The following is a 71,927-nucleotide window of genomic DNA, read 5'->3' as shown; positions in this document are numbered from 1 at the left end:
GATGTCAGACAGCCACCCACACTCTGAGACTGGCTGATGCCACAAAGCAAAACCCACTAGCCCTATTCAGAAAGTTAAAAGGCAGAAACCAATGAAAATACACTAACAGTAAAAAAGCACAAAGTATAGAACTCCCTGATTTCTTTTCCTTTCCCCTTCAGTGTTCAGCTAGATCCAGACATTAGAGAACAATATAAAGACTTGAAGCACCAGGCTTCCCCATAAAATTGGTATCGACTTCTCTTAGGCCTGGTCTATGTAAGCTGCCTTGCATCAACCTACCCATGGAAGGTTCTTCACTTTAATTTGGCTCCTGTCGAGGTAAGCACCTCTCTACACCGATTTCGTAACGGCGTAGAGTCACGGTCAATGTAATTAGGTTGATGCAGTGTCACTGTAGACGCTTCGTTGCTTACATCGACTGTTACTGGTATTCAGGAGCCGTCCCACAATGCCCTGCACTGACATTACAATTGATACACACACTCCTGGTGAATACACGCACTGCCGGCACAAGGGGCCAACTGTGCCCACGCACAAGCAATTTAATAACTGTGGTGGCTGGATGCCGACGTAAGTCAGGTCAACACAATTTTGTAGTGTAGACATGGTCTTAGACAACTAGATTCTAATACCATTGAAAGTGAGCAGATTTACACAAACAACAAGGAGTCTGGTGGCACCTTAAAGACTAACAGATTTAACAAATCAATCTGTTAGTCTTTAAGGTGCCACCAGACTCCTTGTTGTTTTTGTAGATACAGACTAACATGTCTACCCCCTGCATTTTGAAAATCTTTCCCTCCACTGGTTTTAGCCTACTGCTACGACTGACAGCACTTTGCGCAAACGTGTGCTTGAGATGAACCCTTAGTACAGCAAAGCTACTGATGGTTGATAAGTATTATTGGATGCCACACTGCATTCAAACCACTTTTCTGCATGTATCAGTAAACCGAGGGATGAGGCAGTCTGCACTCTTGATTCTGTAATTTGTCTGACAATCCCACGTAAGAGAGAAGTTTATTGTTAAAGGGCTAGAGTTCCAAAATACTGAATGCTTTCTGAGAGTGTAACAGACGCATGCTCAGTGCAAACTACTGCATGGGGAATTAGCAGAGGCGCATGGCCCGCTGCATTGTTCCTCTCCAGATGGAGGGATACGGTCACTGGGAGCCATAGCTCCATTGGAAAGCCATTGTCTCCTGTGAATAAAAATGGCTAAGGCTGAATAGAGGGTTGGGCAACCTTTCTTGCTCTCTCCTTTTGCCTGCCACATTCTTACTAACAAGCCATTCAAAACTTTCTGGCTTGTATTTCAGAGGCATGGCCAGCTGTCCTCTGTGGTTAGCTTGTGAGTCATGGCAGAACTCAGGGGTTTTGGCAACCAACATATGTCATGACCTCTTTGTGGTCAAAGGTCTCTTCTGCATATTCAAATGACAATTTACAAATTCCCTGTCTGTCCACACTGGACGTTGCAATCACCTTCACATGGGTGGAAAAAGCCAAAGATGTTGGAGAATCCTGAATCTGACTGGTGTCATCTCTCTGAGAGTATCAGTAGAATAAGTGATGAGCTTTAAGAAGCCATCAGATCTGGAAAAGCTTGTCGTCCCTCCCCAACAGATCCCATTTACAAGAATCTAAGAATACTTTGTGTCACAGTCCGGGGAATCATTCTCTCAGATTATAATGGCTGCTTTAATTCAGGGTAGAAATTAAGAGTTGGAATCTATAGTCCACTAAGGCCACTTTGCACTTTTATGTAGTAAAAAATGGCCTCAAACTGGCCAGAGATTCCCATTCTTATAGCCACCTCCTACAGCTGCCCTGCCCTTCCCCACTTGGTACAAAGGGGAGGAGGAGGGTTGTTCGGGCAGGAGGAGAGGAGGGCAGGGCGAGTGGCAGAGAGCACAGTTTGGACATTGCAGAGAATCAGGGCTTCTATCTCTTCCACCCCTTTTCTGTAAGGATAGGGTTTAGCAATGGAACTAAGGAATGTATCGATTCTATCAACAGGATTTTTAATAAACCCATCACCATGTTATCCAGATGCCATATACACAGATTAAAAAGCATCAATTTCCACCATGATCTTTGCTCCTCCATCACTGATCCAGCTTCTTTCACTAGTTTATTTTCATTTTCTCTCCAGGAAAGGTGCTGATGAACATTCCGAATACATCATTAATGAGGAAGGCCTGTGCAAAGGGATGCATCTTGCCAAGTCCCCTCAAAGTGGTAAGATTCTGGCTCACCGTGGTCTCCAGCAGTAGAGAATTTCAGCTGAGAGCCTGCCACTGAAAACACTTGACTCCCGAGAACTTTATTCTGAGATTCATTAGCTACAGCCACAGCTGTTGTGTTGGATCATTAAAAGAGAAGTCGTCTGTGCATTTCGCTGCCCCACACTTTTACGCTACCTCTTAGTTTGGCCCACTAATTGTGGAAGGCGTTGGGGAGAGTTGCATGTTGGTAAGCAGGCATGAGTCAGAGTTACATGTTAGTCAGACCAGTTTAGATTCACCCTCCATTTGGCCCAGAGAATATATGCTGATAGAAAGACGTCACCACTTTATATCACTTGTTTCCATTCTGAAAAACACACTGCTGCTATTTGGAAGATATTTCCCTCTCTTCCCCTTTGACTTAAAAAAACCCAAAACTGTCTGGTGCAGATTTCATTACTGGGTGACTATCAGGTCAGTGCTAAAAACTGAAGTGTATCAGAGCCCATCCTCTAACACAAAACTGGACACGTACACACTTGCCCATTATGGTCACCCTACACTCAAAAATATACAGTTAACACACACAGAAACCCCCACATCTGCACAGGCATACACGCACAAACACAAAATGAACACTGGGCAGTAACCTCTGCAGAAAACTCTCAATTAACTGCATTTTTACTGTTGGCCATTAGCAACTGACTTGAAAGAATGTTATCTTTCATTGTTGGGCGGGGGGGGGGGGGGGGAAGAATCTGGAGAAAGTCTTTAAATAATCATCTTATTTACTTATTTAACGATCGGAGAGGTCTCTGTTTGGAGACCTCTCAAAGCAGGAATCCTGCACACTTAAGATGTTGTTTACATTCAGTCTGTGTTTTGAATTCGTTGCCCCTTCGTGGCCCCCACTATAATCTCTGAGGTTATTTCCTATTGCTGTCACATTGGCTATGCATTCCTGGGCGTTGAGCAATAGCTTTCCCCCATAGGCAGATGTTATGGAGTTGTAGCAGATTGCTAAGTGCTACAGACTTACAGCTCATTGCGCAAGTCAAGATGGAAAAATACCATTATACTTCTGATTATACCTTGAGCCTGAATGAGCTTCACTGATAATTCTTCGTTACTGTCTACAGAAATCATAACTTCTTCTGATGTCTCAAAATTGCAGCTAACATGGAGATCATACAAATAATCCTTTGTGTTGATACAGAAACTATTACTAGGAGTTTAATGGCTTTTCATTATGTGCTTGTTGCATTTCTATCATAGTAGATTTATACCAGAACCTATGTCAAAATGGCCCAGCCCTAAGAAATTGGAAGGAACTGTAATTCCAGAACATACTGTGCTATATTGACTGGTCCTGGATGCGTAGAAAAATGTAAAAAAAAGTAGAAAACAGAAAGAAGCCCATTTTATATTGGTCAGCAGGGGCATATGTTGGGAAAGAAGGCATTAAACTAATTATTTTGGGGCCATATGAGGAGTTTTAACTTTGGGATTAGAAACTGGTTGAGTTTTGGTATAACTATTACTGGGGTTCTGCCCAGGAGGCAACAAGCTCATGCTGGCCTCGATGATTTAAACTCAATACTCGCCTCCAGAATCATTATATAATTAGGACACAGAATTAGTTCTAGTGTGTGTGTTCATACTGTAGAATTAAGTATACACACACAGGACAATCCATCAAGAAACAAGTAATTTATTTCCCTTGCTCCAACTGCCATTTTGGAGAGAATCTAGGATTATTCCAAGTCACAAATAATTAATTTGGAATTTAACTGGCATCTTCACTGGTGAAAATTTAGTACTGCCGCACATAAATCTATGTACTCTGAGTAGCAAGAGTAGCCCGAAGAGGACTCTGGATGTCTTTCTGGTTTCAAACCAAGGCTCTTCTCTGCTGAGATTAACTGGACATGGGAATGAGGAGATGGCAAGAGTTCAGTAAGATGGCTTATTCTCTGTCCTTTGTCCTGTAGTTCCCATCTCCAGGATTGTAAATGTGGCAATCCTTGTTTCTACTGCTGCTCTGTCGATGAACCTCTATGAGGACTGGCTCCTTTCTCACCTCCAAGATGACTGGAAACAGCAGCAAAATCCCCCTTCCCTAGCACCTATTACGTTCTATACATTGTCTGCATTTACAAACACATCCTGTGAGTTAGATAAATATTATCCTCCTTTTGCAGATGGGTAAACTGAGGCAAAAAGTGGCTTATCCAAGGCCACTGAGGAAAAACAGTGCCAGGGTAGGATTAGAAATGTAGAGTTCCCGAGTCCCAATCCTATGCTCAGCCCACAGTATCGCACTCCTACCTTTTGGACGGATCCTTGGTGTCTGCTTTGTACTTATGAGATTTCAGTCATAATGGCCAGGGTGTTGCCTCACCACTTTCTGACTCAAAGACTGTGCAGGAAGACCTGGCTAGCCACATAAATACATTTGCCTTCCTCATTTCCCTTCCAGTCTGGGGAACTCCCCGATTCTGGCAATGTGTTTATATGCATCTGGATCACCCTAAGGATGGCAATGATAATGAATTGTAAATTTAAAGTAGGGAAGTTCTTCTGAAATGTTTAACAGTTAATTGCTTCACTGTGGTTTTGCTGTGTGAATAGCTGCATTAACAAATCCAAGTGCCTCTCATATGCTTTTTGACATGGAGTGCTATCTCCATATTGTATGAATGAGGCACATCCTTTAGTCTTCTCCAGCCAAGAAACTGGACTGTCCTGATTCTTAAGGAATCTGATGAACTTTTTGGAGGAGGAGGATTATAGAAGAATCTATCTGGGGAAGTCCTAGAGATGCCCAGGGTGTGTTTTATATGTTGCAACTGCTGCATAAGGAAATGAGATCTAGGTTCCCCACCCACGCTGCCTCTTGGTCTTATTATTCTTACATGTTGATGCAGCGTCAATCTATCAAAAGCAGGACGGCTCAACACCATGGAGATGTACAGAAGTAACTAATGGATTCAGGGGCATAAGCCCCATTGAAATCTCTCTCTTTCTAAATAGTTTTCCTATTAATGCAACATCCTAAAACCTAGTGCTTAAACTCAAATCTATGGCAGAAGATATGGCCTGCAACCACACTATCTTGGCCTTGTCAGATATTACCATTAGCCATACCATATGATCTCATCTGATATCAGAAGTTAAGTAGCATTGGATGAGACTTCCAAGGAACACCCCAGAGTCTCAGGAAGTGGTATTGGTAACTTAGGCCTCGTCTACACTACACAGTTAGGTAGATGTAAACTGCCTCATATCGACCTGTGGAAGTGTTTTCACTTAAATGTGTCTTCTGCCAATGTAAATGTTTCTCTACGCCAATTAAGGCCATGTCTACATGTACAGCACTGCAGCAGAACAGCTGTACTGGTACATCTGCGCCACTGCAGCATGTGTAGTGAAGATGCTCTGTGCTGACAGGAGAGAGCTCTCCTGTTGGCATAAAAAGACCATCCCTGCGAACGGCATAAGCTATGTCACAACATAGCACTGTGCATACTAGCGCTTATGTCAATGTAACTTATGTTGCTCAGGGGGGTGGAATAGTCACACCCCTGAGCGACAAAACTTTTGCCAACATAGGCGGTAGTGTAGACATAGCCCCAGTAAAAGCACCTCATCGACGCAGCATCAGTGCAGACGCTGCATTGCTTATGTCAACTGTTACAGGCTTTCAGGAGCTGTCCCTCAATGCCCCACACTGACAATACAATTGATACAAGAGCTCCTGGTGAGGACACGCACTGCTGACACAAGGAGCCAAGTGTGCGCACACACAAGCGATTGGATAACTGCGCTGGCTGGATGCTGGCATAAGTTAGGTCAACACAATTTTGTAGCGTAGACATGGCCTCGGTAGATGCACTTCCCTCTGACTCAGAAGCTGCTGAAAGGATTGCTGCACATTTAAGGCCAGATTCAGACCTGCAGGCACAGGGTGGTACAAACTTCATCTCCTGCCTCCACAGGAACATCCTTGCTAGAAAGGATCCACCCGCGTGAATCACAAATAGCTGTACCATCATTGTCCTTCTTCAGGTCAGTTTGGCTGGGGAAGGGCAGCATTAAAATCCCTGGAGGTTGTCTGGGAAAAGCCCTGAATAAGGGCATCTTCAAGCTGGCCTACTCCCATCCCTTCTCTCTACTGGCTAGAGCTACCAACTTCATAGGCTGCACCGTGAAGTTCCAGCCCAATCCTCATAGGCAGCTTGCACCATTGAGACCCCACTTCCAACAGACCCTCTGTGGCCAGAGGCCAATGAATGAATCTTGCCCTTGGTCTGTAAAGTGCACTGCGATGAAGAAAGCCAAGATATTATTATTGATCACCTCTTAAATCACTCAGCTATCAGAGTGCAGATAGCGAGCTAGAGTGCTAATTAATGTCATGCTGTTGAAGTTAGCTCAGATTTGCAGGGTAAATGTATGTATTTATTTCTTCTAATTTTAAAGATTCAACTATAGGGCCCCATCCGGAGCTAATTAGGCCTTTTAGTAATTCAGTGGCTAACATCCGTAAAATACACTGCATGGAACTGTGGCCCTCTCCATTTAACCTTTCTTAATCAACTAGTCATAAGGACTTAGTCCATACTCAGTTGCATCAGGAGAAGGATGGAAGGAATATGCAATGAATAACATTCTTCTGCTTTCCCTAGGTACTTAACATGGCCAGGGCTGGGAAATCCCTGTGTAACCTTTTCACTCTGATTTACTGAATCAGTTAACGTAAACCAGTGAGCCGTTGTAAGTTGGAGTGTCTCGCCTGGAGGTTCTAAAAGCAATGGACCAATTCCTGGCCTTTGGCTCATTCCCTTTGTGCCACTCCACTAAACTACCAAGGAGATTAAAACGATCCTGCGAGGTAAAGGGTTCTGTATATCCAGTCACAAAAGACATTTCAAATTTGAAAATGAAATATATAACATGCTAAAGGTATTCGAAAGATTGCATGTTTCCAATTCCTAAAACTGATGATTTTTTACTATATTAACCTCAAATAATCATGTTCTGAATAATATAGACCGACAGTTAAAAGGGGAGGTGGTGAGAGAAATGTGCAGAGACTCTTATAGTCTGCAGCATCTTAATAATTTTCCTGGCATGATAAAAATACTCACCATTGGAGAGTATCTGGCACTATAATCCTGCCAGTATAGCAGAACTGTATAATGGAATTTATTGGTTCTACACTTTCCATAAAACCCCACCTTTTAGTTATCAGCTTATCTAAAATGGTGATGGCATTCCTTGAAAAGAAAATGTCACCTTTTCTTCTCCCCTTTACTTTGGTCTCATTGGACTCTCCCTCTCATACTGATTTGCAGCCATGCTAGACACACAATCTTGTAAGATATCCAATCATACAGTGCGCACAGCCATGTAGGATAGCCCCATAATGCCACAATTTCACAAAAGTAAGTCATGTAAAATACACAACAATATAAGATTCTCAAAGCCTTTCTGGAAGTATCTCCATGCACAGAATCAAGGGTATTACCCATGTGTAACTTCTGCAGGACAACTATCTATGTCTTAGGTCCCATAAAGGGGTTAGCATCTGCTCCGAATAAGTACTATACAGTATATTATGAATGTTTCCTTCTATTTCATCTGCTTTTGATATGCATTGAAATATCATACTATCTACTATAAGAATAAAAACTTTACTTGCATGTTTAAGGGAAAAACGAGGTAACCTAGGACACAAATTATTAAATTAACTTTGTGTTACACCCCCAGTTAGACTGATGCCTTCATTGTTTTGGGCACTGTACAAACACCGAATAAGAGAAAGTCTCCTGCTCCCAATATATTCAAATCTACATAGATTTACCACCATCTCTAGATTTGGTAACCGACATCGCTCATGAATAACCACTATTCTGTAAGATATGGTAAAACACAGACCTATGATGACATGTTCTGGCCACATTTGGATCATAACTGGAAGTTTTGCATATTCTCCATCACTAATATATATGCTGGAATATATCATGCACGAGGAGCTTGTGCAGGGTAGTGCTGGAAGCAGGAAGACGAAGCTGAGATGTAATATTAGAAGAGGCATTGGAGACTCTCTCTCAGCTCTAGATCATGCAGTTTAGTTTGGCAATCTTTCAACACATTTCATTACAGGAAACGTCTGTATTAATGCATTAAACTCTTCTCAGCTGGACAATCCTCCTGACCAGCACAACAGACATTCCAGCGAGTGGGTGGCACTGGGGTTAAAGCACCGGACTGGAACCTAAAGTGATGGTCCAGACTTTTGGTGTGACCTTGGGCAAGTCACTTATTCTCTCCATGCCTCACTTCCCCCAGTTGTAAAATGGTGATAATAAAACCTAATCCCCAGGGGAGTTGAAAGGTGTTAAATGTATTAATGTTTGTGAGGCACAGATACAAATGTGATAAGGCCCATATAATAAACATAGACTAATTACTTGCATTTCACCAAAACAATCAATGGAAAACATAATTAAAACATTATCTGAATTCCTCAAACAACAGAGAACACACACTTCTCCATCCAAGAAATTGACCTGTCCTCATTCATAAGGAATCTGATGATCTTTTTGGATTATATTATTATTATTATTATTCTATAGAAGAATCTGTCTGGAACAGTCCTAGACCAAGAGAGTGGTGTCCAGGATGTGATTTGAAACACCATGCAGAAGAAATGGTGTAACTCCTACCAGCTACGTAAGCACATGGTGATGCTACACCGTGGTCAGCCAAATGCATGAATTCAATTCCTCTCTTCTTTCACCAATAAGAATGACCTGGTTGTCTTCTGAAAAACTGCTGGTATAATTTGGTGTCTTCAATGACCTTGAAACAACTGGAGACAAAGGTAAGAGGGCTTTTCCTCTGTTATTGCTACATTTTCAGGGCTCTGTATGAAAACAGGAGACAGATACATACTAGGCTTGCTGTGATTATTCTATCCAAGGACTACACGGTATTCAATTAAAAGAATTACTGCTATGCAGGAAGGAAGGCCAGCATCCCATAGTTGGGTGCAGGTATGCATCTGCAATGCAGGAGAGGGATTTTTAATAGTTCATTCAAATTGAGATTTCTGAGTTTCTTGCTGGTTGCCACTACACTGCTGAGATGGGACATCAGCTGAAACACAGGCAGGTAGCGTTAGAGACAGAGAGATTCCAAAAGAGCTTTGATATTGGTTTAGTGTTAGAAAAATTCTTCTGCACAAATCTGCTCCCTGCATATCTACTGAGTCCTATCCGCTTAATTTATTCACAAAAGCAAAATTTCTGTTCTCACCATTGCTTCGATGCCAATAAAGATGTGAAGGAGCGAACTGGAGTCTGTTGCATCCCCCCCCGTTTTCAAATACATTGTCAGCTAAGCTCAGATCCAAGAATCTTGACTGTTGGTGATGATGTAGGAAGTAGGGAGAGCACAGCTTGATCTTCTGAGAGGAGGCTGAGCTTGCGAGGCCAGCTGGAAGATTTTGAGTTATAAACGAACGGTGCGGCCTACTTATCTGAAAATCACTGAAGGGGAAAGATATGGAACAGCGGCATATCATTTTTAGAGTCACTTCTGTAAGCCTGGCAGCAATATCTGTCAAACTCAACCACAAACTATAGGTGAAAATAAAGTGTCTGCATTTTGGGGAAATAATGCATTTGTAGTTTTGGTATAACTACAGAGTATCCATCTCTCTCAGGATCGTGGCCTGACTTTGGAAATGGAGAGTTAAATCCTGGGTCTTACCTGAGAGATGGCCACATTAGGACTGGCAATGTAAGACTGCAGACTGGTCTGGAAGGGTGAGGGGAATTCCAGTGTGCTGCTGTGGTGAGTGGATGGACTGAACACATGGAGTGGGGTTACTCACCTCTCTTGTTCCACGCCCACTTTCTAATTCCTCATTCACACAGAAGCACCAGACTGGCTGACTGAAACAAGCTGGATCATTTGAAAGCAACAAGCGGCACGTTGGATTCATTCACCCACTGGGTCCCGCTTTTTAAAACCAATAACCATGTGAAGCGTGACTTGATTACGGTGATGCAAGCCCCATCTGTCATGGCCCTTTCAGAATGGCACAGAATGGTCCTGAGCCGCTCTCTCTCTTTGTACCTCTGGGACATGCACTGTAATTGAGATCACAGCTCCTACTGAATTATTCACGGCAGCTTTGAGTGTCAGTTTTATTATATACATGCAGATTACTCCAGCATGCTTTCCCCTGCAGGGGATGGATCGATAGTGGAGTTCTCTCCTCCTGACTTTTCTGCCTGCATTTGTTCCTATTGTCCCCTACTCCTTATACCCAGACCTTGTTCCAAGTCCACCTGGACTCATGATACCTAACACCTTGCTCCAGCCAGGGCCATACTTGGTTTTCATTTCAGCAGGGTGCTGCTAACACCTTGAATTCACTAAACTGAGTCCACTTTTCTCTATGCACAGCATCTGCTTGCCCAGCACTTCAAAGCCCCCAACTCTCTCTGACCCAGGGTCTCTTGCTGCCCTTTAAGATCACTTCAGTTTAGCCATTAAGTCTCTGATCCTTGGGTCCTACTCATCTCCCTTGCCAATGTAATAAATATACAATATAACCTCTCTACTTCATAGGTCAGGCTACTGCAGATTAGTTCACATGTCCATTAAAGCCCATAGGGTCCCGTCCTATTGCCTCACTTCACTGGAGCGCAAGGATTCCTCGTATCTCCAGAGCAGTTATAGAGAACATATCCTAGTCTGTAATAAAGTGGCAATGGTAATGTACATTAAAGAATAATGAAATGCAGTGATATTTCAGGCCTGACAGTCCTATTTCTGGCAGTCTCCGAATTAATGTGCTAGGCTTTGTGCTGCAGCTGCTACTAGGAACCTTCAGAGTCTTTCTAAATACATGAATAGAGCTTCCAGCTCTTCAGCTCAGATCACTGCAGCTATTTATCCTGCCTTTGCTTCCACTGGACCTTTTTTTAATTTGGAATTTTAGAGTCTTTAGAGTAAGGAAAGTAGCAAGTGCAATGCATACCAAATACTTTTTAGGAACAGGAGAGGGACTAAGTTCTGATATTCCACTTGAGTTCTGGGCACCAGAGACCTCTCAAATCCCCAGCTAAATCTGGGAGTTCCCCTCCACAGTCCCATTTCAGTTGCAAAAGCCCCCCTTCAGTCAGCATGTGGTTCCTCTCCACCTCCCAACCTGTCTCTCTAGAGGCAGGCCTGAGAGGTTAAGGGCCACAGATTCCTAGCTGGCGTAAACCAGTATAGCTCCACAGATTTCAATGGAGTTTTGACAGTCTACACCAGCTGACAATGTGGCCCAAAAATCTACTGTACAATTTGTATTTGGAAAACAGTTCTGAATCCAATCCAGACTGAACAACTAATGTAGACAAGCAACACGCACTATGCACAAAGGCGGGACCTATCAGAGGCTGTAGTGTTGCAATAGGTATGGAATGCACTACAAAGCATTTCACCATATTGCAAAGAGGTATAGAATATCACTGGGCCCCATGCCATCACAGAATTGTACGTTGGCCAGTTGCATTATGGGGGTTTTCCATTCTCCTCTGAAGCATCAGGTATTAGCCACTGCTGGAGACAAGAGTATGGCAGTACGGAGCACTGATGGAGTATGGCAAATCCTACGTTCCTAGACAAAAAACATTAAAGGGACCTAACTGGCAAGAACAGAGTATGAGTTATCCTATCCTCCACCCTTCCCTGTCTGCCCTCAGTGATTTCAGTAACCTCTCATCTGTTGCCAGGCAGTTTTAGCACTTTGTAACCCCAGAGGCTTCTGTCAGAGCATGAGGAGAACACAAACCACAATTCAAACCTTTATGGGGCATAAAAGAAGATAGGTAACACCAGTGACCCCCTGCCCTTGTGACCCACAACTCCTCCTGGCCTCCAAGGGGCCTGAAAGAAATATCATTACAACAGAAGTGAGATCAAATTAGCTGAGATCCATTTCCAAGTCACATTTGCTGCCCTAATGGTAAAGGCTGCCACATTTCACACAATGGTGCCTAATTCCAATAACTATAGCACCACAGATTTCCAAAATATCAATGCAAAGGAAGAGAGATTTGCTTGCACCAGACTCAGGCCCAGAGAATTTCAGCTTCTCATTAACATCCCAGTCCAATACTTTGTACTTATCCCTGGCTTTGTTCCATGTCTAATCAGGGGAGCTCTGTTTTGAGAATCTGCTGCTGCCTTGTGTCTCTCCACTTCTAGAAATGGCCACGCTTCCTGATGCAAATATTTAGTAAAGAAAGTCAAGAGACCCAGGGGTAAAATATACTCTCAGCTAGACTGAAGTCCCACTGAAGTCAATGAGGGTTGCACATATGTAGCTGAGATCTGACAAAAATAGGGAGGGATCGGTAGATGTTTGCATGGAACTTGCAAGACTTTAATGGAAGAGTAGATTTGGAATCTCCTTAAAATCCCCAATACTTTGCGTTTTTTTGCAAAGAACCTCTGAACAATTAAGCTCGAAGAATCATATAACAGCTTCCTTCTTTTCCAGCTGAAACTTTGTTTTACCAATGACTCATTATTATATTTATACCTTCTCAGAGAACATTTAAAGTTGTGTTTTGTCATCTCCTTATCTTTTGGCTCCCCTCAGCAGACAGTAAGAAGCTGGATTTATCCCCAGGTGTGGATGATACTAATAGAATCCCTCTCTGTAAAACTGTTTCCCATTTAAGCCTTGTCAGGCACCAATATACATTTATTCATGTGCAGCTTTTGTTTCAACATGTTTTATGAAAAGTATCTCCGCCATAACTTGCGGTTTGAAGCTGTTCAAATAGCTGATGACATGCCTAGTACAGATGGAGAGGCTGATGATGGCTGAAAGCAGCAGTTACTTTTGTAAAAGAAATTGCTGGAAAGGTAGAGCCATCATGCCTGGAAGGTCGGTGAGTTCTTGTGTTCCTTTTACTGCCATCCTCATCCTCCTCCTTCCACACCCAATTACATTCTGACCCCACCTGTCACATTTTGCCCTGTTGAAAATTGTAAGCTGTGAGGGACAAGGAGTATATTTTATTTTACATTTGTACAGCATCCAACACAATAGTAACTATAAGCCTTAGCTCTCATCTAACGCTTTTCATCCATCGATCTCAAAGCACTTTACAAAGGAGGTCAGTATCATTGCTCCAATAAGGTCCCTGTTGTGATGGGGTGCAACTGTAGTTCTGTTAATACTAATGTTGATTAAGTGTAATATAATCTAGGATGGAATGAGCTCATCCTAGCAGATCCATTCTTTTAATTTCACTTGTGATGGATTTATCAGAGATAAAATGGTTATTTGAGTCCTTTCTTGCCCAACTCAGACTCTCCTTTATTGCCATCTCCCCATATTTTTTATGTTTGAGATTTACTGATGAAAAGCACTATATAAAAGCTAGGTATTATGTTATCAAAGACTGAATGTCTCCCTTTTCCCATAAGAAGGAGAGGTCAGGGTTACAATGTAGAATATGACCATAATCTGGTTAGAAATGTTCAAAACAGTACAGGGGATTTAAACACCCATCTTCCATTCAAATTATTGCACCTCTGGTCATTTAAAAGGAGGCAGGAATCTAGAGAGCATATGGCAGTGGGGGTGATCACAATGAGATCCTTGCTTAAAGATCCCATAAGAGGATGTGTGTCTGGGGTCAGGGACTGATCGCAGTGTTTCCGTGAACTATAAAGAGAGTGACAAACTGAAACACAACATTCTAGGAGAGACCAAGCCTACTAAAAAGTACTGAAATCACACAGAGTGATTGGCAGACATAGTAAGGGACAGATATAAACAGAGAGCGAGAAACCTGGTCTTTATGACAGACTGCTGTACTAACTTGAACCACCCCCCACTTTCCCCTCACAGGGAAAGGGAGGGGGCAGTGACCAAATGTTACACATTCTCCCCAAGCAACACAACACTGATCACAAAAGGGTTTATAGGTCCTTTGGGAGCCTTTTTATTCTTTTCTTCAATGCCAGCAGAGGAAAGTCAAATTTAAACACACACATACCAGAAAATTATTAACCACAGGGAAGTCAGAATCCCTGCTCTTCCTCCGCTTCCAGCTGCTGCATGAGTTTGGACCTAGCTGTTGCCACACCCATGATGCTTGTCTTATAACTGCTTCTCCAAAAGAGATATTTAGAGGGTACGAAGCCCGGTTCTGGATCGCTATATGTCCTGTTCACCTGTCCCATTCATGTAATTGGCAACTGGCCATTTCTTTTCAGCTTGAGAAAGTCCTAATAGAAAGAAGAGACACTTACTTTTGCATTTCTATTGGCAGGGTCATCACTTTGCCACTCAGTCAGACCACTAATTTTGCCTCATAATGAGTTGTAACAGTGAAATGCATCCAAAAGGATGAATAACCAGCTGCTGACTGAACATTTAAAGTGACATACAATTATTTTCATCTGAGAAACTACTAGCAGTTCACATAATGGATTTTCAAAGCCTTATGTGGCCTAAGATCACATTGAACAGCTGACCAATTCTGAACCTTCATGCCTGGTGAACTTGTTGCTACTTTGTTTGCAAGTCAAATGCAACATGTCCTGAACAACCAACCTAATTTAGTCCCAAGTCTTCTAAACTGAGGCCTTGGAAGTGGACGCAGCCTGAAATCCAAATCCCAGAAGCTGATGTGAAACAATGGCAGCATTCAATTTTTCTTAGTTTCCTTGAGAGACCTAAGGGTGGCACTGTGACTTGGGTAGCTAACCCAAACACAGGGTTGCCAAGTTGCTCATCCAGCTGTGGTAAGAGCTGGTATTCTATTAACTGCATCACTAACCCATCTAGACGGGTAAAACCCTGGCCAGACTGCAATGTCAATCCCAGATACACCATCTCCAAAAAGGTGTCAGTGCAGAGGATGGTTCATTGTTGAAAAGCTGATCCAATTATACTGAATAAATGATAAATAAATGATAAATGTCTATCAGGGATGGTCTAGACAGTATTTGGTCCTGCCATGCGGGCAGGGGACTGGACTCGATGACCTCTCGAGGTCCCTTCCAGTCCTAGAATCTATGAATCTATGAATCGCCACTTACTGGAGGCTGGCATTACAATACTGAAAATTGCAGAAAACAAGTGTTTTTTGTTGTTGTTTTGTAAAGTGCTTCCATACTGGAGAAAACTGTCAAACAGATCAAATCTAACTGTAAACCTTCCCCTTTTCATTATCTCTTTACTCAGCCATGTGAGTATGATTCAAGAAGGTTTGAACTCAGGTTTCCTCTCCCACAGGCTGCCTTCTGCTCTTCTTGTTTGACCCTGAAAGCGACATCATGCTGCTGAATTTTTCACATCACAATCATTTCCCGGCTGTGAAGATTATTACTTCAGTGCAGGATTTCAGGTGAGGTGGGCTGTGAAAATGCTATATTGCCAGAGGATTGACAAATACTAGAGCAGACAACCAACCAGTAGAGTCCCCTATCTAATCTGGAGGCCCAGCGGCATGCACAAATGCAAGGTAAAAAATTATACGCACGACAGGGAATGCAAGAGACCCTAATCCTGCATTAATAAGAGCACTGTGGTGTGTTTGCCAGGTTTCCCCAGCCTTGTAGTAAGATCCTAAGACGGGCGTGTATAACTCAGTGTGTACTTGCACTTAAGAGAATTGCATTTAAGCCCATAGCTCCTCCACACCCTGCATGTTATATATTCTGCATTCTTGAGATTAAGGGAGTGGGCTTGGGATTTACTTCCAGTGAGTATGAAGGACTATGCACATCAGCTCACCTTACCTGTGCTCATGCATAGCCTCCCCTTACACTTGTACTGCAACCCAACAACTCTGCACAACCTGTAAGGACTTGGAGGATCGAGGCCTTTGTGTTACCACAGCCAAGACTCAAACTTGGACTCTGGTGTGGGTCTGTATGGAGCAGCTATATGAAATAATCCAGAAGGCAGTTTACCCTTGCCTGAGCTGGTAGAACCTGGAACGAGATAGTCTCCTCTGGAAGTCACCCCCTACTGGCCTTGCTTCCAGCTGGGAGTCACATATCTCTAGCTGAACAGGAAGCAGCTGTGTTGAACTGGTCTTTATTGGAAATCACCTTCCTGATTGAGCTATTAGGTGCTGTGCTGAACTCTATCAGCTTGCTGGTAAGAATTCTATATAACTTGTCTCAGCTGGGAGTCGCCCTCTGCAGATCTTATACAGTAATGGAGAAACTCCTGATTAAAAAGTAATTATTTTCAGTAATACCAAAGGAAAAACCTCTGGCCTGGTAAAATTTCTAGAGTGGTTTTTCAACCCTGAGCTAGTGCTAAAATCTATAACTCTCAACTTGTAGATTCATCTGCTATTGCCTTGTAAAAGTCCCAAGGAATAGTGAAAAACAATAACACCTAGCTTTCATATAGCCTTTTTTCAACAGTAGATCACAAAGTGCTTTATGAAGTAAGGTCAGTATCATTATCCCCATTTTACAGATGGGGAAACTGAGGCACAGGGAGGGACAGTGACTTGCCCAAGGTCATAAGAACGGCCACACTGGGTCAGACCAAAGGTCCATCTAACCCAGTATCCTGTCTTCCGACAATGGCCAATGCCAGGTGCCCCAGAGGGAATGAACAGATCAGGTAATCATCAAGCGATCCATCCCCTGTCGCTCATTCCGAGCTCCTGGCAAACAGAGGCTAAGGACACCATCCCTGCCCATCCTGGCTAATAGCCATTGATGGACCTATCCTCCATGAATTTATCTAGTTCTTTTTTGCAATCCTGCTATAGTGCTGGGCTTCACATCCTCTGGCAAGGAGTTCCACAGGTTGACTGTGCGCTGTGTGGAGAAATACTTCCTTCCGTTTGTTTTAAACTTGCTGCCAATTAATTTCATTTCAATTGAAATTTGCTCACTCAGCAGGACAGTGGCAGAGGCAGGAATAGCAGCCAGGTTTCCTGAGTTCCAGTCCAGTGCTCTATCCACTACACCCCACTGATGAAAGCAATACAGAGTGCGCCTCAGAGAGCACTGGAAGGAGTAATGCAGTGCCATGCAACAGGCTTGCCCCCCAACCTCGGACAGATCAGTGGCACCTCAATTTTGTTAACATTTGCCAGAATCTGTGGTCCAAATTGAACACGGCTCAATGTGTATGTCAAACCATCTGTAGTGAACTCAGCATTTCCTCTGAGGATCCTGAAATAACACATCAGATTTCGATTCAGCTCCATGAACATATGAAAATGCTAAGGACAGAGAACACCATGGTGCGAGAGGAAAAACAGAGCTGTTTATTCAGTCTGATTACATCAGAGAGACACTAGGACTGTCTGTGTCATTTGCAGCCCTGACATCTATGTTTTCTGCCACTGGAGCGGAGGAAACTACACAAAGAAAACTTGATGCCCTTAAATATTTCTTGACTTAATCCTTCAAAAGACAATGGAAGTCCCTTCCTTTTGTCCCTCCCCTTTCCCACCCCCTTGCACTTCTACTGTACAAAAGGGGATCATTAAGCAACTGTACATGTAATGGGGGGGGGGAATGGCAGACTGCCAACCTCAGGAAGACTCAAACACAAATCTCTCATTGCCACTCTCATGTAAAGCATTTTGTGTATGCGTTCAGTCATCATCTCCCCCTGCAGTTTAGGGGAAAACCTTGTAGGGAGGGCTTGCATGGGTCTCTGGAATTTGACCAATTGTGCAGGGTCTGCCTGAGTGGGCAGGGCTTGTTGTGGTGTGCAGCGATTGCTCAGATGTACAGGACTCACCCAGGTGTGCGGTGCTTGCAAGGCTGTGCTGGAGTAGACAGGGTTTGGCTGGGTGAGCTGCTCATGTGCAAACTATCTGAGGAATGCTTTGGTTTGTCAACTATCCCATACCTGAGTTATGACAGATTGATAGATTCAGAGAACCTGTGACTGAAGCAGACGTTTTTTACAGGCTTGCCAAGCCACAGCACCCACATTACATTTTATTAATTATTCATTGTTATGTTCTGCATTTCTGGATAATTTTGGAAAAACAAAATGGCAGCTGAATGTCAAATATTAATCACAGCAGCAGCAAAATTTACCATCATGTCAACAGCTATGTTAGAAAGAATCCTCTGTTTTTCAGCTGTATGTTAAATATTCCCTCTCTGGAAATCTGGATGGCAAAACCCTTTAATAGAATCTCAATTTGAGGATCAGTTTATTCATTTATTTACATATGTATAATTTTTATGATTAAAGGAATTAACAACAACTATCAAAGCAAACATACTTTAAAATGTGAGCCAGGGAGAGGGTGAGTAAGAAGGCCAATAGCCACTCAAACACCAAAGATTTATAGCTTTTCTTAGCCAAATTCTACAGTAATGTTGCTGTAATCAGCCCCTGAGAGCCGTGAAATAACACCAAGACAAAAAGGGAGAGAGCCGAGGAAGGAAGCAGAGCCTTATTGAACTTATAAAATGTTCTACATGACTATTACCTATATTTAGTGATATTTTTCAATAAGATGTAGTGATTATGGTGAGTAATTATTATCAAACAGTATTTTATTAGTAGTTAAAATCTGTGCTCAGCACTGTGCAAGACACAAAAATACAGACAGTCCTTGCCCCGAAGAGAGACACAGACAATGGGGGGCCTGATTCTCTGTAGCTCTGCTCCTTGTGTACCTGTTTACTCTCGCACGAAGGGGATGCAAAAACATAATCAAATCAGAATAGAGATGCTTGAACTTGATGCAGTGTCCAAGGGTAAGCCAATGGAGGGATCCAAAGAGTGGGAGTGGCAAGTTCAGCTCAATGGACCAGGAAGATAATTTTAGCAGATATATTTCGAATGGATGGATGGCAGGCAAACGTTGCCAGTTGAACATCAGCCCTTGTATTTCTCTGGCCTGGTCCCCACTAAGCCCCCACTTCGGACTAAGGTACGCAAATTCAGCTACGTTAATAACGTAGCTGAATTCGAAGTACCTTAGTCCGAACTTACCGCGGGTCCAGACGTGGCAGGCAGGCTCCCCCGTCGATGCCGCGTACTCCTCTCGCCGAGCTGGAGTACCGGCGTCGACGGCGAGCACTTCCGGGATCGATCCGGGATCGATTTATCGCGTCTAAACCAGACGCGATAAATCGATCCCAGAACATCGATTGCCTGCCACCGGACCCTCCGGTAAGTGTAGACGTACCCTAATTCTCAGGAATATATGGGCATCTTCAATTAGAATACTGCCCAGTTGGAGCACCAGGTAGCCTGTGCAGCTTGGCAGAGAAGCTGGGCAAAGTTTATGTTGAATTTGGCACTGCAGAGATATACTTTAAAACTAGTTAAACTTTACTTGCCTGCCTAAAGCTTTAAGCTGAAATCAGTTAATCAACTCATAGAAACTAACAGAACTGTTAGTCTTAAAGGTGCCACAGGACCCTCTGTTGCTTTCTAATAGATCATGTCTCTTCCATCCCTCAAGGTGGCCGATGGAGGTGAAATAATATACACTGAATGTGCGTTTGGGTTCGGCCGAAGTCCAGTCTTCACTAGTGGCTTGGTCTCTCCTTACTTACAGAAAGGAACACTGGGCCGGGGAGAGAGGATATATTTTGCAGTCACAAACACCAATAACGAGAGGCTTTCGTGGTGCAGCAGAGGAGATTGGCAGATATTCGATTCACGATTCTTCTGGTTCAAAGCTTTGGAAATTCTTCAGGGGTTGCTGTGAAACAAGCGTGTTCCCCTGGGAATTAGAGAGTGACTCTCTGTCCTGACCTCTTGAGGGCCCCTTTGCTACAAGGGAGTCAGATGTTTAGTTTCATCTCTTGAAGCTCTGGAATTACCACACATTTTACTTTTACACACTGAAGAGGGAAAACAAGGAGAAATTTTAGAAAGCACTGTGGTTAAATAGCCTTTACCACTAGCAACCTTCTGCCTCCAAGAATTAGCCCTCTTCCTAGCAGGGACAAACCAGAATTTGTCTACCCACTCTCTGGGAGTGGCATCGAGTTGTTTGGACTGCGGGTGGGGGGTGGGAAGAAGGGAAGGTAACTAAAACAAAGTATAATTGTAAAGATTTTCAAGCCTGTTTTTCTTCCGAGATGGCATATCCTTCATGCACTAGACTGTTTCATCAGTGCTAGTTGACATAAGGAGTCTTTGGTATATTTACAATGTACAGAACCTCTCCAGCTACTTAAGCTTGCTATTTTGCCTTTGATGGTCTGTATTACCTAAACTTTACTTGCTCTAATATCCAAAACAAATTTGCAGCACAGCATGTCACCAGACGTGGATCCTAAGTTTCAATAGCTTTAAAATAGACTAGAACACTTTGCTTCCCAAACAAAGGTACTTTGTTAAAATAGAATTGCATATTCTCTCCCTTGTATATATTGTAGAATTACTGTACACGCAAGTGAACTGTTAAACTGCTGAACAGTAGAAGCTTAAGTGTGCCATTCATTTCTGGGTGACTTTTGGTTATCTTTCAGGGAATTATGAAACCAACAGCTGTTGCAGTAATGGTATTCTTACACATTTTCTTTTCTTGTGGAGAAAAAGCTAAATGACTTCAACAGTGAAAAGGGTCAATTCTATACACAGGGCCGGCGCAACCCATTAGGCGACCTAGGCGGCAGGGCCGGCTCTGGCTTTTTTGCCGCCCCAGGCAAAAAAGCCTCCGGCCGCCCCCCCCCCCCCCCCCGTGGGGGGGGGGGCGGAGCCCGGGGGGAGCGGCAAGCCCCGGCGGGGGCTCTGCTCTCCCCCCCGGCGGCTGGGGGCAGGGCGCCGGTGGGGGGGGGGGGTGAGGGCGGCGAGCCCCGACGGGGGCTCTGCTCTCCCCCCCGGCGGCTGGGGGCAGGGCGCCGGTGGGGGGGGGGGGTGAGGGCGGCGAGCCCCGGCGGGGGCTCCGCTCTCCCCCCGGCGGCCGGGGGCAGGGCGCCGGAGGGGAGGGCGGCCGGAGCCCTGGGAGGAGGGCGGCGAGCCCCGGCGGGGGCTCGGCTCTCCCCCCCCCGGCGGCCAGAGCGCCGGGGGCAGGGCGGCGAGAGGGCGGCGAGCCCCGGCTGGGGCTCGGCTCTCCCCCCGGTGGCCAGAGCGCCGGGGGCAGGGCGGCGAGCCCCGGCAGGGGCCGCTCTACCCCCGGCAGCCGGGGGGAGGGCGCGGGGGGGGGAGGGCGGCCAGAGTGCCGGGGGGAGGGCGGCGAGCCCGGCTGTGGCCCCACTCTCCCCGGCGGCCCGAGCGCCGCGCCGCCCCCCTCCAGGTGCCGCCCCAAGCACCAGCTTGGTTGCCTGGTGCCTGGAGCCGGCCCTGCTAGGCGGTCGCCTAGGGCACTACAATTTGGGGGGGTGGCGACCGCGGCGGTATTTCGGCGGCGGGACCTTCCGCCACCTCTGGGGGGGGCGGCATTTCGGGGCGGGACCTTTCGCCGCCTAGGGCGGCAGAAAAGCTGGCGGCGCTCCTGTTTACACATTGCACCAAATTTTCAAAGGGGCCTCAAACCAACCTCCAAATTTGAATCCACAATATGTATGTTGAAAAGCTTGACTCTGAGTGCACACATGGCACTGCTGCATCCAGACAGTGCTCACATGTGCTGCTTGTGCAATCAGACTCAGGTTTTCATAGACACAAATAATCCACAACATTTTGGACACTTTTTCTTTTAAATTTTCCTTCTATGTCATGTCACACCTGATAAGAACATAAGAACGGCCCTACTGGGTCAGACCAAAGGTCCATCCAGCCCAGTATCCTGTCTGACAGTGGCCAATGCCAGGTGCCCCAGAGGGACTGAACCTAACAGTGATCAAGTGATCTCTCTCCTGCCATCCATCTCCTCCCTCTAACAAACAGAGGCTAGGGACACCATTCCTTACCCATCATGGCTAGTAGCCATTAATGGACTTAACCTCCATGAATTTATCTAGTTCTCTCTCTCTCTCTGATGCTTTGGGGGTGAGCTTCCAGACCACGGAGAAGGCTTAAACATTTAGTTCTACACATCATACAGACATTGTTTTATTCTCCTATACAATTAATGGGAAAAACATGCTGTCCTAGACTGGTCATTTGGTTTTCCTGTAAAATACATGCTGGAGAAGCAGGTTGCTGAATAAACGTTAACAACGGTAAAATGGCACAGTTGGACTCAAGGTAAACAAGGAGAGGTGCCACAAGAGAGAAGACTGAAAAGGGGAAAGCCTGATCTAAACAGAAGTACTTCCCGTACAGTTCTTAACCCTAAATCAAATGTCCAAGATTAGTAAACTGGAACGTGCCCAGGATGGGAGCTGGCTAAAATGTGCAGCTGCTTGCTTTTTTCCAGTTAACTGGAGAAAGAGAGAAGGAGATTAAGAAAATAATAGATATGCGTGGGAGGAGGGGAAAGGGAAAGAGAGACAAACCAAAACACAAAAGGGGTGCTTTAAACATAGTTCCCAATGTTAATACCCCACCTAATTTTTGCACTAATGATTATGTGAGCTACCAAACATTGGAGATGGGTTGCTAACATTTGCTTTTTTGTTTTGTAAAAATGTTGGATTTAGGGGTATTTCATTTGGCCGGGTATTTGCTGTGGATTCCAGCCAAAAAGGATTTGTGAAGCAAACAGCCAAATCATAGGAACTATTTTCTTGTATTTTGAAGAAACTGATAAAAACTCAGAAATTGCTAACTGTGCTTTTTGTGTAAATTTTTTTTTACTCTAATCTAGGGATTAAATGGAGGACCCCTAAACTCATCTCAGTTGTAACCTCACCCAGATGCGAGAGTTCCCTGGAAAGGTGAAAGGCCAGTGCATTAACCATTCACTTGTGCCATTTATTTCTGGAGTCCTAGCCAGCATTTACTAATTCCTTGCTTCTCTGACATGACTATTTGGGAGAAGAGGAACATGCATGATAAGAAATCAAGGATAAAAGAAACTCTAAAATATAAAAGTAAAGATGCAAGAAAAAGTAAGCAGGAGGCAGAGCTGTGTTCCTTGTGTGAGGCTGTGTCACTAGACACCTGACTCCACTGTGCTTTGCTACAGAGCGCTGAACTTCTTTGCACACTTCTCTATTTCTCTTTGAGTGTTGTTTTGACAGAACTCTCTCCAGTCATTTACTGACAGCCTAGTCTGAACATGTTCATTGTCTCTTTACAAACTCCTCCCAGAGCAGGAGTGTATTCGGGGTGAAACACCTTCATGTGGCATTAGAAAACGTTTCTCCATTCAGGATAATGCATTCAACAGCAGCAGCAAGAGGTGCAAGTAGGAGGTGGAGCAAAGGAGCTTCTATTGTCTCTAACTTTAGATTAGGGCTGAATAATCGGATGGGCATTAATAACTTTTATAAATGTGCATGTTAAGATAATGATAAGAGTAATCAACTATTCTGCTTTAAGACATCAGCTGATCACCTTCAAGGAGCAGAAAAGAATCCACATTCCTCCACCTTCCATGTGGAACGCTGAACCAATAACAATGTATTATGGAGGGTTCTCTGTCCTCAGAAACATCAGGTACAAACCATTGTTGGAGGCAGGATAACAGACTAAGTGGACCAGTGGTCTGATTCAATATGGCAACTCCCTCCTACATGCCTAATTTCACCAGTTTTCCTGCGGCCGCAATCTCCTCCATTTATACCAATTAGGTACGGTCCTTAGGGTCCTGGCAAGTTTGCTAATGTGATTCCTGGCTAGGCAGTATTTTAGTAGGAGTACCTGCTCTAGTTCCACGTGGTAGTGCCCCATATCCATAAGAAAAGGAGATCTCTGACAAACAGTGTCCCCGCTGGTCTCTGTTTTCCATTATTGAGCTGTCTGTTGCCCTGGAAGATTCTGAAGTGTATGCCATGTACCGGCGAAGAAGGCCTCACGCTCTTGGCCTTTGCAAATTTCTGAGCAATGCAACTGGAAAAGCGGCTGTGGGTATTTCTTTGAAGTCAGGTATGAAGAGGAGGAAAGACCCCTAATTGTTACAAACTGTGGGGGGTAGGAAGGGGAAAGAACCATCTGTCTGGAATTTTCTAAAGGCCTCGTACCTCGCCATGAGATTTTCAGTTCAACTACTGTTAGGAGAGGAGTAACCAGTCTGCTTATGTATCACATTACAGCTGTGCTCTTACTGTTGCTTTTCAAATGGAGGTCACTGAAGGCTAATTATGGATTGTGCTTCCTCCTGTTACATGGGTAGAAAGATAAAAGGGGGGGAGCCGCTTTGTCCCAGAGCCTCAAACACCCCCCATATTTTTCCTGAGCCATAATGCTCATTTTCTACATGCTTTTATCCTCCCCCCGCCACCCCCATCTCCCATGCTGGGCCCTCAGTCATGCTGCTTACACCTAAAAAAATAAAGAGTTTGGGGGATGGAACTTCTGGCAGGATAAAGCAAACTGGCAGGACAGCTCTTGGCAGAACACAACCAACATATGCAGCAGCAAACTCCAAGATGAGTGAAAAATGGCCCCTGAAGTGAGAGAGGGAAAGACATCTATGATGTGGCTGCCCTACGGGCCTGAGTGGCAAAACAGAATGCAGGGGCTTAAAGTAACAGACTGAAGCAGATGGGAGCCCTGCAAAACGTGTCTCAGGGGAGCCTCCGATAAACAAGCAGCAGCTCTGTTTTTCTATATTTAGGGATTTCCCCCCTTACTCACTTTCTTTCCTACAAGGTTTATAGAAACAAACCAGAAGAAAAAGACCCTTGCTCCCTCCCTAAAGAGCTGAGAAACTAGCAATACTCATTCCCTGCAATGAGGCAGTGTACCCAGCACGTGAGGCATACTGCACATACTCTGCATTTCCTGATGCTAAATTGACAGGCCATTTGCAAACGTGGGGATACTTCTGTGAATTTCACAGACATTTTATTATCCCACTTGAGCTTGTGTTTCTAATGGGTAAAAAAGGCATAAGATTGTGAGACGTTTTGATGTATAGCATCTCCTGATAGCATATCACTCAGTGTTACCTCCCCGGGTCATTGCCACGTACTTCAGTCTCATCACCAAATACATCTTGGGGGGGGGGTGAGGATTACAAACAAAAGCCCAAAGTATGCTTGAAATGAGCTAAAATGTTGCAGGGAATATTTAGATTTTATTCTGCCCAACCAGAACTGCTGGAGTAAAACAAAGGGTCGTTCGATCGCTTTAGCTAATGGCATCTAAAAATCTGAGTTTCTGTTGTTCTTGGCACTGATCTAAAAGGCCATGCTCAATTCACCAGAAGCAAAATCCTATGTGCTAATCACAAAGGAGAACATTGTTTTTTCTGCTCTATAAATGGCCACTTCTTCCTACTTTTCAGTACAAAATTATCTACTACTTGCTTCTGCTCTTGGTCACATGGAGTTGGGTTTTTTATCTTTACTACTAAATGAATAAAATGTCTCTGGGCCTTAATGAATAAAATAAATCAAAGGGTAAATATGGGATATTTACACATATACACACACACAGAATGCTGGCATGCAGAAGACATGAAGATGTCTCTCCTTTCGTCACGGCTGGTAGCTAGGATGCTTTTGCATTGTACGGGTACTGGATACTACCAGAATACTGTAAACAGTCTAAGATTTTTTTTTTTTTTTACCCCTGCTAGCATGAATATAAATAACCTGCTGGTGGGATCAGTTTGTGAATTGGACTTCGAGTTGTGGTAAGTGCCTGAGAGATAGAAAACCAGCTTTTCTGATAGCCCATATGTAGTTCTATGGGGGGCGAAGAATTGCAGAAATGAAAACAATGTGGAGGCCCCTCTCTCCCCCCACCCTCGTTTCCCGCCTCCCCTCCTTCTTCTTTCCCGCCTCGCTTCTGTTTGTTTTGCTTTCTCTCTTTCTGAATGAACACCCCCCCCCCCCCCATTCTCCTTTCCGCCCCCAATGCTGGTGCCTCTTTCTTGGAACTGTGCTGCATGCCAGTTGGAGGCCAGTGTGGGGAGGGGAAACAGGGAAGGGGAGGGGGCAGAGGGAGAGAGCTTTCCTGCAAATCACATGATTACCCAGCTTATATAAATCACAGCTTGTTTTTCTCCATTTGCTGTGGATTTAAAGGCACAGGGTCTCTTTTCCAGAGAAGAGTCTTGTTCGGCCATTTCAAAGTCAGGCCTCAGTCCTGGTGTCACACACATATACAGGGAGAGACGTCCTTAAGATCTTTTTTATCAGTATTAGAATAAGTCAGTAGATTGCACTTTCTGATGCAAGGAGAGGACACAGTCCTGATAATAAAAGATACACACTTCCTAGGGCATGCCATAAGGTCTATACATACAACTTAATTAAAATTTAGCCACATCTGTGGTGAAAGATGACAGCTAGGGAACTACACCACTGCACACCACCAGCTGAGGGAAATGTTGGCAATTGAGGCAAACATTTTTGAAAGCACCACAGGATCTTTAAAGTCAACTAAAGCAGGCAACGCCTTGATTTTTGAGTCCGATGTACAGTGAAGTGCATGAAACTCAAGTTTATCTACCATGGAAGAATGAAGTGGTGAGTCAGTCCAGCCAGAGGAGTATAAATATATCAAATCTGATCGTTACATTCGTTGGGATGGTTACATTCGGCTTCCACTGTTAAAGAAACTATTAAGAAGAAACAGGAACTTGTCTCAAATAGCAAAGCTAGAAAGCTATTATCTACAAAAGTAAGGTGGATGCAAATAACCATTCTATAGAAAGAGTTGGCTAGCTGGCAGAATTTTGGAAAGCATTCTGAAGGTGTTATGCTAAGAATTCTTAGCCCTTGGATTTGTGAGGAAGAGCAAAGGGTGTTAGCTGTGATGTTCATTTCAGTCTCCAGTGGCTGTTTTAGAAGACTTAGATAAATCTCTGCCTCTTGTCCTTCTAGGAAGTTTTCCAACTACCCTTCATTCTGTATGACACACCTATATTAGTGCTAAGATCTCTTTCCATCCTATGCAGACCTATAGATGAGTGGACTCACTTAGGAAGAGGCCACCATGGGAAGCCAGAAGACTGTTTCTCCATTTGTCATGTTGTGCATTTCAGACCACATTCCAGTGAATGCTGTGTTGTCACAAATAAAATGAGGAGCAAGTGCTAATTTCTTTCATAGAAACAAAGCATAAACTGAGAGGAAATGGAAAAACTTAAAGAAATATTTTTCTGCATATGTTAAAAAGCTAAAGTATTTTTTCACCAAGTTTTTTTTTTTGGGTGGGTAGGGGAGTTATATATTTTAAGGAAGGGGTGCTAATGTTGAAACTAGGGCTGTCGATTAATCGGTTAACTCAAAAAAATTAACTGCGATTAAAATTTAAAAATTAATCTTGATTAATCACAATGTTAAACCAATAGAATACCAATTGAAATTTATTAAATATTTTTGGATGTTTTTCTACATTTTCAAATATATTGATTTCTATTACAACACAGAATACAAAGTGTACAGTGCTCACTTTATATTATTTTTATTACAAATATTTGCACTGTAAAAATTATAAACAAAAGAAATAGTATTTTTCAATTCACCTCAAACAAGTACTGTAGTGCCATCTCTATCGTGAAAGTGTAACTTACAAATGTAGATTTTTTTTTGGTTACATAACGGCACTCAAAAACAAAACGTAAAACTTTAGAGCCTACAAGTCAACTCAGTCCTACTTCTTGTTCAGCCAATCGCTAACACAAACAAGTTTGTTTACATTTATGGGAAATAATGCTGCCTGCTTCTTATTTACAATGTCACCTGAAAGTGAGAACGGGCGTTCACATGGCACTTTTGTAGCCGGCGTTGCAAGGTATTTACGTGCCAGATATGCTAAACATTTGTAAGCCCCTTCATGCTTCAGCCACCATTCTGGAGGACATGCTTCCATGCTGATGATGTTCGTTAAAAAAATAGTGTGTTAATTAAATTTGTGACTGAACTCCTTGGGGGAGAATTGTATGTCCCCTGCTCTGTTTTACCTGAATTCTGCCATATATTTCATGTTATAGCAGTCTCGGATGATGACCCAGCACATGTTGTTTGATTTACGAACACTGTCACTGCAGATTTGACAAAATGCAAAGAAGGTACCAATGTGAGATTTAGCTACAGCACTCGACCCAAGGTTTAAGAATCTGAAGTGCCATCCAAAATCTGAGAGGGACGAGGTGTGGAGCATGCTTTCGGAAGTCTTAAAAAAGCAACACTCAGATGTGGAAACTACAGAACCCGAACCACCAAAAAAGAAAATCAACCTTCTGCTGGTGACATCTGACTCAGATGATGAAAATGAACATGCATCGGTCCGCTCTGCTTTGGATCGTTATCGAGCAGAATCCGTCATCAGCATGGACGCATATCCTCTGGAATGGTGGTTGAAGCATGAAGGGACATATGAATCTTTAGTGCATCTGGCACGTAAATATCTTGTGACGCCGGTTACAACAGTGCAGTGCGAACGCCTGTTCTCACTTTCAGGTGACATTGTAAACAAGAAGCGGGCAGCATTATCTCCTGCAAATGTAACCAAACTTGTTTGTCTGAGCGATTGGCTGAACAAGAAATAGGATTGAGTGGACTTGTAGGCTCTAATGTTTTACATTGTTTTAATTTTGAATATAGTTGTTTTTTTGTACATAATTCTACATTTGTAAGTTCAACTTTAATGATAAAGAGATTTCACTACAGTACTTATATTAGGTGAATTGAAAATACTATTTATTTTGTTTTTTTACAGTGCAAATATTTGTAATAAAAATAAATATAAAGTGAGCACTGTACACTTTATTCTGTGTTGTAATTGAAATCAATATATTTGAAAATGTAGAAAACATCAAAAAAATTAGAATAAATGGTATTCTATTATTAACAGTGCGATTAATCGCACAATTAATTTTTTTAATCACTTGACAGCCCTAGTTGAAACTACTCTGTATATATAAATATAAGGTGAATGTATATCATTTGTAACTGTACTGAATTAAAACCAGCAAGATGCTTGAGACAATGAATTATTTTATGCAACACTTCACAATGTGTGACACTAATAATGAATCAGCTGGGCTTCACAGAACATTGTATTACTTAGGGGAGGGGGAAAATCAGCAAGCTGAAAAGGGACAGAGATAAACAGGACTTTTCAAATGGCTAAAATCCTTCCGAGATATAAAAGTTCATAACACTCTAAAAACATGGGATATAAAACCCCTTCCTCCCACAAGTATTTCTTCTTTTGTTCTTTGTTACATCATCATCTTAACCTCTGAGGATAGGACAAGAAGCAATGGGCTTAAATTGCAGCAAGGGAGGTTGTGGAATCTCCATCACTGGGGATTTTTAAGAGCAGGTTGGATAAACACCTGTCAGGAATGGTCTAGATCAGGGGTGCTTAGACTTTTGTACTGGTGACTCCTTTCACATAGCAAGTCTCTGATAAATATATTAAAAAGTGTTTTTAATGTAACACCATTATAAATGCTGTAGGCAAAGCGGGGTTTGGGGTGGAGGCTGAGAGCTCGTGACCCCCCATGTAATAACCTCGCGACCCCCTGAGGGGTCCCAACCCCCAGTTTGAGAACCCCTGGTCTAGATAATACTTAGTCCTGCCTTGAGTGCAGGGGACTGGACTAGATGACCTCTCGAGGTCCCTTCTAGTTCTATGATTCTATCATCCAGGTAGCAGACATAAAAATTCTGGGCCAAGTTCAGTCCTGGAGTAGGAAAACTCCATTGGCTTCACTGAAATTACACCTGCTTACTTGGGCTGAATGTGGACTCAGATCTCTATATCGTAATAGCATCAATGCTGTCAGGAAGATTATATACACAGTGTCACATGCTGCAAGTATTTGCCATAGAGAATAGCCTGCTCCTACAAGGTGAAACTTCCTGCGGATTGGGGAAAAGCACAATCATGTGCACTCATCGGTCTGTCGCTGACAGGGGCAGTTCTATGAAAGAGTCTGCATCAAGACTGCTTTGATAGATTACTTGTTCACTCAAACAGATAGAAGTAATTTGCAAGTGTGTAAAGACATCTTCTGGAAAATAGCAAAAATTTAATTAGGGATGGGAGATTCTGATCAAGTGCATTTTAAACCCATTTAAACTTTCTAGTTCCACCTTTACTCCTAGAACTACTTCTTTGGAAAGCTGTGAACAGTTTGGTTATTTTGTTTGTTTTCCATATGCATACTGAAGGGGTCCATCCGCTTACAATTCTCTGAAAGAAAGTCACCAAATATTTTGCTGTTCCTAGGCAACCACCATCTCCACCAGCATGCCAGAGTTGCTGTCAGTTGTGAACACGGTATCTTGTAAATTTTAGAGGTGCCAGCCATCACCGTAGTAGTGTACTGGGCGTGCAAGGAGTAAGCTGCCTTGATTCACAAGTGTAGCATCAATAGAAAGAATACTGGGTAATACAGGCACTAGAAACAACACAGGATTGACCCAAACTGATACACTGTTGTTGGATTTAAAAATGACCTGTGATGAATCTCATGCTAGCAAAAGAAATCAAATCACACCTTGGACCAAATTCTTCTCTGGTGTAATTCCACTAAGTCAGCTGAGTTACGCCAGAAAGGAATATGGCAGTTCCAGTAAATACAGTAATTTACTGCAGTGCCTTGGAATCTGTTGATAAATCTTGGTAAATATTTGTATGTTAGTCTGTTCTGTTCGACTTTAAATTTATCTTCTAAAGTCACATCAGTATCAACTGAAATAATAGCAAGTGATGTGAACTTATGAGGGCTGTGGTAACAGCAGAGAAGGGGAGTGAGAGCATGTGCGTCTATAGGGGGAGAGTGCTGCAAATCTCTATGTGGAAGGAAATGGTGTTGAGTGTGTTCTGTGCATATGTGTATGCAGGGGAAATTATTGTGTTGCTATGTGTGAAGGAAGGCACGTAAGTGTGGTGCATGTGAGTGTAGCAGGAATGGAGTGTGTCTGTGGTAGAGACAGTAGCCTGTGTATTTGTGTGTGCGCACAAGTGGGCAGGAATGTGAGTGTGAAGAGACTTATTTATTCTGGGAATGAAGGGCTTATGGCTGACCTGAGTGGAGCTGTTCATAGCAATGACAGGGTTTGGCAGAGTGCAAGTGGCAGTTGATTTTGCTTTGCCTTTATCAGTACATGTCACTGAAGCAGTATGCAATTACATTATTTTTCAGCAGCTGTGTTTATCCTGTCAAATAAGGACATAAAATTAAAAACTTCTTATAAAAATAGCAACACAACTTCCACATTTTCATATTTTAATGTAAAATCAGATGAAGCAAAACTTGTTACACTGTTCTGGGGAACTAGCATGTGAATATGATCTGGCTTGAGTTTCATCAGCATTGCATATATGCTTTTTTTAAAACAGACTAGCAAACTGGGATTCTGTGTTTCACATTTTCTCTAACGGATTAGGCATTTCCCTCCTGTCCCCCTTCATTACTAGGCATTTTTGAAATGCTGAACTTATTTTTCATTCAGCCAGTCTTTTTGTGTGCGTGTGCACTAGTTTAGAGGAAATAAGTGCAGATATACAGTTGACACGGGCATACTTAAAAGGGCACTGTCATGTTACTGTTCATAATTTTTAAATAAATGTTCCTCATTTATAACAACACCTGCAAATTTGAAACTGAAACCCTTCCTTACAAAAGCTTCTTTCAGCTACATAAGCACAGTGATTTGTTACTGCATGATAGCTTATAAGCATTCGAGTTGCACAAACTGGTTTGCTGTTGTAGGGTTGCTTGAGTGTGGGGCTGCACACACTGGTTTGTTGCTATAAGGTAACTCAGGAGTGCTGGGATACGCACCTTTTTTAATTTGGGGACTGCTTTTTGTGCTGGAATGCTGGCACTGTACTTTTAAATAAGAACTGAAGTACTTATTTTGAATAAAATAATCATATGCATGCTGTAAACAGGCACTCAGATACAATGGTAATACTAGGGACCCTATAAGAACTTGATTAGAATAGATTGTTCACAGTCAGAAACAATAGATGTGGGAAATTCTGGCCCTTCCTCACCTTAACAGTATCTTAAAAAGAAAAAACCCAACACCAACACAGTGACTGGCTGTCAAAATCAAATCAGATAGTCCATTTTACAACTATTTGATTGTATCCCTCTCCCCCTTCATATTTTGCTAGTTTTCTTACATTGTTAGCTTTTTGGGATGATGATCCTGACCTCATGTGTTGATAAAACACCTAGCACCAGGGGGTCCCAATCTTGGTTGTGGTTCCTGGGTGTTACTGAAACTTAAATAAAGTTATCCTTTTTGGAATTCTGTCTCATTCAGATTTTCCTGCCTGTTTTAGATTTTAGTCCAATCGCCTAATAAACCCTCAGTATGTAGCAGTTTCTCACACCTTTCTCCTCTTTCTCCTTCTTGAGCGTCTTGTTGTTGTTTATTTTAGGGCTCAAAGAAGTTTTGGCTTGACGGTGTTGTATTTGGTATGAGAGAGACAAGGAGGGTGACTGAGGTACTGACACAGCTACAATTACAGCGCATTTAGTATTGTCTGATGCAGATTAGGCAGAGTCAGCATTTAACAAAGCTTTCTGAGCCCCCTCTCCTCCTGATTTGCAACATCTCTACACTTCCCAATCCTGGGCCTCCCTTGCAGAGAGGCTGCCAAATCCAGCACATCAATCTGGTGGTGTTGTAACAGGGATAAAAGTCCAGGAGGGGCCATGCCAGCAATCTGGAACTATTGTATTTCTATTTCATTCCCTGGAGTCTTCGGGTTGGATCTGGAATCTGTGCCTTACCTGTTCAGATGTGTGTTGTGGCTTCTAGCAGGTGTCAGTCCCAGCTATTACAAAACTATTACATATTTTCTTTTGGATCAACACATGGGGCTTAAGAAATTAGATTGTTCTGAGATTTTTTTTTTTTTTTACACTTGTATTTTAATCATGTATTGCTTGCTTCAGTAACCCTTTGCTACGCATTCTCTGGATAACAACCTAAAGATCCAGAGCCATTACTTTTCTCTTCTCATTAACCAGTTTATTAGAACACTAGGGGAATTACATAAAATACCACCGACAAAGCAGCACTTGGGTAAATAGAGTAGATTGACATTCCTTTTTTTTTTTATAGTCTGTTTGAGGAGATGATGCCACCTGCTGGTCACCTGCTGTAAAATCTTTAAAAAGGGGTATTCAAATAATTTCCACTCTATCACCTAGCCACCTCTAACCTGACTGGCATATTTTGGATATTCTTCTCTACAATTATTACTACTCATATTTTCATGTCTTCAAACTCAACAGAAACTTCAGCTGTGATCACAGGTTCAGTCCTTCTAGGAGCACAACGTAGTGTTTCCTGTGTGAAACCATATTTAGTTCCCATGGAAAAGGACACATCCCTCTAAACCCCACCCACATGGTTCAGATATTTGGCATCCAGCAACTGATTCCCCTCGTGGTTCAGATATTTGGAGTCCAAATCCATTCGCATAAGAGCACAATATGCCCTTGATTAAAGGAAATGTGTGTGACCATGTTGCTGCTGCAGTTTCTTATGTCATTCACCAATGCACCATTGGGCGAAATACCTATGGGTCTGATTCTAATACCATTACTCTAAACTGCAAGAGAAATTTAGGCAGGCAGAATGTAATTATTAGTCAGGATGGGCAGGGATGGTGTCCCTAGCCTCTTTGCTAGAAGCTGGGAATGGGCGACAGGGGATGGATCACTTGATGATTACCTGTTCTGTTCATTCCCTCTGGGGCACCTGTCATTGGCTACTGTCGGAAGACAGGATACCGGGCTCTATGGACCTTTGTTCTGACCCAGTATGGCAGTTCTTATGTTCTCAATTAGCTGCACTGGAATTTAGACAAGACATCGCGGTTCACATACCTGTTCCTGTAAAAAAAAAAGCCACAGGGGCTTTCATGACAACAAATGGTCAGGGTCTTGGGTGTACATCACACCCAAAACAGCATATCCTGCAGTGCATTGCCCTCTAACATCATGGTGAATCATTGGGTCAGTACTCACTCAGAGGGAAGACTGACACCTATTGAATCACTAGTCCCATATCCTGCAGCATTATCCTTGAGGAAAGATAGTGCTTGTAAGAGCAGATAAAATCACAGCATGTCGTGTTACAGCAGCAGGTGTTTAGTTATGCCAGTAATACTTTCTAGGAAGTCATAATAACAGTAAGAGCCCCTCCTGGTATCTGCTTTCTGAGGATGAAGCTGTGCAAGCATATGGTTCACAGGCACAGAATAAATATTTCATTAATCCTAAGTGAGGATTCTCTTCTATGTATGTTCTTCTCTCTATTCTTTGGCAACTGCTCCCCCTCCAGGACATCTTCCTTTCTGCAATACGTTTATCTTTGTAAAATATGGATAACTTCTGTGCTTTCAGCTGTTGTGTTTGGATATATCTAGAGTGGTTCTTAAATCTGAGAACTCCAAAAGGTGTCAGACAAACTCGTCTTTCCTGGTTCAGTGAATGTTCTTTAATAATACTTAATTATTGTCTCTCTCTCTCTCTCTCTCTATATATATATATTTATTTTAGGAGTGACAACATTTTCAGGCCTTTTAAATAAAATAAATTTTGGGGGTGGTTGTTTTTTTGATTCTGGGTTGCTGAGTTATTGCTAATTATCCCATCATCACTACTGGCAGAATGTTACTTGTACTGCTGTCATCTTGTTCATGTTAATGTTTTAAATACATCATTCAGACATTTAAGTACCAGCTGGAACAGCACTGTGAATGGGCTTTCTTTGGTGACTGATATGTGTCCTGCTGGAGGTACAAAACACTAAAACAACCAGGCATAATATCAGCCAAATTTATCCCTAACAACAGTTTGGATCATCGGTGACAGTGAAGAATGGGCTAAAGCTACATTTAAACCAGACAGGCTTGATCTCTCAATCATAACCAAATTTACTTCTATCCCACACACTCCTACCCTAGTGTTTATATCACACTGTTTATTACTGAACATGATGGTGAAACTGAAGTTAAATAAAATGGAGTATGTCCGTGCTGGTAGTCTGTGGAGAGCTGGAAAGTCACAGAGTGCTGGCTTTTCCTAGTTTCCCATTGCCTGAATGCCTGTAAAAGCAGCTATAAACAAGAAGGAGGAGCCAACCTAGCCATCTCTATTAGGAGAAGCTGCTACATAGGAGGAGGATGAGATGAATGGGGAGTCACCAGGCACCATCAGGAGAGGAAGGAGGAGTTGCCAAAGGGACCTGATGACAGAGAAACATATGCCAGGTACCAGAGATGAGAGAAAGGGAGAAGTGTAGAGTAAAAACTGAGGTGTGATTGTTTTGTTTTGTTTTTTAAAAGGCAGAACATGCATTGCATTAAAGATATTAACTCTACCTCAATACTTTCCTCGTTTTACTTTTCCACATAAGCTATTGTAGTAGTTGCACAGGGCTGGTGCCTGACTGCGAACAGGATGGTGTTGAGAGGGGAGATGTCCTCACTATTAACAGGTATCCGACACTGCCAGATTGAGAACCCCCGGTGTACATCAAAGTTCATTTCAAGCTCCCTGCTGTGTTATTTTGGGGGCTGTGTTCCTCTCCTTAAAGGTTCACATCACATGAAATGGTTTCTTTGGTCAAACAAGAAAGCCCCACATCTTTGCAGTCCTGTTGTATGGGACAGGCTGCAAATCAGCTCAAACACTCCCTTCCTTAGAGGTTTTTAAGGTCAGGCTTGACAAAGCCCTGGCTGGGATGATTTAGTTGGGAATCTTTGAGCAGGGGGTTGGACTAGATGACCTCCTGAGGTGCCTTCCAACCCTGATATTCTATGATTCTTCCTCCCGTTATTTTTAATATTCTTCCCCACAACCAAACTGTCCCCCCCCTTTAAAAAACCTGTATCAATTTTTAAAAATCACTTACCTTTTCAAGGCACCATACACAGATGTTTCCTGCCTGATGGAAGGATGCTCCAGTCACTCACATACTGGCATATTTACAGTCTTTCAGTCAATCTCAGGGATACCACGGGAGCCACAAAAGGGCGGCTTCCTTACCTTCTTCCCACAGGGCACACAAAAGAAAATTGCAGGCACAGGTGGTGAGCATGGGTATAGGGTACTAGCTCAATTCAAGCACTGCTCTCAGTGCAGTCAAGGAAACAGCTGAGCCAGGTGGAAGAGATTAAAGGTTGGAAGGGAGAACAGCCCAGTGGTTAGGGTGCAAGCAGAGGACTTGGGAGGCTTATTTTCAGTTCCCTGCACTGACAGACTTCCTGTGTAACCTTGAGCAAGCTGCTCCAGTCTTTCCGTGCCTCAGTTTCCCATCTGTGAAATCAGCACTTTTCTACATCATAGGGGCGTTGTGAGATTAAATGCATTAAAGACTGTGAGATGCTCAGCTCCCACAGTCATGGGGGGGGGGGGGGCTATACATATCTTAGATAACAAGAGCTGGGTTTTGTGACATACAAAACCTACGGATGGGCTAGGGGAGAAATTGGTGGGCTAGTCCTGAAATTAAGCTAAGGACGATATGAGCTGCTGCTGTCTGCGTGAGGGGAGATGGAAGCTAACGGAGGATCCCAAAGCTGCCCCTAGGTGTGGAGCCGGGAGGAAATGAAAGCAATAGAAGCAGGGGGGGAACTGGGATTGGGGGGGTTGGAAGAAGCTCCCTTCAGCACACGACTCAGGGGCAGCAGTGGAGACCGGTAGCCGGGAATGCTGGGCAGCCAGGGGCAGGAGGGTATCGGGGGGCTGTGAGGGGAACATGGCAGTGGGGGCAGGGTGGTATACGGGGGGGGGGGGGGGCTGCCCTATAGCTCACAGCGACCCGTCTAAGTATTTCCATCATGCCCGCCCCTAGCCCTGGTACAGCAGAGCCACAGCAGGGATGAGGGGCCTGCAGCTCTCCTGTGTGGAAAGGCCTAGGTCGCAGCTGGGCCAAGCCTTGGGGGGGGGGGGGGGGGGGGGCTGGCGGACACCACGTTTCCATGGCTCCCATTCCACGCGCTCAGGTGGGCCTGGCCAGCGCCGCCCTGCCCCGTGACGAGCTGCCCGGGGGGGGAGGGGGGAGGCACCTGACTGGGGCAGCTTCGTTATTAGCCCAATTACTAGCCTTGGGGTGGGGGCAACAGGGGAGCACCCGCTGCCCCGCCCGCGCGGGCGGAGCTGAGGCAGGGCCTCCATGAGGGAGCAACCCGACCTTTCCCGCCATTTCTGCCCACCCTGAGGCCGCCCGACATCACCCATCTCCCGCCCCCTCCCTGGCCATTGGCTGCCCTTGTGTGTGACGTGAGCCAAAGAGGGCGCGGCTTTGGCCCGGAGGTGCTGCCCGCCGGCCGGAGACAGGTAGTTGAGTCATGCTCGTGCGCCTGGTGGGCAGGGCCAGGGGAAGGGCCGAAGTGGGGCAGGGGCGTGTAGGATGGTCCTGGGGGGAGGGGAAAGAACAAGAGGGGGAGGGTACTGGGGGGCTGTACGGGGTAGGGGTAATAGGGGGAGGGTACTGGGGGGGCTTAAAGGGGGACAGAGCAATGGGGGGAGGAGGAGGATACTGGGGGGCTGTACGGGGTAATAGGGGGAGGGTACTGGGGGGGGCTTAAAGGGGGACAGAGCAATGGGGGGAGGGGGAGGATACTGGGGGGCTGTACGGGGTAATAGGGGGAGGGTACTGGGGGGGCTTAAAGGGGGACAGAGCAATGGGGGGAGGGGGAGGATACTGGGGGGCTGTATGGGGTAGGGGTAATGGGGGAGGGTACTGTGGGGGCTCTATGGGGTAGGGGTAATAGGGGGAAGGTAGTGAGGGGCTATAGGGGGGAAGGGGCAATGTGGGGAGGGGGAGGATACGGGGGGGCTGTAGGGGGCAGAATCCTAGAAACGTAGGACCTGAAAGGGCCTCAATAAGTCACCTAGTTCAGGCTCCTGCACTAAGATAGGACTGAGTATTATGTGGACCATCCCTGACAAGTGTTTGTCTAACCTGTTCTTGAAATCTTCTAACCTCCCTAGGTAATTTGTTCCATTGCTTAACTACCCTGACAGTTAGGAAGATTTCCTAATGTTTAACCTAAATCTCCCTTGCTCACTTTAAGCCCATTACTTCTTGTCCTGTCCTAAACGGACAATGAGAACAATTTATCACCCTCCTTTTCATAACAACCTTTTACCTACTTGAAGATTATCATTCCCTCCCTTCCCCCTATCTTCTCTTTTCCAAACCAATCTAATTTTTTCAGTCTTTCCTTGTAGGTCATAATTTTTGTTGCTCTCCTATGGGCTTTTTCCACAGTGTCCGCATCTTTCCCGAACTGTGGTGCTCAGAACTGGACAGACTACAGCAGTTAAGGCCTTATCAGTGTGGAATGGAGTAGAAGAATTACTTCTCATGTCCTGCTTACAATGCTCCTGCTAATACTTCTCAGAATGTTGTTTGTTTTTGCAACAATATTACATTGTTGACTTCTATTTAGTTTGTGATCCACTATAACCACGCATCCTTTTCTGCCCTACTCCTTCCTAGACAGTCATTTCCCATTTTGTATTTGTGCAACTGATTATTCCTTCCTAACAGTGGTACTGCACCGATATGCTTATTGAATTTCATCCTGTTTATTTTAGACCATTTATCTAGTTTGTCATGCCCTCCAAAAAGTGCTTGCAACCTCTCCCACCTTGGCCCACAAACTTTATCAGTGTACTCTCTATCCCATTAGCCATATCATTTATGAAGATATTGAATAGAACTAGACCTAGGACAGATCCCTGTGGTACCCCACTTGATATGCCCTTCCAGCCTGGTATCCATTGATAACTATTCCCTAAGTAAGATTTTCCAACCGGTTGTGCACTCACCTCATAGGTTTGTCAAGGCTATATTTCTCTAGTTTGTTTATCAGAAGGTCAAGCGACAGTATCAAAAGCCTTACTAAAGTCAAGATATCACATCTACTCCGTCCCCCATGGCTTGTTACCCTGTCAAAGAAGGATATTAAGTTGGTTTGATACAAGTTGTTCTTGACAAATCCATGTTGACCAATTCCTTATTTTCTTCTAGGTGCTTACACATTGATTGTTTATTTGCTGCATTATTTTTCCAGATACGGAATATGAGCTGACTGGTCTTTAAGTCCCTAGGTTGTCCTTATTCCCCTTTTTACAGCGAGGTACTATATTTGCCCTTTTCCTCTCCAGGGAAGGGCAATAGGTCTCTAAAACATCCATTTAAAAAAAAAAAAAAGTAGTATCTCTTTATTCCACAGATACAGCTACGAAGAGGAAGTTTCATTTCCGAGCATGTCTTGCTGAGGTAACCTTTGGCGAGCTGAGCAGGTATAAGTGACAAACTTCACCCAGCCCAATTGTAATGCCAAAATAAAACCCTTAACAGGGAACCAGAGGGCCTCTAAAATGAGATTAAGCAGGCCATGATATTGCATTAAGTGAATGACAGCTAGAAAAAGGGAATCTGCTTACGTACGACCAGGATCAGTTTGCAAGTTAGCTGCTCTGACACCTGGGAGTCTCATAAGTAAGAGGTGCGTTAGTAAATAAAACGCTGGAGAACAGAGAAGGAAAGAATCTCTGGATTTGAATTGTCAGACCTGTTCTCTTGTTTTCAGACGTGAGAAATGTCTTCTGATGATCGCTGGTCTGCGGAGGAAGAGGACAGTCAAGTATCTAAACTGACACGGAAAGCTAGAGACTCTCCATTTGTTCCTGTAGGTGAGTTGACTCTTTCTGTGCATACAGAGTGCTATGGACAGGGTTTTATTGTAATAATTCTGGCCTGTTTTTCCTTAGAAATAATCTCTTCAGCTAGTAATGGAGGTTAATGGATTTTTTTCAGAAAACTAAAATGTGCACCGGTTAAACATAGAACAGCAAAATTGATAGCGTGAAAAGGTTTTTCTCCTTCCACTGTCAACTGTTGTACACCATTACTCTATCGTAATAATAGGATGGCCAGACTAGAGTATAGATCTGTTGCAAAGCTGGCTCTTACTTTATCAGTAGTCTGATGGAAGCCTGTTATAACCTTCATTTAAAAGGCGTCTTTACTGTAATTGTGCAGCTTCCTATAGTACCTTCTACATGGGGGTTCTTCCCTCAGAAAGAGAGCTTTACAGGTTTCCATATTCACACACCCTTGAATCAGACCTTCCTTTAAAAACCAATATATTAAGTGAGATGAGTCACATCCAGAATACTAGGTTTTCAGGAACTGTGCAGACCTGGAAAGGCAAGGAGAAGCCTGGCCAAGTTTCATCCATCAAACTTTATTAGGCTTCCCTAACATTTAGCAGCAACAGCAGGACTGTCAGAACAGAAGCTCTTCTAAACCTTAAAGTGATTTGTATGTACCAGACTAAATGAACACAGGCTAATCTGTATACACTGTTGTCAATTTAGCAGGTTGCAAGGACACAGCTTGCTTTTTTGCAGCGTGTGGGGGTGGTTGTAATTGAAAGATAAAAGAATAATTTAGTTATTCAATTTATATACCAAATAACAAAAGTAATTGAAAGTGATTTACAGGCCCTGACAACTTCAAAAGCAAAAAAGGCAGAGATAAAATTAAACCTCTAGTTGATGCTTCCTTCCCTACTTCAGAAAGAAAAAAAAGTCAGATAATATGAGAGTGGATATGGCTACACTAGATGGTTTTGGGAACAAAACCACTATTTTCTGGTACAGAAAGTTGGATGCTTTGTTCAAACAGCATGTCTAATTTAGCATTTGGTAAACACTACTTTTTTAGGTCAGAAGGGGCAGATTCTGCAAACCCTTAATATGCTGATTCTTCACCCTATGCACTGTTTGGTAGATTTTAGCTTAAGGAATGTAGTATTTAGAGTAATTTATCTGACATTCTTTAAGCCAAAGTTACATTTTCTGGTTCTACACATTTATTGAACTTCACCCTCCTTCTGAATGCATAGGGATGGCAGGCTTTGTTGCTGTCGTGGGCTATGGTCTCTACAAGCTAAAACACAGAGGAGATCAGAAAATGTCAGTCCATCTCATTCACATGAGAGTCGCAGCACAAGGCTTTGTCGTAGGAGCAATAACAATAGGTAAGATACTGATTTGTGCAGAAACCTTTTTAAGATACCTTTTCAGTAGCTGAGCCTTTTTCTGGGGGGCGGATGGGGTAGTCTTCTGCCCACATAGTAGTGAGCCTACTCAGAGGATGCTTGACTTACCTCTACTTTCAGCAAGTATTCTCCCATTTCAAAGCTAACACCTATATCTTCTGTAAATCACTATAGCTCATGATTCATGATATAACAATTCAAATTGGGATTTATTGGACCATTTAATGTCCAGCTGTTACCTCCTTGCACCACTTATTTTTTAGGATATTTAGAGAAGACATTTTTACTGCTAAATAATTTTACCTGTGCTAGTTTGCAGACATTATAATTAAATGAAAAGACGCAAAACTGTTTGCATGAACTCTCTTTCATATGAAAAACACCAATAGATAACAGTATCTGCTCTCTTTTGTTAGGTGTTCTCTTCTCTATGTATAAGGATTATGTTAAACCTCAGTTCAAGAATGGGGCGAAAAAGTGAACCAACTTCATAGGAGCAAGCAGGAGAGGAAAGCACATGTTCAGTATTAATTATTTAGAATTTCTATATGTAAACATTGTAAGAATTTTAAGTAATAATCACCAGGACTTCTGTTAGCTCTGCCATTGAACGGCTGCTCTATGCTGAAGCCAACTGTTGGGATCAATACCTAAACTCACAATATCCATGTCTATGATGCTAGAGGCAATAGACTCAACATGACTGACAGCACAGTCAGTACCAATGTTTCAGCAATCCCTGCCAGCTAGAGTACTGTGCAAGGAGGAGAATTGTTATCTGGGGCAGAGGCAGCCATCTACCTACATCAAGCTCAGAATGCTGCAGTGCATCCTAGTTAGGAAAGAGGGCTACAATATGGAAAGAGAGCATTGCAAGATTGTTCTTTGGGGTTGGCAGTAGACAGTTAACAGAAGTCCTGAGTAGTCCAATGTCTTGTACCATTGCTGGTTGTTTAAAAGTTTTGTGCTAATATATTATATTAGCTGTTTATTTATGCTATTTTATTTATTAAAGCTTTATCTATAGGGTAACCCACTTGGTTACAATAAAATACTCATGTTTCAACTCGCTGAAGCCAATAGTTATAGCTACAATAACTAGATTTTGAACAGGTGCTCACTATGAAATACTGGGTCACTGCTCTTTGGCCTGTTGCATATTTCACGTCGTTGCCATTGAGACCTTCACCTGCCGGACATATTTGGTTTAACAAAGATGCTCTCTAAACCACAGCAGTGATTAACGTGATGCAAGTAATGAGATTACAACAAGAGCCTCTTCCTTCCAACTAAAGCAACAGTGTTTGCAAACAAAAGCTCTGGCAGCTATTTAAGAACTCCCCAGAGAGAACACACATGTTAGAGGGACTCCTGGTTCAGTTGCTGTACAGGCTGAGACTTGCCTGCCACAGAAAGATGCAACAAATTACAGCTAGCACCAACTGGGGTAGAGACCAAGGCTAGAGGCAGCCTGCCTCTAAAGGGAATCAGCTGAGAGGGGACTATTCCTCAGCCTTAAACCAAGATCCTTAGTGTCCCTTGTATGTAGCTACAGCAGCAAGCAGAAGCCCACTAGGCCACTTGCTAGATGCCTAATCCACATTGGTCAAGGTAACATTGTAATGGGATTTACTAAAAACAAAAGCAAGTACCACCTGCAACAGACTTAGGCTGTGTCTACACTACAGACCTTACAGCGGCATAGCTGTACCGCTTGTAAGGTCTCCTGTGTAGCTGCGCTTTGCCAGCAGGAGAGCTCTTCTGCTGGCATAATTAAACCACCTACAATAAGCGGCATTAGCGATGTTGGCAGGAGAGCTTCTCCTGCTGACATAGCGCTGTCCACACCAGCACTTTTGCCGGTGAAACTGATGTCGGTCAGGGGTGTGTGGTTTTTCTTCTTCACACTCCTGATCGACAGAAGTGGTAGTGTAGACTAGGGGTCGGCAATGTTTGGCACGCGGCTCGCCAGGGTAAGCACCCTGGTGGGCCGGGCCAGTTTATTTACCTGCTGACGCGGCAGGTTCGGCCGATCGTGGCCCCCACTGGCCGCCGTTCGCCGTCCCGGGCCAATGGGGGTGGCGGGAAGCCGCAGCCAGCACATCCCTCGCCCGCGCCGCTTCTCGCTGCCCCCATTGGCCCGGGACGGCGAACCGCGGCCATGGGGGGCCGCGATCGGCCGAACCTGCCGCATCAGCAGGTAAATAAACTGGCCCGGCCCGCCAGGGTGCTTACCCTGGCGAGCCGTGTGCCAAACTTTGTCGACCCCTGGTGTAGACAAAGCTTTAGTGTGAGAAAAAGAATATCTGAGTAAGACTCATTTTGCAAAAACATTTACAGCACGTGTTTATACTTTTCCACATTAACTGGTGGAAACTTGGACACCATTGCCCATGCTACACTTCAATCCAAACTTTAGGGTCTCACTACAGTTTGGAGCCAGAGAATATCCTCTGGTGTACTGCATTCAGAACTCACACTGGTAGCGTTTTACTTCCCTCGCATGTAATAGCTACGAGTTTTTGCAGTTGTTCACACTGTACAGTCTGTTCTTGTACAGAAAACAGCCAGTGAAAGTTATTAACTTTCTGGGTCATCTGACCTGAAGAATATCAGCATTATTTCTTAAGCAAATGAAGCCTAAACAGAAAAAGCTAAAGTGAATTTGACACATTTATTTGACAGTCTAGTCTTCCATCATGTTCATCACAAGTCAAAGTGAAATCAATATATTTAATAAATGAGTGCCAAATACACAGGGATAGAAATGCTTCATTGGTAAGAGATTTAATTAAAAAACAAGAAGTAAGATGCCTCAGAACTGAGTCCACATAGACATATATAAAAATATAATTCAGGGTATCTTCCATTTGAAGGCAGTTCCTGCCTCAGGGTTCTTAGCACAACTGCAAAAGATTTATTCTTTTAAAAAAAACCAAAACAAAACACACTTTCCCACCCAGAATATCATGGCCTCAAGCTTTGAGTTTGGAACCATCCAATTCTCAGAAATTATCCTAATCAATTCAAGACTTCTTGAAATGGCATGAAAATGCAAAGCTCATGTTCAATTCCATTTGTGTAAAGCTAGTCCCAGGAAAAGTTAACCCCATTCTGTGGGTGTTGGTTGGCTTAAGACAAGAGGCCACATTTCACCTACAGATGGAAGCTGCTGTGTAACTGTACTTGGGATTTATTCAGTTACATTTATGGCTGGAAGAACTACATGAAGAAATTTTGAAGTTCCCTCTTCAGGATTTAGTAGTTAACAGGCACTTTCCATGGTGAGCACTCTTAATAGAGCGGTGTCCACTCCTATAACTGTATAGACAGATACTTAAATCAAGGATTCTATAGATCCCTACCTCTGATGTCAGGAGTAAAACCTAAACTTGCATTGCCTCTACAAATCGTTTGTATTTTGAAATTGAGAATTAAGCATTTCAACACACTGTCGGTCAAATAAAAGCTGGGATGTGATGACAAAGAAAACAAAGTTAGACTGAATGCACAAAGATACAGCTCTTTGTGTCCTCCCATTCCAGTTACACTGTAGTTACCATTTCCTACGCAGCAGTCAGCAATGTAGTTGTGGGGGGCAAGGCAAGTACCTGAAATAAAATCCTAGAGCGGCTCAGTATTGAAGAACTGGCCAGATGCTTAGAAGAGGTGGGCAGGGAAGTGAGATTGCCACGCTCTTGAAGTAGGAGACCTCTTCAGATAGCCACAGTGGAGGCTAGAGAAGTTTGAGATGATAGGACTCATTGCAATAGTAACTGAGCACCTAAGTACCTGGACAGATAGGGAGGGCGTTTTTCAGAGCAGAAATGGAAGAGCATGCCCAGAACATAATCTGCATTTGACAGACGCCTTGTACGCTTCTTCCTTAGGCTCCAATGGATTTGCACTTCAGAATCTGCCCATCCTTTTGAGTTAATTATTTCTCATTGTGTAGTCTCCTTAGTGTACTTCATAAATGAGATCATTCAAAATCAAATGTAAAATCTTAACGTTACTCATTTGGACAATCTTCCAAAAGCTGGAAAACATGTTAGTGTCCCATCATTTAACTGACCTAAGAAACACCAAGCAGAATAAGTTTAGATCTAAATCAATAAGATATTCAAATATCTATAATTTACTACCCAAATAATTTACAATTAAAAAAAGGATTAAAGAAAATATTTTGAGTACCTAAAGGGAAGACAAACCCATAGGGTATGTGATACTATGAACTGGTTTGACTCTGGCTCTTCATTGGTCCTGTGAGAACCTTCATGGCTGATGTCAAGTGCAACGTCTGTTGATTCCATCTGACACTCCTCTGCAGATGTCCGTTTTATCCTGTGCTCCTTCTCGGAGGAAATCTTTCCGTCATTCATGATGCTTGACCATACCCGTTTCTGAACTAACCAAAAGTAAGGAAAATCCTTTTCTGCAGCACAAAGGGGCTTCAAGATTGTTTTTGTTCTTGCTACTGCAGTTCAGGGAATCATCTAGTCACAATTGAGTCTGCATCGACATTGTTCAGAAGGAAGAGTTCAGGGTGAGTAGTAAGTCCCAGCTGATACTAGAGAAGGCAAAGAAGAAAATTAGGGAAACCACTTTGAAACAGAAGCCAAAGACAGTGAAATCAAGGGTGATTAGGTTAAAGTCACTAAACTGAGGGTTTTATGCTTTGGCTTTCTTCAGCCTAAAACTTTGTTAAAAAGTCATGGATCAATGCTTCAAATCCTGAAATAATACAGAAACATCTTATTTTGTTCAGACCATGAGTTTCATAGGACTTGTACAACCCAGAAGTGCAAGCAGCCTGGCGTCCATGTAGAGAATAATCCTCCAGGGCAGGTAGTAATTGAGACAACTGCATGCCACAGGCACAGAGGCATGACCAAGACCAAGTTCTTTTCCAGCAGTTAAGTGCTAGTCTCTCAAAACTGCAGCGTATGTAGCAGTTCAATTTCACTAAGGGCTTGCCTACACCCTGATTTAATGCACAGCAAGCCAGGGTGTTTGAAACAGCAGTACGTCAAAGCACACCATGGAATTTTTAGTGCGCGGAAGCAGAGGCTATACAGCCAGTTAGTGCCATGTAGACAAGCCCTTAGGAACTGGTACTGCCAGAAGGCCAAGTAGCTCCAAGCCACACAGTACAGTAGAACCTCAGAGTTACGAACACCAGAGTTATGAACTGACCGGTCAACCACACCCCTCATTTGAAACCGGAAGTACGCAATCAAGCAGTAGCAGAGACAAAAAAAGCAAATACAGTACAGCAGTGGTCCACAACCTTTTCCGTGTGGCAGGCGCCGGACCGAGGACGGTGGCTGCCGGACAAGCAGCCGCCGAGAAGTGGCAACGTCAAGAAGCGTCGCCGCCGAAATGCAGCGTCATCAAGAGGCGTCGCCGCCGAATTGCCGCCGACTTCTTGACGTTGCCGCTTCTCGGCGGCATTTTGGCGGCTGCTTGTCCGGCGGCCAGTAGGCGGGCACACATAAATGCCCCGGCGGGCGCCATGGCGCACGCGGGCACTGCGTTGGGGACCCCTGCAGTACAGTACTGTGTTAAATGTAAACTACTAAAAAAAGGGCAAAGTTAAAAAAAATATTTGACAAAATAAGGGAACTGTTTCTGTGATTGTTTAAATTAAGATGGTTAAAAGCAGCATTTTTCTTCTTCATAGTAAAGTTTCAAAGCTTTATTAAGGCAATATTCAGCTGTAAGCTTTTGAAAGAACCATAACATTTAGTTCAGACTTACAAAAATGTCAGAGTTACGAACAACCTCCATTCCCGAGGTGTTCGTAACTCTGAGGTTCTACTGTAGCTCATAAGGCCATCTAAACCATAATCTGATAAGTAAGAATCATACTTAACTAGATGACTGATTCTTTGGTCCTGCCACTTTCATTATACAAAATAAAATAAAATCCAAGTTTTGTGAGGCTGTTAGATGTTAAAACCAAAGCATTAAATCAATTTTTATTCTTTAATCAGCAGCAGTAAATCTGATTTATGTTATAAATATGATAAATAAATACTGTACCACAATTAAGTGATTTATTAAAGTTATTTTGATTAATCTGAAGGAGTTTCATTGAAAGATTGAAGCAACATGCAGCTGATTAAAAAACAAAGGTGATTCATCCACTAGAACAGACAGGAGACAGATTTTTCCGTCTTTCCATGCTGATTATCACTTATTACAGTAGATCTTGTACATTAATTACCTACTAGATTATTAGCAGTAGGGTCACAGAGTGTGATCCAACAGGAAAACCCAATCTCCACTTATCAGAACACAGGATTCACCCTTTTCAAGTAGTGTGAATTCGTTACAGAAAGTTTAGTTAAGCTAACAGTGGATGTTGTTTCAGTGCAACAGGTTTTCTCTGCCAGGGTGCACTCTCAATTAGCCAGAGATAACAACCAGTTATTTATCTTGTATCTGGATAGGCTTCAGTCACTAGTGGCCAGCCAAAGAATATGCTGCTATGCTCTAGGACCCAAGAGTTACATCTTTATAAAATCCTCTTTTGTATCCAGTTTATGTCTCAGCTGCAGTAGTTTGAGGACTCTCTTTAAAAGGGATTTGTGTCTTTTATTTAACGGACACAATACTTCACATCAATACATATTACAAAAACATACAAGGGACACAGATGCAATATCCCATTACTGTTTCTGCTGGGGGGAATTAAGGACGGTATCTTTCTCCGTTATAATTTCCTGTTACATCAACATGCAAGTTTGATTGATTCCACATATATAGGAGATAAAGTGATTCTCCTCTGTGAAGATTAAGTTCATGCTTAATTATTCAAAATTTGTTTAAAAATTCAGTTGTTAGAAATCAAAAGGCAAGACAAGAGTTTTCAATGGACTGAAACTTACCAAAAGTGTTTCTTACACGGTAGAAACAAAGAAACTAAATAGGTATTAATTTAATTAAAGGCCTGTAGCGAACTTACAAAATTCAGTGTTTCCTCTAAGAGAAATAAATAATATGCATTACTTACAGCTTCCAGTTCACTTAAAGCAGGTAGGGAAAGCTTGTAATAAAAAACGGGAAAGAAAGTTCCCATATCACATAGTAACACAAAGATCAATTTCTGAACAGAAGCAAAAGTTCAGGTTTGTTTAAAAAAAAAAGAATGGAGTGTGCAATGCCTGCTTCTATCAGAATTCCCTCCCAACTCCCAAATAGATTTTAAGGCCAGAATGGGACCATTATATCACCATGCCTGAACTCCTGAATAAGATCATTCCTATTCCAACTAAGCAGAGTTTATCCCCTATTAAGGTTGTTCCTGGCCAAAACATGTTGGCATTTGATTTGTTTTGTGAGTAAGTGGGGAGGTGAGATAGCTTAAAACCAATCAGATTGTTTTAGTGCATTTGCTATTTTGACTGAGGATCAGGAAGTGGCAAGACATGCAGAAATGTAGCAGTAAATGGTCTTAATGGAGAATGGTAAGTTTGTCTTCCAAATAGAGCCACCCAAAGACACCTATAAAAATGCTCAACTGAACCCTAGCAAGAATTATATTCGGGTAGTTAGGTTGCACAAGTTAATAGCATATCAATCCTTTGCTATTGCTGGGAGCAGAAGCACTCAATACTGCCCTGAAGGGAGTGGAGAATATCAAGCCAAGATAGCTTCTTGGTTGAATGTCTTACACGAACAAGGACTGTAGTGACAATTTCTGGCAACACCAGTTAGTGAGAAGTTACTATGCACAGCTTGGAGAGAGTTAGTATAGAAATACTAAGGTTTGCATGCAATCTAGTGTACAGGGCCAATAACTCTATAGCATCTCAATCATTTGGGCATCAATACGAGTTTCTTTTAAAGCAACATACTGGGTGTCGCAATTAAAAAGACCCAAGAAACCAAGTTGAAAAAGTGTCTATTCTTTTAATTGAAAATGTAGTGCATACAAATTGATTCATGCTCAATTAAAAAAAAATTAAGTTTCACAATGAATAGAATAGAAGCTAAATTATAGCACACTAAGAGGACTTTATACAGACGCTCCTGCATATAGCGGTGATTTTGATATACAGTTCGCATCATATCCAGTGACAGTCATACATGTTCACAGTGGTCATGCATTTTTGACACTTTTACAAACCAGAAATTTTAAAAATGCATGAAAATCTAAGGCATAAAAATTAAACGACAGGAACTTATAAGCGAATGAAGGCAGCTAGATTCAAGCCTAACAGCGGTTCTAGATCATAAACGTGCCTTTGGTTAGACAGTCTATAGAATTTTACTGCCAAAGGAAGACAGATTAACACACAAGTCAGCGGAATTAGTATAAGACTACAAACCCTGGCAGTAAGTAGGATGCATGCTCAGGATTTCTAGCTGGAATTTTGAACTAAAACGCTAAGTGAAGTAATTTTTTTCTTTATATCAAGCATTAATACTTACGTCAAGTATGTTTTGTCAGTTATCTTGACTAAGAGTAAATTAGCCAACTTTGTAGGCTGAGTCAAAACGATCATTAAAAAAGATTAGCAGCTTTAATTTTTGCCATCACAAATTCATCGTGTCTCTTGCTCATAGTTACAGCCTTCCTAACACTGAATTCCTTACCAAATTTATGAAACCAACTCATTTATGCACTTGGGAGTTTATTCTTTCCTGTATGTCTGCACTTATTATCATAACAGGAGCCGCACATGTAGGTGTTCTTTACTACTATTGGAAACCGTGAGGCTTATACTTTACTCTAGCAATTTGAGACTATGGGCTAGACTCTCCATTGTCCAACACCTTGTGTAGTCTAGGGCAAAGCAGTTGTAAACTTTTACTGTTCTGATTCAGTAGCATTTTAACCTCAGTGCAAAGCGGATATAATGGACTACGGCAAGTCGCAGGGCAATGGGAGAATCTGTCTGTATGCCTTTGCTTTGGCAAGACAGCAATTGTAACATTCAGTATCTATTTCTGACTGCTACAACGGATAAGAATATGGAAGTGGTCAAGCCTGAACTAAACTCAATGTTCTCACACCACCCAGTGAGAACCACATGCCATTTCCATACAGGAAAATATTTAAAGGCATTCTCCACACTTACTCTGGACATATCTTTTACCTCCCATCGACATGATGGATGTCCCTTACAGTCTGAAGTTTGTCCAAACAAGAGGCATTACAATAAAAAGAAAAAGCTACCATTCCCTTGTGAAATCTGTCTCTCCAACCCTCTGAAAGCCATGGATAACCCCCTTTATCTGCACAGAAGAATCACCTCTCTTGTGATGAACATGATAAACACTAAGACAATGAATTACCTTGTCTCCAATTAGAACTACAGAAACTAAGCTTGAAAACATACCTACATTAGCCATTCTCAATAAATTATTCCCACTTAAAAAAAAAAATCGGACTAATTTTAGTGATCAGGAGAGTGGAGGACTAATAGCATGGGTTAAGTCAGGCAAAGGAAGGGGAGATGCTGTGCAACCCACACAGATCTTCCAGGGGACCCCAATCCTGTATCTTGTAATACCCCTGCTATTCCAGTACCTAGCCTCTGTTGAGCAGACTGCAATCATGCCATGCTTTTGGTAGGTTCACACAGAGGGATTGAGAAGTCCTTTCGAAGCCACTTTCACTTGTGACCCATGTCAGGATTTGAACACAGTTCTCTTAAAAAGGTGAAAAAACTAATGCACAAACTAAAAATTAGTACAGATCAAAATATCTGATGGGCACATAAGATGAAGGACAGAATTGATATCAGTTGAATTCTTGTGAAAATACCTATCAAAATACCTCAACGCAAACACAAATGCTTACACACAGAGTTATCAGCTAAAACTTCTATCAAGTAGTAATAGAAGAAAAATCTTACTCAATAAGATCCAGGACTTCAGGTTCGCTTTACAGGATCCACTCATGAACACACGTTCCCCCTGCCCCCTCCCCTAAAAACAATAGTATATCCCCAAGGATATAACCACTTAATTCATGATAAAATTAGGACAAAATGTGCAGTCTTTTCCCAAACAGAGAAAAGGAATGCACGTTTCTCACTGTGACCTTTGCAATACTAGATTTAAGACTGCCTTGGGAGGTGGGAGAAGCAGGAAGTACAATGGGGAAAGTATAAAGGGCCAGACTGGAAGTGAAAGTAAGTAAGTTTAAAAAAAAATGGAGACCCAAATCATGGAAGGCTTTTAGCATATTCTGTTACGTTACACGCCATGAGTCATGATACAGGAAATTGCAGAAAATACAGAGAAAATTTCTATTAATGCCATACATACAAAATAATTCACAGAATCATAAACAACCTGTAAACATTGATTTATTTTTTACCCTTGCTGATCACCAGAATCACATACCAGGTAGGAAAAAAATATGACAACTCTAATGCTTAGACTTCTAGTGTTTATGGGCTAGGATTTCTCCAACACAATTCCCACCTCCGGGAACGAATTTCTGCACCCCATATTCATTCTGATTAACTGTAACCAGTAACTATTTTCTAATGCATTTACAGTGCGAAATAAACAGGTCAATTTGAGATTATGGAATACAATTGAATTCTGATCTGTGGAGGTAGATTGCATCACTTAGTGTCACAGACTTTACACGTTGCTTGTCTAATTGTGAGAAGGAGGATTAATACTTCAGATACTGTCCAAGCAGCTTGATTTCTGTTTAGCAGCTTGTATTACAGATTCACTGGAAGACTTCAGAGGCAGAGAACTAGCTAAATGGAAGTGTCATTTTGGAACATAGAGTGTCTCTTTGCTGGGCTGTTAAGCTGGTTAGTGTCTGGATAATAGGTAAGTTTCATGCAGTTCCTACATTGCAAAGCAGACATCTATTCCAGCAGCAACATAACATTATGTTTGTGCTTAGGTGTGTGATTAGAGGGGGTCAGCAAGGAAACTTACTCATCTCTTTAGTTATCTTAGTAACAAAATATTTCCCAGTACGTACATCTGAGCTTTTATACAACAAACTTACACAAGTATTTTCCGTGCAAATTGCACTTACGTTTGGATATGTTCACACAGTAAACCATAGAAACGCACTGGTTCTGATGGCTACCTGCTGTGTGCAGACAGACCCAGTGTTTAGTTAATTTGAGTGACAGGCGGTTCTTCAGTAAGCCCTGTTCTAGTGACGCTTACCGTTTGCCCACAGGCCAGGAAGGAGATCCCAAGAGCAATCAGACACAGCCAGCTCTGGAATTAAAGAAGAAGGAGGAGTGGGCTATGAGAAACATTGCTGCAAGTTACAATCTTTTTAGCAGCTGCACTTTAATGAATGGAAACATGGAGGGATTACTCGATGCTATTTTTCAGTAATTACTCAAAAGTCAAGTTACCAAATCTCTTCATAATGAGTTCTACAGAGAACGTTAAGGATGTTAAAGCACATTAAGCCTGCTGAGATTGTGAAAGCCATTCAAAAGATTGTTGAGCATGGTTATAAGCTGTTCTAAACTTTGACACACTTTTCACAATAAGTAGAAACTTGGAGATACAGGAGCAGTCACAGGAAGGAAAGTCAAACTGCAGGTTGACAGACTCTCTCCCCCCCCCATTTTTTTTTTTTTAAACAAATGCATAATTGTCCCCTCTTACCATTTGAATACACACGAACAGATCTGGAATTTTGCATGATTCAGGTGGTCTCCCCCCATCAGACTATTAGATGAGTCATAAAAGGAACTGGATGGAAGGTAAGAAGTTGCAAGGAGTAGTGGACTGAGCACAGAACTGAGTGGAGCTTGAACGTGTCTTGACTTATGGGAAACTGAGGCACATATCTGAAATTATGCACCTGGTGGATGGCGAGGATTACTTAGTGTTTGTAAGAGTTCAATGGTTTATTAAAAAAAAGTTTCCAGCTCCTGGGAAAGCAAGTTCATTTTCTCAGTCCTGCCTACAAGCTGCCTCAGCCCAATAATCACCGGAATCACAATTTTATACAGCAATGGTCTTGCCAAAGAGCGTGGAAGAACAATACTTACCAAATATGCTACAAAGCACAGGTAGGCAACACAGACAATAGCTGCAACCACATACAAGGCAAGGTGTCCCAGTGCGGTGACATAGACCGCCACAAAATACATGTTAATGGAGCAGACAATGAGAATGAGCGCACCGCCAGCGATCTTCCAGCCTCTGAAAGGGAAGCCAAAAGAAACGGGATTACAGGGGTATTTGGGGGAGAGGGACGTTCCTATTTGCCCTGGTGTTTGGAGGGAACACTTCTTGTAATGTAAATGCCGAGACTCTGAAAATGAAGTCACCAGAATAGAAACTTTCATTGACCTGCACTGACTCTTTTCTAACAGGGTTGCTACTTTTAGACTAAAAACACAGACTGGATAAAGGGACAAGAAAAGAGGTCAAGACAGAGCTCAGGAAGCAATAAACACACACCTGTTTCTAGAAGTGACATATTGGGCACCACTCCAAGGAGAGTGAGTTGTCAAACAGGTCTTGGGGAGACTGGGCTATGTATAAGAAGCGTAAAAGCAGAAGAACTCTAATACTGTTTGGGGAATAAAAACAATTCACATGTTTTCGTGAACAGTTAGCCCTACTTAGCCCTGTACTGAGGGAGGAAGAAAGGCCTAGTGGTTAGGGTGCCAGCTTGGACTTGGGAGACTTGGTTCTTCTACTTTGCCACAAAGTTTCCATGTGACCTTGGGCAAGTCACTTAGCCTCTCAATTCCCCATATGTAAAATGGGGATAAAACTCCCCTCCCTCAGAGGGTGTTGCGAGGATAAATACATTAAAGGTTGTGCTCAGATATCACATTTATTGGGACCAAGCACCCAAGATAGATATCAGTATTCAGGGCTAAATCAAATGGTTTTAAATCAGGAAAAGGTCAGGTGGGTGGGATTCTTTTCATACTTACAGTCCATTGGCGAAGTCATTCATCACAGGATGCAGGCTGGTGAACGTGAGGACTGGGATTAAAGCAAAGGGAAGCTGGAATAAGGCAACAAGATGCAGGAGATTAGGGCTGGGACTTTGTTCGCATAAAAAAAAAAAAAAAAAAAAAACACCCCCCCAAAGTTTTCCCTTTAGCTATTGAAAGTGTGTCATCTAAGAGACCTCTCACAGCTAGGAATAGGAAGCAGTTTAAAGCCACAGCTGGTGCTTTCCCACCTCCCCTCAACCGAGAGATTCTTCAGTGAAAGAATCCAGAAGCGTTTATAGAAGCAAGACCCCACAGTATTTTTCCTCCTCTCTCTGTAGTCCAGCTGAACTAGGAGTTATTTTCTATGCTGGGATATGGACTGTATCACTCTTGAGTGCGAGGAGCAAGTTTCAGACAAGAACCATTGGAAGCTGAAGTTCTTCTACTCTGAGAACTTAATTTGGCAGTTCCCATTCCTCATTTTACAACAGGAACAAGGCACCATAAATACATATCTAGGTCGTTGCAGAGCTGGAAACTCGAGGAGAACTGGACCAGCCAGGAAACTTGTTATTTTTTATGACTTTTAAATGTAAACAAGGTATAAATGTGACCCTGTTTAAATATGGTTCTTGCTCTTTGTAAATATTCAAGTGGTGCTCAGATAATTCAGTGAGAGGCATATAAAAGCCTACAAGTAACTTACCTGTTCTATAACTCAGGGGTTCTCAACCTTTTTCTTTCTGAGGCCCTCCCACCATGCTATAAAAACTCCATGGCCCACCTGTGCCACAACAATTGTTTTTCTGCATATAAAAGCCAGGGCCGGTGTTAAGGGGTAGCAAGCAGGGCAATTGCCCAGGGCCCCACACCATAGGGGGCACTCTGAAGCTAAGTTGCTTAGGCTTTGGCTTCAACCCCAGGTGGTGGGGCTTGGTGCCCCAGGCTGCAGTCCCATGCAGCAGGACTTCGGCTTTCTGCCCTGGGCCCCTAGCGAGTCTAACGCTGGCCATGCTTGTCGGATCCCCTGAAATCTGCTCACAGCCCCCTAGGGGGCCCCGGACCCCTGGTTGAGAACCACTGCTATAACCAATGTTGGCCACAGTCCACAAGCATCTACAGATCGGGGCAGATCCTAAATTCACTGCTGCTGGAAAACCCAATTCTGATGGCAGCTGCTGCCATTTACAGGTCCCTCCCGCTCCCCTCCATACTTGAGCTCTCTGCACTCAGGACCCCTCAGCCAACCAGCTTACAGAAATGTTCATAAGTGGGCCAACAGAAGGCCCTAAAGCCAACACTAGTAGTGACTAAGAGGTTGGTTCGGAACGAGGAGTTACTAATAGCGAATGCTTAGACATGACTCTCCAAGGAATAGTCCCGTGCTGTGAGTACACAGCTGCTCACCTGTAAGCTCTGAAGAACGTTCAAGAAGTCATTCATCCCAGTCAGGTGTTCAACGTCTTGAAAAATGGCAACCAGCAGGGTTGGAGTGATGGCAATGGAGCGGGTCAAAATCACTCGAGCAAAACGCGACCACTTCAGGTTGAGGAATCCCTTCGGGGAGAGAAATGGAAGAGCTGCTGTTGCTACGAAGCAACATTCCACAGCGTTAAACTGCAACAGGGGGAAGGGGAATGATCTACTACAGGGTGAGTTTTTTCTCTTACAGAAACCTGAGTTAGGCTGGAATTTTCCAAAGGGAATCGGGGACCTAAGAGTCTGGTACATGGGTCAATAGCAGGAAAGTCTGATCCTTCAGCAAACTACATGACCAGGAAAGGAAACTAGGCCTCCATTGACCATCTCAACTTCAGGGGATTACAAGGAGAAGGGGGGAAACACAGCCATAAGCCGGCACAGCTGTAGAGTCACATACCTCCATGACAAACTGCCCAGAGTAGGTCCCAGTCATTGTTGAACTCTGACCTGCAGCAAGAATCCCAACTGCCCAGATGTAAAGCGCAGCAGGCCCAAAGTAACATCCCAGAACAACACCCTGAAACACAGAAGGTTTCCAGTCACGAGTCAGTTGGTGTTAAATCCTAGATTTAAATGCTCAGTCAAAAGCAGAGTTCTTGGAGCCAGCTGCTCCGACAGACTGACCACAGGCCTAGACAGGAAGGAACGCTGTTCTGTTCCAACAGGACAGCTCTTATAGTCTCATAGGTTCAAGCCTTGAATAGTCTCCATTTATTCAGAAGAAGCAGCTGCATATAACTCAGTCAAGGATGTTAAGGGGATCATTCAGATAAGATCACCCTGCCTGACTTCACTATAAAGCCACTCACCCCTTTGTAGATATCCACTTCCAAGGTTTCATTGTTATTTGGAAAGAGTCCGGCATGGGGGCTGCTGCTGTTTGTGCAGACTTTGTGCTAGAAGAGGACAAGACAGTTTAGGAAGTTTCATTTTTGTAAACAGATTTCAGAGAGCAGAAACCACGGCTGGTAGAGTTTGGGGTGGAGGAGCTGGCCAGATGAAATGCATTAGCATTAATGTGTTGGGTGCATCTTGCAGGCTAGGGCGAGATCAGTGCCTACATTTATGCCTGCCAGGGCAGTGTAAAGGGGCCTTGGTGTAAAAGAGAATCAGGCCCTCGGTGTATGAAACACTTAGGCCCACTGTTAACACAGTAGCTATTATTAACCCAGGTGCACAGCGTGTGTCTACACTGCAGCTGGGAGGTGCGACTCCAGTATGCATAGACATACCTGATCTAACTTTGATCTAACCAGCAGCGAAGCTGTGGCAGCATGGGCGGTGGTAGCCCCGAGTAGGTACCCGGGGTCCCAGGTGGGCAGGGCTAGCCATGCTGCTGCCTGCCTGCCTTGGCTTCATTGCTATTGTTACTCGAGCTAGGGTACGCCAACATGTGCTGAAATCACACCTCACGACTGCAGTGTCGATATACCCACTGTGTATATTACTCCCAGTAATCCAGAATTGCCACAACACAAGTGCACAACCCCCAACAAACCCCAGAGACTCACCACTTGTTCATTAGTCTTCCCAAAAAAAGCTTCAGCAAAGACAGAGACGACGAAGACGTTAATGAGGAAGGAGACAAAGAGGGCAACGCAGGACTCTATGAAGAAATACTTATTGGCTTCTTGCACCTCCTTCTTGTCTGCACGATTCACCTGCCTCGACTGGAGAGAAAGCGTTTAAAGACAATTATGAGAGAGTATTTTAGAACCTCTAGTCAATGGAACCAGCTGTATCTCCAACAGGGTGGTGCCTCTGGATTTCTACTGAACTTTGGCCAGAATATGTCTATCCTGTCTGACAGCAAATATTAAGAGCTGAGCCCTGCCCATGACTAGATCCCTCTTTAGGCCTTACAAACAGCAGTAAACAGCATGAGACATTAGACACCAGCTAGCCAAGAGTAGCTGCTAATGCAAAAATGCTGTGGGGTGCATACAATGAGCAAAGGGGCATGGTTTGAAGAAGCAGGGCTGTGGCTGGCCACATTCACACAAGCACCCATCCACAGGATGCACTAGCAACACCACATGTTTGAGCACGTTGCTCCGGCAGACTGGATTTCCCCATGGTCAACTGCAGCTCCAAATGAAATCTCACCATGATGGACATGCTTTCCAGCTTACCCTGGCGCCCAGAGGCTGCTCAGCCTTCTGCTGTGATGTGCCCCAAGATAAAGGAGCTAGTAAATTAAGGGGCGGCATCAGCCTGAGCGCTAAACATATGCTGCTGTGGGGAGGAGGAGAGAGAAAAAAGCCCATCTTGTTTGCAAGACAAACTGATGGCCTTCAGCTTTAAAATTAGCCTGGATTTGTCATCTTGTCCCCAGTAGAATCAAATATGGATGAATCCCACAAGGCAGAGAGACTGGGAAACACTGTTCAGATGTCTGAAATATGATTTAAGGGGTTTGCCGAGTGTTAATTTAGACCCCAGGTTCTGTCACGCAAACACGTAGTTAACGTGTGTTCAGCCAATTTATTCAATTTACCCTATTACGTAAGAGATACCGTATTTCTTTATCAGGTGCACATGGCATATTCTAATTCTGAAAACTTACATAGCACAGTCAACATCAGAATCAGCTTACTGAACTGATTCCAAAGTATGGAGAGTTCTCCGCAAAGGCTACAGGAACTGCTACTATCGAGGGGATTTTCAAAGGCGCTCAGCATCGGCATTCACTTGTCGGAGGTAAAACTCCCACTGACTTTGGACTAACTCTGCAGTCACTCAAATCAATGGGAGTTTTGCTACTGACTTCCTTGACGTCACCCACTCTGAAAAGGGCAGTCACAGCTATTCAAACATACCAGGCCTTGCAAGGCGCTTTCCTCTCAACCCTCACGATCACATTCTAATAGTCTCATTGTACTTCTGAAGAGCGAACTAGAAGGGACACGGGACTTGCCCCCTCTTACCTTGACTAAAGCAGAATGCAGGTACATGTTGTGTGGCATGATGACCGCTCCCACGATCCCCACAGCTTGTTCTAGCTGGGGGGTACCGCACTTGTCACAGTAAGGCATAAACATCCCCTTCAGCAGCTTTCCCTGGTCCGGTTTTACTGTAACATACTGCACACAGACACAAGAGAGCCACTAGTACCTCTGGATTGGCAGCGTTCACACAGTTGCTTAGATGGCCAACTTGGAAGGCCCCAAATTTGCCCCACCTAAAAATTGCAGTAATTTGGTAATAGCTCCCCCCTTTAAAAAACTCAGATATTGGTTACCCACTAGCACTGAAAGAGGAGTGTTGTACACCTCCAGGTAGCTTTTTGGAGGCAGATAAACAGCTAACAATTCTTGGGCAGGTCTAACCTTCTAGACCAGTGCCAACCAGCTTTGAGCCAGGAAGCAAATAGAACCCCAGGGCAGTTAAAGTGGGCCCCACCGCAAAAAAAAAAAAAAAAAAAAAAAAAAATCTAGGAGAGCATTAAAGCATGTGCTTTAGAACTAGTCTAAAATTTTCCAATGAAACCGCTTTCCATGGAAAATTTGGGTTTTTGAACCAGAATCTTTTGGTTTTTGACTAAAAACTCAAAAAGCTGCATGGGAAAAACTTTTTTTTTTTTTTGATCAGCTCTGATATGCTTATCTTTAAGCCAGGGCTTAAAGTGCTTTCCAGAATTGGGGCCACGGGCAGAGGAGACTTCACAAGGGCCTGGCAGAAGAGGACAAAAATCAGAGGAAGAAATTAGATTGTCTGGTTTCTAAAATGTTTGAGAGGAGAGAATGAAGACACAAGTTCGACAGAAAGAAGGGGGAGAGGGAGTGTCACTCTAATTGCTAAGTAAAGCTCCAAGACGTTCAAGTGAGAATTACCTCATATCCGAACGTAAGCGCCATGATGGTAATAAGAAAGCCAAAAAATGCTTCCAGTTTTCGCAAGCCTGTGGAAGAAACATGCCATTAACAAGTTTTGGAGGACAAGTCTCAGGCATAATGTTGAGGGGGCAGCTGTCAGATTTAATCTGTTACATGTACTTTCATGGGACATTAAAAATAATTAAAAGGAAAAAAAAAAAAGGAATTTACCATACTTGTCCAAGAAGAGAAACATGAAAGTGTCAGCAATGGTTATGAGCACTCCACCCCACAAAGGGACTCTGCAACAGAACAACAGGGTTTAGTTTGAATATTGCTTTTACCAGCTCTCCTAGCCATGTCAGTCCAAGCTTCCCTATATTCCGGGCAGGGATCATGGCCACTTTTTGTGTGCTGTTATTGAACACTTATCTCAAGGTTTTATTTGTAATCTGACAAGCTGCTTGGTTACTTTAGGCATGAGACTAAGCCTGTTTTCTACATAAACAGTTCAGATAAGAGTTCCACCTTAAGCCATGCCTACATTTCTCTGCACAGCGAGCCAAGAGTTTCTGGAGCGAGAGATACTTCTCATCTACTATAGTGCAATGAGCCTGTTAGTTTCTGATTAAGAGTCCATTTCTACGCTGCCTGGTGGAAGTGGCTAACTTGCAGGGAACACCGAGCTAAAACACAGTTGGGCTCTGGCCTTCTAGGCTAAGACTCTACACCAATTTCCTTCCAGCTTTAGTTCTGATTTAACAGAAGCTCCTCTGGTGTTACATATAGTAAGGTTCTGGTTTAACATGAGGTCTAAAAGCCAAAGGGAAGCTTATTTACAGTTCTACAATGTGTCACATCAGCAATGGCTGGTGCCAATTGTGGGCTCAGAAATGCCCATTTTATTTAAAAACCTTTAATCTCAAATACTTTTTATGTAATACACAATGCAAAGAGGGAAGCTCATACCCTGCTGAGCAGAACAGGGCTGTGATCTGCTAAGATTCTCAACTACAGGAAATAAAACGGTCCTTTTTGGCACAAAGTGTGTTGTTTTCTAATGGGATATGGGCAGCTGATAAACACTAGAGATGGAGAATGACATTCATTTCCTGTTTCTCTCAAGTGATAAAAGCCAACTTACTTCCCAGCAGACAAGAGGTTTATAGCGATTGCTGAGCCAATTACTTCTTGCATATCCGACCCAATGATAGCGAGTTCAATCATCAGCCACAACATAATTCGAGGGACCTAGATACAAACACTGAGCTTCAGATACTTGAAATTAAAACCAGAAATAATGAATAGACTATTACAGGGGAAGTTTATTTTCCCCAACTTCCTGCCAGACTTATGTGGGTTTACAGCACCATTTAGGAAACCCATCTTCTCTTTCAGCACATAAGTCAACAGAAGACACCCATGACTTCAGTATATACTGGATCAGGCCTTTACATTGCTAACACGAGTTTTGAAGACCTTATGCGCTTCAACTTTTACAGTTTATTTTCTGCTCCTTGCTCAGTTTGGATCGTGAAACTAGACAGATGTGTTTACTGCAGCATATGAACGGCAAGAATGGCAGGTGTGCATTTGTGACAGGTTTAAATCAACACCCCAAAATGCCTTCCCAACAGAAATGTAATCAAGTTGCCACGACTTTTCTTATGAGGGATTAATGTGGGGGTGGGGGGGGAGGCAATTTTAGATGGACAACCCAACCTTATGGCCTTGATTGGTTGACTTAGTCCCTTTAAACTGGATTGCGTAAGATTACTGGAAATACTGGCTAAGGGGAGATCCATGTTTTCCACTGGATGGCTTTACTCATTTTCAGCTGAAAAGTAAGTCATAACCGTAAGCTTACACAACCATGAGCATTTCCTCAACAGCCAACGGTAATGCACATTCTTTCTTCATGACCCCCCGTGCTAGTTTTAAATCTCTCCAGTCATTTGAAGAGGAAACCCGATTCAGTGGTTCAAACAGGGAACTAGGGAGTCAGGACACTCCTGGGTTCTATGCCTGACTCTGCCAATGTTGTGAGACTATAGGAGAATCATTCAACGTCTGTGCCCCAGTCTCTCCCTTCTAGATGGGAACAATACCACTAACCTCACGGTAGGCAGGCATGCTGTGAGGTTTCATGTTTGGAAAGTACATCAACACCCTCAAACATATGTGCAAAGTTGTATTATAAAGCCTATATCAAAGGAAGCTAGCGTGTGCCAGATCTAGAGACTTTGTTAGTGCCAAATCTGGGGTAACATTAGCACTTGTTTGCCAAGTATCAGAACGGCAGGGTTTATGTGCTTTCAACCACAGGCCATTGCAGAAGTCAATCCCGAAATCCTCAGCTACATGGGCATTGTGCAAAAGTGAACTTCACAAGTCTATTTTTTAGAAATAAAACACCACTGTTAGAGGCGGATTTAACATATGCTGATCAATAGTAACATTCACATGAACCACAAGAGAGGTGCGGACTGCCTGAGACAGCGAGTCACAAACTGACACATACCCACAAGATCGTCAGTTTAGAAATTGGAGTAAGACCAATGTAAACTCAGCAAGGGCATTTAAACTACTGTTATCCCTTTAGAGGATGCACTGAATCCACCCTTGGGCTTCATGTCTAATCTTTCCTTTCATCCCCCAGCCACTGCCCAGCAACAATCCACCTTTCAGACTAGTCACTGGGAAGCCAAGGGTGCTTTTCCACACACACCCCTCCCCACCAAGGCAAGGCTTTTCTTTGAACCCATTGTGCTTTGCTGTAGAAAAGGAAGAGTTGTCACACACACAATGAATGGCTTTTGAGAGGGACCGTGTCTCTACTGGCCCTTATTGCTTTGCATGCAGAAAAGCAAGAACTCTTTCCCTAAAGAGACATACTTGGCTCTTACTTTGGTATAACTTAAATCGCTCGAGGGTTTGGAAAAACCACCCCCTGCGTGACGTAAGTTACACTAACCTAAGTGCTGGTGTGGACAGCACTATGTTGGTGGAAGAAGTTCTCCCATTGGCTTAATTACTCCACCTCCCCGAGCGGTGGTAGCTAAGCGACGGGTAAGCTCTCTCCCATTGGAACAGAGACTCTGCACTAGCAGTGCTATCGGTACAGCTGTGCCACTGTAGCGATTCTAGTGTAGACTAGCTCTCAGACAAAGGAGGAAGCGCCATTCACACCAATTTTGAACCAACAGTGGAGACCAAAAGAGGTGTCACCTGTACCATCCCCAAGCCCTTCAGTTCAGAACCATTTTGAAGGCACTGTCTGGAAGTGGAGGCTCCATATCTGCTCTTTCCCCCCTCTCAGCCCTTCCTGGAATTTCAATTCCTCAACATTCCTGGGTCCCAGCCATTCAGAAAGCTTTATTTTCAGTGACACGACTAAGATCTCAGATCTCTAAGCAGCCCAGTGCACGGGAACAGCATCCAGAGTCACTATTTCGAATCTAAAGACCTTTAAGTCACCCACCTTTTGATACTGCCGGTTACACATTTCTGCAAGGTGCAGTCCTGTTACCACTCCCAGCCTTGCTGCCAGACGTTGCAGCAGGAGACCAATGATAGTGGCGAGCAGCAGAACCCAAAGCAGCTGAAAGAGATGCAACAATGCGAAGTAAGTAACCTTGAGTAATGAGATGCTTCGGAGGCAGATGAACAAGCCAGGACTTGCACTGGAGAACGTCTGGGTCTCCTGACATTATAGTTCCCTCCACAGGCCTTCTTATTAATAGGAGCCAGGAACGTAGTCGATCCATTTGGAAGTGCAGTCCTGTTGAGATTCCATGCTTGGTTTTATAAGCCTGGCACTGACATATACAAGGGGCTGCATGCAAATAAACCTGCAAGCCATTTTGTTGCCAGGTTTCACTCTCAGGTATACTGCAAGCCTAAGATCTGCTAAACCAGGGGTGGGCAAACTTTTTGTCCTGAGGGCCACATCAGGGTTCCGAAACTGTATGGAGGGCCGGGTAGGGAAGGCTGTGCCTCCCTAAACAGCCTGGCCCTGCCCCCTATCCACCCCCTCCCACTTCCTGCCTCCCTCAGAGCCCCCAACCCATCCAAGAGGGTAACTTCCAAGCAATGCAGGAGGCAGACCTTTAGACCCCTTGCAGTAGGGAGTCTGGCCAAATCTTTCAGCACAACAGCACTGATGAGGCCTTTGGCACTTAGCCCAACACTGGTTCAGCGCCTTCATCTGGAAGCTGCGCTAGGCACCTGCTAGGAGAGGTGGTGGGCCTGGAAGTACAGCATAAAATTGCTTCACAGTTTGGAAAGCTTCACACTGACCTTAAACCCTGCGACAGCGCCGGACTGTAAATCCGACTCGATGTTGCCTGGATCCAGGTAGGCGATGCTCATGAGAAAACCTGGCCCTGTGAAGGCCCAGAGTTTGCGGAAGCTAAACCATGAGTGCTTTAAAATGGAAGAGAAGATTGAGATGTTAAGACTCCGCTCTGCACCAAAGACTGGCGTTGATTCCAAACAAAACAGAGCACAGCTTCCAGGAACCGGCCCATTTTTAAGACAAAAAAATTGGTAAAAGGGGCGTACAAGCTTTTTTAGCTGCCAGCAAAACAACAACCAGCCCCTGGCAAGATCTCTTCATTCCCTTATCAGTCTCTCTTTATTTTGAATTCCAAAGTGCAGCCCTTCTTTATTTTGAGACCTTCAGGGTCACCAGCACTTTAGCTGGGGGAGGATATCACACTAACTTTGCATGCAATCCTCTGACAAGTGCTGGCTTGCCTGCTCTTTACAGAGAAGACAGCAACTGCATCCCATACAGAGCTCCTTGTGAAGGGCATATGGCTCAGCCATTATGCTGGTGGGCCCAGCTTAGCACGGAAACAGCTATTCTGACTTGCTTTTCCTGGTAAGAGCAAAGCCAATTTCCACCTGGGAATCCCACGCTAGACGTCTCTCCAATCTTTAGCAGAAGCAGAAACTGCTGTCCTGGGAAACATAACTAAAGACAGCAATGTGGCTCTGGGGTGAGTGCTACGCCCATCCTCATTAGGAGTGCGCATTCACTTGAAATAGACAAATGCTTTGAAGATTCTGTAAAAGTCTGCCAACCCGGATAGAGGCAGCAGGAGGAGTGTTTGCTGACCTGTTTACTCTGAATGCAGCAATAGCCATGTGGGTAACTGGCATCCACAGCAGGTAGTGAACCTGGCAGTCACTTGCTTTGTGTTAGTTTGCTGACAGTCACTCATTTTGTTTTAGTTGGGTCACTGAATCCCATGCAAGCACGGCAGACACCTCATCCCCTTCTCAACATAGCTCTCCATAGTTAGAAACAAGCAGCCAGCTCTCCTACCTAGCGCCTCAATTTAAACTGAAAAGGGACCCAGCGCCCACAAAGGGAAACAAGTCATCTAGGTTACTACCACTTCTATTAAAGCCATTTCCCCACCAAGGTGAGCTTGCTAAGTCTGGGGCCCAGCCACACTGACCTTTTCATCTTCAGGGATAGGGATCTTCTCATCAAAGTAGGTGGTGAACGGTTCATCATTGGACTCCGGAGACTGCTGCGGGACCGGGCTGCTGTAGACCGTGCTGATGACCTCCTCATGGTCTTCAGAGACATCTTCTGGATTTACAAAAAGCCACATGTAAAACAAGGGAGGAGTCACTGTGCTGAAATGATGCTAGGAATGTGGCCGGTTTAAAATGGAACTTGCAAGTGCCATAGGCAAAGAAGAAAGCGAATGTTCTAGCCCCACTGCCATCCCTTGCCAGGATTGGTGGGTAGGCGGTTTTGGGTTTTTTTCAAACACCTGGAGGAATGAAACGTGTGGAGCGGCAAATCCACATAAAGAAGCTACTGCAATGAGACTGGGTTCTCCAGCTCTCGCATTCACATGCGAGCGAGGCAAGTTTATTTCTTATTTCAAATATTAAGATGCCTGCCCAAGCTCTCGGCACCTTAAAAAATCATTACCAATAGAATAAATGAAATTACTACTTCGCTGCTGCTGGGATTTTGCTGTAAGTGCAATTCAGGTGGCCCAACACCTACAGGCACTCCCCTTCCACCCCTTCATTTTAACAAACCTTAGCCCGGTCCAAAAACCCGACCATCTTTTGCCGCATGCCTGGAAGTTCAGTTTAAGCCCCTAGAACAGAGGTGGGCAAACTACGGCCTGTGGGCCACATCCGGCCCGCGGGGCCGTCCTGCCCAGCCCGAGCTCCCGGCCGGCCCCGGCCCCTCCCCCGCAGCCTCAGCTAGCCGTGCTGGCAGTGCAGGGGTGTGGCTGGCTCCGGCCGGGTGGCACAGCTCAGGGGTGAACATGGGGTGCCCTGACAAGGCCGGGCACTCGGGCAGCTCAGCACCTGCGCACCCCCTGCGGGGAGGAGGGGCTGCACTGCGGGGGCAGGGGAGCAGGCGGGCGGTGCGGGTGGCAGGAGCGTGGGGAACGCGGGCGGAGGACTCAGGAGGAGCACCGGGCGGCCGTGCAGCTGGACGGAGAGAAGCGGCGCTTTGAAGGGGAAACCGCTGCTTCTCTCTGGCTGCCCCTGCTCCTCCTGAGTCCCCCGCCCATGTTCGCAGGGCCACATTCCGAAAGGGACTGGCGGAGGGGGGGGGGGGGGGGGAGGGTGGAAAAGGGGGGGGGTCCCGGGGGGCGGTTAGGGGCAGGGGGTCCCGGGAGGGGGAGGTTAGGGGACAAGGAGCAGGGGGGGTTGGATGGGTTGAGGGTTCTGAGGGGGGCAGGAAGTGGGAGAGGGGTGGATAGGGGACAGGGAGCCAGGCTGTTTGGGGGGGCACAGCCTTCCCTACCCGGCCCTCCATACAGTTTCACAATCCAGATGTTGCCCACCCCTGCCCTAGAAGATGCTGCTAATGCACTGAATTCAGCCTCAGGAAGGCACAATGCACAGTTTGTTAGATCTTTGGAAGCAAGGAGTAAGAGACATTAAAGGAGACTAGAGGATCATTATCCCGACTCCCAAGATCCGAGGGAGAGCACACAGCAGACATCCAGTCCTGCTGAACTCTCTGGACAGTATCTAATTTTAGGCTGTAAGTCAGGTAAACGGGATCAGTCCCGTGACAGAATTACAACTCCCAACAACTTTGACATCAAGTCCTTTAACTCCTTTCCACTCCCCCCAGCACCAGCCCAGAACAAAAAGCCAATTCCATCCCCCATGTTATACTCACTCTGGCTACCACCTCCTGGCATTATGCTTTTGCTTCAGAGGAGGAAAAGCAGCATCCAACTTAATCCTGCCTCCTTTACTAAGAGCAAAAGTAACCATTTATAACCAGAGAAGTAAAAGCCAGGTTTGGGCTCTTACACAGTTTCTAATTGCATCATCAAAGCAAACTGAAGCTGGTTGTTCCTCCTCATTTCCCCGCCTCCTAAATACCTGACCGGCCTGCCAGCAGATCTGTTTATAAAATAGATTTAAAACAACAGCACCTGTGTGTGTTTCTTTTCTTAGTAGCTTTGGTTGCACAATATCTTGCTCAGCTAGTTCAACCAAACTAAGGAAGTTATATGAACAGTCAATCTGTTGCTTAATGGTGCTGGGAAGTGACAGCCTGAGAACTGGCTTCAGCCACAATTTTCATCCATCTGGAACAGCTAATCTCAAAGGTGTAAATCATACCAAAACAGGCCAGCCAGAAAGTCTTAGTTCTACCTGTGCGTGACCCAAAGAACCCCTTTACTAACACCTTACAAAGTACCGTAACAATCTTTGTACAAAATATGCCTTGTGAGGTATCATTTGAAACCTACTAATTCCCTGGGTCAATAATATGGTGAAATATGGTAGCAACATGATATGGAAAGTTATGAATTCCCCCGTATGATGCACATGTTCTGCTCAAAGAGATCAATCCTAAACAAAGGATTGTGTTTACCTCAGTGTACAGATAAGTAGTAAACAGGATCATCAAGACAGCAGGGGAGGAGATGGCAGGAAATAGGACAATCCGCACATTAGCAAACACAATAGGGAGGGAAGAAGGTGAAGGAAGCTCCATGCTCTACCAAACTCCATGTCCCCTTCCTCCGAGCTTGGTGAAACTTTACTTCAGAAGAATCCACTTCAAAGATTCAATAGACTATAAAAGAAAGGGGCAGAGAACCCCAAGTTTTCTCTTTCAGCTAAGCAGAAAAAGGCACCAGCACCTTTAGGCCTCTGGAAGAGATCTTGACTGAGGAGAGGGTCAGTCACCATCTTGCTGGAAAACTATGGGTGAGAAAGGCCATCTTGAACTAAGCCTTGAACCAAAACTTGCTAGATTAAGTTTTAGAATTTTAGATGCGTGTTTTCATTTTTATTTGCTTGTAACCATTTCTAACTTGATCATATACTTGAGCTCACTTCAAATCCTATCTTCGTTAATAAACTTGTGTTACTATTAATCGAAACCAACATCGCTGTGTCTGTACTACAGAAGCGGTTTTCAACCTTTTTTCATTTGCGGGCCCTTAAAAAATTTTGAATGGAGGTGCAGACCCCTTTGGAAATCTTAGACAGTCTGCGCATCTCCAGGGGTCCGCGGAGCACAGGTTGAAAAGGTTGTCTCGTTAAAAGAGCAAACAGATCTTATTCCTTTGAAGAGGGGTGGAGACTGCAGAGCGCATGGGTCTAGGGAAGTTCGGGACTAGGGGTGTGCTGCGATCACCTCCTAACATTAACCAAGTCTGGTAAAGACAAAACTGGCTGGGATAACTGCTGTCAGGCTGTTGGATTCCAAGTGGTTGAATCAAAGCTGTACAGCATACAAGGAGCATGCTGGCTGTGTGCAAGTCCGAGGCAGGGAGCTGCAATACCAGAAGCATTTTGGGACGCTCAGGGCTAAAAGTGAATTGCACCCAACTGTGACACTGTGACTATCCAAAGCAAGTACTGTTCATAACCCAGATCAATGTTACTCTAATTAGACTAAGGAAGCAGGATTTAAAGTTACTGTCTGGTTTCTCCTCTTTTATCCACTGCTTTCACTAACTGGTTCACAGGCAATGATGACATGACTTAACTGGAAAGACTGTAACCAGAACAGTTGGACAGTCCTATCTGTCTAGAGATTTGTTACACTCTTTTCATGGAATCTCAAAACCTATTGCTTTCTACTGGAAGTAGCATGCAAATAATTTTTAATCACAGTCTCCTTCTGATTAAGAAAGGGAAGAATTTGCACTGGGATTTCCAAAGAAGCCTCATAGAGTTAGGTACCCAAACCCCATGACATTTCAATGGGATATGGCCACCTACTTCCCTTAGGGTCTTAAAAAATCCCAGCCTTGGTTCTCCCATTTTAAGTGGTTTCCAATCTATAACCTTGCCAGTTCACAGGAGAAGGATGGAAATTGCGTGAGGTTAGGAAAGAACTTTGCCTATAACTATTTTGTAATTGTTTATTATGGGAATTCTTGTCTCTTCCTCTAAGGAATCTGGTACCAATCACTGGCCTGAAACAAAGTATTGAACTAAATGGACAACTGGTCTGATCCTGTATAGCAATTCCTGCGTTCCTAACATGCACACAAGTGTGGAGTGTTACCATATAATATTTTCCGCTCTTTGCCAGGTGCCATGGTGGAAGACCTCTGACTGGAGGGGGAATCCTTAGAATAGGTCACGTTAACTGCAAAAAAGAAGGGAAAAAGGCATAGTTAGGGCAAGAACACATCAAACACGGAGACTGCATGAATCAGGGAGAAATAAAATGCGCGGCTACAGTATGGACTATAGAACAAGCAACTTGTAACAGACAGATTAAAGCCCAACAGCAGCACGCTTAGAATTTATACAGCCCTTCCCCTGCTTTAAAAGGGCGTCACCAAATATTAGAAATAGATGTTTTCATGTGGACCTGATTTACAAAAAGCCTGCTTGAACACAGAAAATAAACCCCTTGGGAACTTAAAACAAGAAGGGGGGGGGGAGAGAGTGAGCAGACTACCTAGAGAAACTAATCAACATGGACATTCGTTCTTGCAGTTTCTGGTGCCAGCTCCAAGATTAGTGATGCTTGTGACAGACATTTCAACCCCATCTTTGGGGTCCACTGTTTTAAATGAATGGCTTGTGTGTTCTACTCTGGGGGCTGAGAGAGTAGATAATGTTTTCACCCCTCAGCTCACAGAGAGCCGAGAAGCGACACTACAGCTCTTACAAGAACTAAAACCAGCAGGTGGTGATTAAGGCAACTCAACCAGGTTGTAACCCCCTCAGAGAGGGATACTACCTCCTGGAGAGGCTCACATATACTAGTTCAAACTAGATTATCCAGAGACCAACAGATAAAGAAAGCACTTTTGGGTAAACAGCCGGAGTTTAAACTGACTCAAGGCCTTCTTTCTGATCCAGCAAACAGACAGGACCTTCTGTCCAAGGAGGGCCCACAATCCTTCCTGGGAAGGTCTGGAAGGACTTTGGCCTACAGAGGCCCCATAAGACTGATGGGTGACCTCTGGTAAGCTTATTAGCATGCATGTAGTGTTTGGGTTGTTTTTAAATATTTTCTCTATAATGCTGTTACCTTAACATAAGAACATAAGAAAGGCCGTACTGGGTCAGACCAAAGGTCCATCTAGCCCAGTATCTGTCTACCGACAGTGGCCAATGCCAGGTGCCCCAGGGGGAGTGAACCTAACAGGCAATGATCAAGTGATCTCTCTCCTGCCATCCATCTCCATCCTCTGACGAACAGAGGCTAGGGACACCATTCTTACCCATCCTGGCTAATAGCCATTTATGGACTTAGCCACCATGAATTTATCCAGTCCCCTTTTAAACATTGTTATAGTCCTAGCCTTCACAACCTCCTCAGGTAAGGAGTTCCACAAGTTGACTGTGCGCTGCGTGAAGAAGAACTTCCTTTTATTTGTTTTAAACCTGCTGCCTATTAATTTCTTTTGGTGACCCCTAGTTCTTGTATTATGGGAATAAGTAAATAACTTTTCCTTATCCACTTTCTCAACATCACTCATGATTTTATATACCTCTATCATGTCCCCCCTTAGTCTTCTCTTTTCCAAACTGAAGAGTCCTAGCCTCTTTAATCTTTCCTCATATGGGACCCTCTCTAAACCCTTAATCATTTTAGTTGCTCTTTTCTGAACCTTTTCTAGTGCTAGAATATCTTTTTTGAGGTGAGGAGACCACATCTGTACACAGTATTCGAGATGTGGGCGAACCATGGATTTATATAAGGGCAATAATATATTCTCAGTCTTATTCTCTATCCCCTTTTTAATGATTCCTAAGAATCTTAAGAAGCAATGTGCTTGCTTATAAAGAGCTGTGTGGTAATTCATAACTGCTGGCCAATACATTGTTCATAGCCTTCAAATAGAAAGTAAAGAGCAAACACTGGCCTCTTTAGGCAGTCTGGCTTGCTGGGAATGTCACAGTGTAGGCAGGGAACGGTGCAGCCTGGAGAAACCCTGGTCAGGAGGGAGAGAGACATGGATCGCCCCCCAAGAGAGTTGATAGCTGAGGAGCCAGGAGCCTAGAGTGGGTGCCCTTGATGGATCACAGAAGGGAAACACATTCAGCGGTTGCCCTGAATTGTGACACTTACAAACAATGAAACCACAATGTGGAAGCAGGAAAGAATGGAAATTCCTTTATGTATAGAACTGGCAACCACACATCCTACACTATGGGGCTGTGGTTTTAGGATTGAGATCATGTTCATCACCATGCATCAGAATGTTCTTCTAAATGCACTAAAAAGCCAGTCAGGACCACTAAATAGCCAGTCACGACCACTTTCTGTGCCAGAGTCGGGTGCAGGGTTTCAGATGAAAGCTGGCATCATCCCTAAATATTAACATGTCAACTTAAAAAAAAATCCCAATGATATATTCAAGTCCCGATAACATCTAAGCATGGTATGTAAAGCACTTAATGTCCTCAAAGCCTGTTATATATTAACAGGGTATTTTTTGCTCCTGGGACAATGCCATATATTGGCAATGTTATCTTCCTAAATTCCATCTTAATGTGGGCATACAAGGAAAATGCTAGTTAACATTAAGTGAATTTGTGCCAAAGTGAAGGTGTTCAAAGCACAATTACAGTTCATACATTCCATTCTGAACAAGCCAGCACAGCCAACGCGTAGCTGATGTTTAAAAAAAAAACCAGACTTCAGCTCATTCACAGCAATTTGCTCAGTTGAAATGGCACCGTTCCTTTTCTGTAGATAAGACAACCCTACTATTTATCTACTCAAATATGCTCAAGATTTTAAATGGTTTGTTCTAGAACAACAGATTAATGCAGAGTAAACAGTGTTCTGTGAGCTCTATGCACCTTGTGGCGCTCAATGAAATTTGCTAGTGCCACTTTAGACAAATTAGGAGTTTGCTCTTCAGGGGACTATCAAGCACATTTGCTCACCTTAGGTGAGGGCCTACCGAAGTTCAGACGGTCTGTT

General features: G+C 43.8%; 2 protein-coding genes across 4 annotated transcripts; one reads left to right on the top strand and one right to left on the bottom strand.

The window, feature by feature from the left end:
- Window positions 1-37,522: 37,522 nt before the first annotated feature.
- On the top strand, window positions 37,523-42,356 carry HIGD1C (HIG1 hypoxia inducible domain family member 1C). Of its 3 annotated transcripts, none has more exons than XM_065419067.1 (5): window positions 37,523-37,555; window positions 39,463-39,509; window positions 39,823-39,925; window positions 41,143-41,277; window positions 41,715-42,356. In XM_065419067.1, the coding sequence occupies exons 3-5, from the start codon at window positions 39,832-39,834 to the stop codon at window positions 41,777-41,779; spliced, it is 294 nt and encodes a 97-aa protein (XP_065275139.1). In that variant the 5' UTR covers window positions 37,523-37,555; window positions 39,463-39,509; window positions 39,823-39,831; the 3' UTR covers window positions 41,780-42,356. The 3 variants fall into 3 exon arrangements, with proteins under 3 accessions (XP_065275139.1, XP_065275140.1, XP_065275141.1); XM_065419068.1 differs by having other exon boundaries at window positions 39,463-39,532; XM_065419069.1 differs by lacking the exon at window positions 39,463-39,509.
- A 1,713-nt stretch (window positions 42,357-44,069) lies between these two features.
- SLC11A2 (solute carrier family 11 member 2) lies at window positions 44,070-69,117 on the bottom strand. Its single transcript, XM_065419066.1, has 16 exons — window positions 69,042-69,117; window positions 64,975-65,111; window positions 63,806-63,931; window positions 62,988-63,107; window positions 60,651-60,757; window positions 59,738-59,808; window positions 59,525-59,592; window positions 58,619-58,774; window positions 57,203-57,361; window positions 56,501-56,587; window positions 56,089-56,208; window positions 55,617-55,766; window positions 54,204-54,277; window positions 53,304-53,457; window positions 52,459-52,512; window positions 44,070-45,868 (listed from the first exon to the last, which is right to left on the bottom strand). Exons 1-16 carry the CDS (start codon window positions 69,073-69,075, stop codon window positions 45,791-45,793), a joined length of 1,695 nt encoding a protein of 564 aa, XP_065275138.1. The 5' UTR covers window positions 69,076-69,117; the 3' UTR covers window positions 44,070-45,790.
- Between the last annotated feature and the right edge of the window lie 2,810 nt (window positions 69,118-71,927).

Source organism: Emys orbicularis, chromosome 19 (assembly GCF_028017835.1).
Source record: "Emys orbicularis isolate rEmyOrb1 chromosome 19, rEmyOrb1.hap1, whole genome shotgun sequence".
In the NCBI taxonomy this organism is placed as follows: Eukaryota; Metazoa; Chordata; order Testudines; family Emydidae; genus Emys; species Emys orbicularis.
This window is presented reverse-complemented; position numbering and strand designations above follow the sequence as displayed.

Bases quoted from the DNA above. Each gene is read 5' to 3' on its own strand.
- HIGD1C (XM_065419069.1), top strand. From the start codon at position 39,832: ATGTCTTCTGATGATCGCTGGTCTGCGGAGGAAGAGGACAGTCAAGTA. The intron at 39,926-41,142 runs GTGAGTTGACTC...CTGAATGCATAG, and splicing joins CTCTCCATTTGTTCCTGTAG to GGATGGCAGGCTTTGTTGCT. The intron at 41,278-41,714 runs GTAAGATACTGA...CTCTTTTGTTAG, and splicing joins CGTAGGAGCAATAACAATAG to GTGTTCTCTTCTCTATGTAT.
- SLC11A2 (XM_065419066.1), bottom strand. From the start codon at position 69,075: ATGGCACCTGGCAAAGAGCGGAAAATATTATATG. The intron at 55,767-56,088 runs GTATGTGACTCT...CTCTCCCCGAAG, and splicing joins CTGGGCAGTTTGTCATGGAG to GGATTCCTCAACCTGAAGTG. The intron at 52,513-53,303 runs GTAAGTATTGTT...CTTTAATTCCAG, and splicing joins TGTGCTTTGTAGCATATTTG to AGCTGGCTGTGTCTGATTGC.